The sequence below is a fragment of the Trichogramma pretiosum genome, unplaced genomic scaffold (assembly GCF_000599845.2).
Source record: "Trichogramma pretiosum strain Unisexual culture from Peru unplaced genomic scaffold, Tpre_2.0 scaffold75, whole genome shotgun sequence".
Taxonomy (NCBI): domain Eukaryota; kingdom Metazoa; phylum Arthropoda; class Insecta; order Hymenoptera; family Trichogrammatidae; genus Trichogramma; species Trichogramma pretiosum.
Genome location: NW_019641613.1, coordinates 10,955 through 83,043, shown reverse-complemented (window position 1 = coordinate 83,043; position 72,089 = coordinate 10,955). Strand labels below are relative to the sequence as shown.

Here is a 72,089-nt window from a genome sequence, read left to right as displayed (position 1 = left end):
CGAAGATAAGTTTGTCTTGCAGAAATAAAAATTAAACGAGCTCCAATCGTTTTCTACCATCTTCATTCGTAGAGTATTTATACCCCTTTATGAATCTTGGATTTTACGCGTGAGTTTACGTTTTGTTTACCTCGCAGCGAACGAAACTAATACACATAAACGCCTATAACGCGTAATCATCATGGCAGGACTCGGACACTGCCGGGTCCAATTCAACTCGGCTCTTGATGAGCTGTATCAAGTACCGATCAAAGAGCGATTCGATTTCCGGTCTCTGCGTGCGAGCCTTTGAGACGCTGCGCTGCGCGCCACATACCACGCCGGGGACTCACATTGTCTCGCACTCCATACAATAAACGCGCGCAGCATCATTAACTCTCTGTGTGTCGGTGTGGGAATTGAATCAGGTATATTATAAATACATACATACGCACACCTTGCGAGAACTGCGTCTCTTTCATCCACTTCTAGGATATACGAAGGATGTAACCTGCTGTTTGTAATACGTGCGCTGTGGTTTATGTCCAATTGGTTTTCTCGAACGCCTGGCGCCGCAGTAGCATCAGCAGCAGCGACACCGACGTATACAGCAGGTTCAAAGTTTACACAATGTATATCGATCCCACAGAGCTATGTTATAATAACGTGTGCGTGTGTATATATGCGCACTCCCTGGACCCGAAGCCTGTGTGGATATACGCGCGGTATCCTTGTTACACACCCTCGTCGTCGTCTATGCTACGAGGTAGATATACAACTTCCTTTTTCTCGCGCGGCTCGCTCTCGCGGCCCATTGTCAGCTGTTTGACTGTTGCGACAGAGAGAGAGAGAGAGAGAGAGAGAGAGAGAGAGAGAGAGAGAGAGAGGCATGCAAACACACACATACATGTACTAATTCCATGAGTGTACTATGCGCGCGCGAGCCTCGTTTCGCACTTGTGTGTACTTTGGCCTTTTGGCGAACAGAGAGTCGCGCCGCTGCCGCAAGCCACTCTCTCATGCACACGTGCTATATGTATTAAAGTGATTTTCTCCCTTTGCATTTTGCGTCTCTCGAGCTCCTTCGCATGTTCTCACTCTTTATTGCGGAGTAGAGAGACAGAGAGAGAGAGAGAGAGAGGACGACTCAACGGCCGGTCAGCTCCGAGAAAAATGTCATTCATGCTTTGCTCTCGTGCGGACTCGTCGCATCCCCCGCGCGCGCACACACACGGCGACCGCTGCTAGTGTATTTTTCCGATGATTTGTGCGCTATTACCGCATTGGCAGGTACACCTACTTATTATATACACGTGTGCTGTAGGTGTTAGTTCGGGGACCACCTCGGTCGCTCGCAACGGATACGCAGCAGACCTTTTGTGTGTATCTCGAGCTTGCTCATCGTCGCGAACGAATACTCGTCCGCGCATTACCTGACAATTCGTCTCCTTTTTTTTCGTCTTATTTTACTCGCCCACGTACACTCGTATAAATACGTGTGTTTGCACTTTTTTCGACGTGTACCTACTCGCGGAAAGCGAGTGAACATACGAAGTCGAAAGTGAGCTGTATTTATGCGAATTGCAAGAGGACATTTTTATGTTAATTTGAATGGGTATAGCAGTGCAACTTGTACCGGCTGCCGCGTCAGTGGCGGCGGCGGCTTCTCGTTAATGGAGCTCACTTCGCTTGAGCACACTCACACATACACACACACACACACACACACACACACACACACACACACACACACACACACACTCGGGCAAAAGAAAAACACTTGGCGCGCGCGCGAGCTTGGTCATTCATAAAAATATTTACCTCGGCCCGCGAAATAAAGACATTTCTAATGCCATCGTCCAATTACTCGGCTGCTGCTGCTGCTGCTAGCACTTTTTATCCGCGAATTCGAAATAAGAGTCTTCGAGGCAGCAGCAGCAGTGGCCCTTTCGGAGATCGCCTTAAATATATCGCGTCGTGCACGCGCGTGAAACCGGCGCACACCCACGGCGCGTTCGTCCTTTTTCTATATCCTACGCTCGCTCGCACGCACGCAGGTCGACGAGGAGCATTGGAAAAAGGCTCCGCATTCCGAGACCTATATATATACCACCTTTACCTTTATGCATCTCGTTCGCTCAAATGTAGCGACACACACACACGTATACGCAGAGAAAGAGGTAAGAAGAAGCCCGGAGAATCTCCGCGCTGTGCGCAGATATTTCTCTTTTTCTACCCGCGCTCGTGTGCGCAGCCTACTACTCGCTTCATTTTTCAAGGAGGGTGTGCCGCCATAGCCGCAGCAGCAGCAGCATCGGTGCACTGCGCGAATTTCGACCAAATCCCAGGAGCTTATACATATATCGCCACGCACGAATGTGTATGAAATGCGAGTGTGTGTGCAGCAGCTTCGAGCAAGCGAGATTAGTTGTCTGCTCCGCTGCTGCTGCTGGCTTCGTGTCAGACCTTGAGTGTAATTAATCGCAACTCATTTTTTCCAGCGCGTATTTTTTCGCTCTAATCGGGCGTTTCTGCGAATAATCCAGCAGCGGAGACACTCAAACGCCGCGTCGTATACCGCATATGTATATCTGTGTCAGGCGACAACGGCGACGGCGGTGGCGCGCGTATTGTCAGAAATCCGGAGAAATTTTCCAAGATCTTTGAGCGTATGCGCGCGAATGCAAGTGTCGCATGCACATTTGCGCGGGCCCGAAAGAGCACACGCACGCGCGCACATTCGGCAAAGGTAAAGTCACGTATCGGTAATTTCGCTCTTCCATATACTTATATTTATACTGCCAGCTCCTCATTTTTTCGTTCTCTTTTCTTCCTCTTTTTCCTCCTTTTCTTTTGCGTAAAATCGAAAGTAAATTCAATTACTATAGAGCGCCGAGGAAGATTAACTTCGAGGTGCCCCTCAAACAAAGAGAGCTCGCGCGCACAAGAATGAATTGCAAATTAAACACGGCGAAAGGTAAACAAAAGAAAAAAGAAGAATTTGTATCTGTTTGCATGCATAACGTACACGCATGTGTATATAAGAGAACTTGCACCGTCAAATTGATGTGTAGATATATTTGCAGCATTATAATAGGGACCGAGAGCCGCGAATAATTCAAACAATAAATAGGCGTAATAAATATGAGCCGAGCTGCGCAATGCCACAAGGAGAGAAAGAAAGAGAGTGAGAAAGGATCATCTGATGAGTTATACGTACTATATCGAGGCGCGCGCGCGCTCGCTCGCTTCCGACCTACAAATTTTCAAGCGAATCATCAAAGCTCTCTCGCTCTTTGCTCCCTATATAGCTGGGTATGAATTCGAGCGAGAGAGAGAGAGAGAGAGAGAGAGAAGGAGAAAAAAATCACTTCACCTGGATGCGCTGCACTGAACACACAAGGCATCCTTTTGCTGGCGCGTACACGCGCGTAAGTTAGCAAAGACGCAAAAAGCCCGATGTACGCGCGTAAAAAGAGAACGAAGGTTTTCGTCGTGTACTGTCAGCGCGCCGGTAATCGAATTTGTCGCACGCGCGTTTCATTGTTTGTCCCTATAATACGTATTAATGTGCGGCTCGGATACATTGTACAAATATTTTATGTTTAGGGCCCCAAAAAAGCTGTCGTGCGCCGTCATACACGGTATCCGGTATTTATAATAATTCTGCTTTATGATTTATAAGAGATCCTATAGAGGCTCGACTCGTCAAACTTATATTATTGGCCGAGTCCCTGAAGATGTATCTCGCGGGACGTTTGCTGTGATACACAAGATCGGCGCGCCGACGCACTGTTCGCGCGAGGAGCAAAAATCTATCACAAGTGCGTAATATACTTGTCGTCGACTTGATTTTTTTATTCGTAAGTTGTATTAACTTTCGTAAGATTGCTGGAGGCTACATAGCTGCGCAGCAGATTGCCAGCGCGCGTCAGCACGCGTGTGGCGGCAGCTAGCTTACATATAATGTATATCAAGTTGATATATACCCCGAGTGTGCTCAGATGTTTCGCTGAATATCGATGACAGAATTACTGCGGATAATTAAAATTTTAGATAAATCGAGATACACTCGAGAGAAAGGGAGAGAAGAAAACGATTCACATTTTTCGGGGCACATGCGCAGCTCCGTGTAGAACTGCTGATCTGTGCGCTATTACGCTGCTGTTGTACGCGCGCACTCGTATTACATTATATGTAGCATGTATACGCGCTCGTGGTAAAAACATCCTCTTCCTTCTGTTCTCTCTTGAAAATACGTTTAACGCGTACGGTGCGTCGCTGGAAATGATCCAGGAGCAGATCACTTCTGGCGGAAGCACCGAGCGAGCAGTGTATTCGGCGCTGTACACAAAGACGAGAGATGTGCCTCGCATGCGTCCCTTTTTTTTTGGCTAGCTTTGGTCCTTGCGCGCGTTTACTCGATGACCATTACTTTTGCAAATTTTTGCGTAGCATCTGCTCTTTTTCTTTTGCAATGCTTGGCTATTGCGTACTTATACGAGCGTTGGTACATTGCGTAGACAACAAAACGATCCGATATAACGTATAAAAGTAAAAAGTAGCTTGAATTATGCATGCGACAATATTGCTACTTGGGTCAGCTGACAGTAATATGGGAGCACAGATAAATAGATTTCAAAAAATCAATATCTATTTATAGCTTACGCATATACATTTCAGGTATTTTGATTGAAAAACACAATAATACAGGCAGCCGAAAGGAAATCGAACGGTCCGAGTGCAGTGATTCGTAATCAATAATCGTCAAAATTCAATGATCGAATTACGGAAATTTGGTCAGTATAATTCAGTGCCCGAACGGCACAGTGATTCTTCTCACGCCCATGTAATTTAAGGTCCCAGAAGGCCTATTCAAATGTTAACAGCGCGTCACTAAATAGATCCGAAATCACCAAGTAGAAAACAGCTTCGTTTTCCTCGCGGCAGCGGCGTCGGCCTGATCGGGCAGGTGAAGTTTTTTCCATTAACTGAAACGTGCGAGCATAAGACTTCTCTAATTATCATTGAGCTGCGAAAGCTCGGATTGGAACTTCTGCTATGAGAAATTATCGCGAGCGTCCGAGCTGTAATAAGTTTCATTTGGCCCGCAAGTATTTTACGTACGCTCGACTCGTCGATTCGGCTTTGCTTCGACGAACTTCGTGCGACGAAGTCGGCAGTCTTTGGCCCACTTGAAAATTCGATCGAGTATTAATCGATCGATATAGGGCGTATTATTTACTGCATTACTCGTATAGATCATAGTAAATTAAGAAAGAAAAAGATAAAAAAGAAAGTTTTCACTTATAAAACGTATGACAACATGTGGGTCAAGGATGAGCAGTATATGTGCGAAGCAAAACTTCACTTTTTACCGAGCTGCCGAGGTTTAAGCGAGTTCTTTAAACGGCAATTCCCAAGCATAAGTGGCGAATGAACTGTTGCACCTCAATAAGCATACAATTAAGATTGAAGTCAGCTCTTTCGTGTCTTCGATGCACATTTTACCTTAATGTATTCAGAATCGAAGCACTACGGAGGCGTGTATGCAGTACAGTCAGCAAAATTTGAACTCTCTTATTCCTCGAGCTATGTAGCGGTCAGGCAGCTTTGCAACGAAAGAAACAAACCAAGGAACAAAAATTGAAAAAAGAGGAAAAAACCGTACTAACTATAAAGAGTCTCTAATACTCGTAATAATTGTGTTCATGCAATATTAAACTGGAGCGGCAGCAGCAACAACATCGGCGTCGTCGTCGTCGTCGTCAGCAGCGCTACAGGGTGGCGCGGCGGAGATCGTAAAATTTCACCAAAGCGCCCGGTCAAGTGAATATTATATGGAAAGAGCGAGAGGCCCAAAGCGCGCGCGAACAGTGCCATACACCGAGAGAGTCCGGAATAGTTTCGTATATTTTTTTCGCACGTTTGGGTGCGCATACCCACACACACAAATACACACACACACACACATACTCGAAAGCCATTACTGCAGTCGTATGCGCATATACAATGCATAAAAGGGCCCTACGGGTTACCGCGCGCGCGCGAGCCACGGCGCACCTAATTCTTATATACGAGTGTGTGCAGGTGTATGTATATGTGCGTAGCAAATTTAAGCGCGCGCACCAGCGAGCTTTCGAAAGCCAAAATTATAAAAAAAAAAAAAACAACGAAGAAGAAGAAAGAGAAAAAGGAATCTCGCGGGCTTTTTTGTGGTTTCGTAGTTTTTTCCACGAGATTAGCCGTAGACAGTAGCTTTAGTTCTTATGTACACGGGTATTATATGGAACTTCTTTGAGTGTGTAACCCTGTATGTACACATGCAAGACTTTTTGACTCGCGGCGCGCCGATTATTATATAGATTTCGGCCGAATCTCGCGAATACCTCGCATCAGTGGCTACGAGCAGAGAAAGAAAGAGCTGTTGCTGCTGCCCCTGGCAGGTACAAATTGCGATAGCTATTGTTGTTTTTTCTGGAGCTTAACGTAGGCGAAAAATAACGTACGTCCATACTTTTCGGCGCAGTTAATAAGCTTTGGAATGCCATTTTTCTAAACAAATCTGCAGGCGCGTTATGCTGCTATCTCGAAAACGGCAATGGATGCGCCAACCAAGTGCGATGTACACAAAATGTACCTTACTTACGTACTTATCGCACGTCGGTATTTTACGTTTACGCCTTACATTATAGTAGGTACACCTAGTACGACAGGACAACAACAACGACTGGAAAATGTCATATATAATATAATATGCGTAATCCCTCTGTGTACACACAGAGTCCCGTGTATATTCTAATACATTTAAAAGCTGCGGCAAGTGTCAAGGCGGCGGCGGCGTTAGTTCGTGTCGGATTTTCGTCAATTCTGCAAAAGGTCAAAAAACTATGCGCTTATGCCACATAGCACTACACTACTTTACCAAGCATCTCCGTGAATCCGGAGAATTTCCAGAAGGAATTTGCGAGCACAGCAGCGGCTCAGGTCCTATTATGCACTGTACTGCGACTACAGGCAGGCAGAGCATAGGCGAGACAATATCCATTATTCGCACCGATATCCTACCTGCGCTTGGGAATCCGGGAAATCAGAGAAACCAGAATCCCGCAAAGGCATCAGAGAGCCCCGAGGGGCAGCGCACACAGTACGTCTCTTCGTCTACTCTTTCTTTATCTAACTATACCACATACGTATGCTGTCTCTCGCAATTCCGAGTTTTGCCTCTCTTTCTCTCTCTCTCTCTCTCTCTCCGTCTCTTTCGCTGCTGCGCGACAAGGCGACGAGGCGCTTGTAAGCGCTCGCACTGCATGTATACACGCTACATACAAGAGGCGCGCAGAAATGCACGATGCACATACGGAGCTTTGCTGCGCCGGAGCAAAGAAGCGCGAAACGAGCGTGAGAAAGGCCCATAGCGAAGAGTGACACTCTCGTTCGCTTCGGATCAGTATATAGATGTGCGAGCGTGTCTGTGTGTACAGCAGTTTGCGTGTGCTGCATGTATATAATATCGGTCGAGCCGCGCCGCGGCGCAAACGATGACGATGCGATGTGCTCCACATCTTCGGAGCAGTAGTGGTGGTGCGCTATGCTAATGTGTAGACTACTCGCGCGCGTGCATATAATACACCGAGTTTTACATGCGTGTATTAGCTAGCAGTTGCAATCTCTCTCTCTCTCTCTTGTGAACTGATGATGATGCTGCTGCTGCTGCAGAGCTACTGCCGCCGCCGGGGCACATGTGCGCACTTTAATGTTAACACAGCGCCCGGTTCCCATGTATAAGCGATCGTCAGCTCGGAGCTCGCTATATAATATAGCACTCGATCTTTAGCATTATGTGTAGCGCTATATACCTATATAGGTGCAGAGATACATCTACGCAGAAATGCTTGCGAATACACCGCGCGCCTGCATTTGTCAGTGTGGCAATTTCTTTCTCTCGCTGCAGCGCGCCAAGGTTTAGCGCGGAGGGGTGTGGGCTATGTAGCAGCTCTCCGTCTGTGCGATCCCTTCGCGAATTCGCAGGCCTTTTTGCTCTGTATAACATGGACATAGCTTGAGAGTCGAGGCTAGATCAACCAAATTCCCGATACATTCGGGCTTTTCTATATACGGGTACGCGATACCGCGCATCGTTTCTTTTCACTGTTCACTCGTGCTCGTGGATGAACGACCGAAAGTTCGTAGTACCCACGCGCTGCGTACTGCTCATATGCCGTGCGAATATCCACCCCGTGTGTGTGCAGGCGATCGACAGCTCGGTATTTCGTACGGGGTAGCAGCCGTTTATACTTTTCGATTGTCTTACGAGTCGCGCACCTATACGTACAAGTATTATATGGGAGTCTCCGTTCGATTGGAAAGCTTCGAGTGGGTATGAATGATCGAGTATTTTGCATTCGTTTGTTCCATACCTACAGACTCGCTGCTCTCGGTGCAGTTTATCGATGTGCTCAACCAAGATCGCAACACGTACACTCGACGCGTAAGAGAGAAGAAAAGCGAAGAAAAAAATAACAGTTCGAAGCTATTCTCGCGTGAAACACTTGTACTTTTGCGTGGTGCGTGCAGCAGCAGCTAAAATCTCTCCTCAGCGTGATTCTAGAGAGTCGCGAACTTGCGACTCGTTTTTGTCAAGTACGCGTTGTGTCCGCGCCCTTGGAAAAAAATAGTGCATTAGTAGCAGCGCTTTAAGAGAGAAAGAAAGAGAAAAGCATTTATTCGCTGGGAATTTTTGTTCGAGTGAAATGGCTTGGAAAAATTGTCGTCTCGACTTGGATACATACTTGCATGTTCTCGATTAAAATAGTATACGATTGTTTTGTTTTCTTTACAATACCCGTGTTGATCGTCGTGACCAAACTGTGACCGAAATATTTAATGATATAATGGTACCACTTGCTTATCTACCTCGATATTTAGAAAAAGAACAAAAACATCGTCGATTCATTATCTTATATCGTATTTGATGAGACTCGAGTTGACTAAAAATATTCCGTAGACACTATGTAAATATGTGTTGTATAAACTACAATTAAATGTCACTTATAATTTTACACTGTACACAATTTTTTTACAAAACGTCTAAAAAAATCAACACGTAGAGTCGTAAACAATAAATCCCGTATCAAATGAGGCTGGTCTTCGTCGAAGAAAATGTACAAAACAACTACTTTTCGACTGTCTTGCATCCAAAGTTGTAATACCATTGAACTTTAATGGCCAAGTAACTGTAATTATTTCGACAAAAATCCAAGGTAATTCCGCGTGTAATATACTCGTTTTTTTTTTTTTTTTAATGACATTTTTCTTCCGTACACTTTAGTACATCAGTAATCGATCGGCAATTTCGCAAGCCCGAAATCTATTGCGATACACATTCTCTCGCGCGAAGTGCCTGGTTTGTAAATATACGCGTGCAAAACACTTGACTCAGGTTCTAATTCACAGTATACAGTACTCGCGGCGCCAAGCTGGTTTTCTCATAATAATGTATCAAATGCGATCCTTCGAGACCGCACAAAAGTCGCGTTCCATACGCTTATAATTAGTGAATAAATAGGAAAATGACAGGGCCGCGACCGAGTGCTATTCTCGACTCGTCCACGAGTATCGATCTCACGCTTGCAGAGAATCTACGATATATTACCACGCACATTACATGTAGCATACACATACAGGAGGATACACGGAGGTCGTCGAATCGCCCGCATCCGTGAACCTATTGTAGGTATATACGATGTATGTGTAACCCGCCCCAGCAAACACACACGAGTAGCATCTCGACTGCGATAAAAGTATTACAGCTATACGCGCTTGGTGATATACAAAAGTTAAAAGTCTCTCTCCCGTGTAGTATATAGTATTATCGAACGCGCGTGTTTATTTAAATGCTCGGATGAGCTTATATTCTATTTATATATAAAAACAGCCGAGCCGAGCGCGTGTCGAATTAGAAATTGTATAACGAGGAAAAAAAGTAGTACGATCGCGTCAAGACGCTGTTTATATATCCAATTGATAATAGTGAGAATCGGGCTATGCACTCGTAATCCGATGTTGTTTTCTTAAAAATTTTTATTGTTTTTTCATGTAATCACCGCGAAAAATCGTGTCAGTTGCGATTGTTTTTGACGCTAATCGCGTATATATTTTTACGACTGTGTCGGCGATTTAAATCTCTTACATTAGTCACAATATTACGCGAGCGATGATCCCAACGCTCGCTATATATAGGATGCGCATCGCTCGTATATATATCATACATAGGAGAGAAAAGTCCGCGACGATTACAATGGAGAGGAAGTAAATGTATATAGCGTTAGAAAAAGAGAGACTTTTTAAGTGGGACGAATTTTTGGCTACACGGCGTCTCTCTCTCTCTCGCTCGCTTTTTTTTTGTTCCACGCATCCACAAAAATCACACCCGAAGAATGAGAAAAGTGTGTAAAGTTGTAAAGAGAGACGTGTGTATAGTGCCATAGGCGCGAATCGTGTTTTCATTCAATTTTTGGCATTCACAGTCGTCGGAGCGTATTTCCTTCCCGAAAATGAAAAAAAAAAATGAATCGTATAAACTAAAAACTCGAAGCGCCGAGAGAGCGCGCGGTCAAAAATCTGTATCATCGTTGCCGAGCGAGTATGAGCTAGAGGCGTTGTTGCGAATCCTGAATATACAAAAAAAGCTTAGAATCTCATTCACCTTCGACGTTCGACACTAAGCTCAGCTCTCTATCTCTCTCTCTCACTCGCGGACATTTCCTATTATACATATCCACACGGTTTTCCACTCTTTTTTTCCTTCCTCTACTGATTCATTCACGCAAAAGAGAGAGCGAGCGAGCGAGTGGGTGGTCATAAAAGTCAAGCACGATCTTTAAATATTACCGGTATGTCGCGCCTGAGAGCTACACATTAATGCGCGCGACATTTTAATAACTCGATGCTCGCGTTAATAATGCAAAATTGTATAATTTTACAGATTACTTGGGCGATCGCTCCGCTGACGCAATTCGCGCTAGCCACAGCGAGACGACGCGAGCACCAACAACATACCGGCGCGACGATAATAACAAAAGCCGCCGTCTCTCCGATCGCGAAAAACGCGCAGTCGAGTCATTTGCCGATGAAATGAGATTCTCTCACACCTCCTCTACATGATATTCTCGTTGTGCGAATCAATCGTCGTCGTATCCGTGCACCACTGCTGCAGCAGCAGCAGCAGCAGCAAAATCTCATCAGCAGCTTGGATGCACAGCCGTTTTTACCCCGCACAAACACCGAAGCTCCCATTGCATTCGTCGATTTTCTATGACGCCGAGACGTATTTAAAGGGCTCGCGCGAGAGCTGGCGGATGGATTCTTCCCATCGCTCGCAATCGCACACATAAATTCGAACCTCGCGAAGGACTGTCATCGCGCCGGAAAATCGCGCGCGCCTGCCGAGGCCTTGATGATACGCTCGGCAGCGTAACGACGCGCAGCGAAACAGAGAGTAAGAGTTAAGAGAATCGTCTTGCGCTCGAGAATGAATGTAGAAAAAAAAAAGGAAAAAGTCGAGCAGAGGAGGGAAAAAAACAGTCGAGAATTAGCGCTTGGCTGCATCTCTGGATGAGTGACCAGCGTGTTCACTCATTTGGAAACTTTTTTTCCTATATGTAAGTACGTGGGGCTTTTACTACGAGAGATACTACTACTACGACCGAGCTTACTACCTTTTTACAACTCGTGCGTGCCTCGTACTACTACTACTACTACTTACTACTTACTACTACTCATGATGCCTACTACGACTTGTTTCGCGACTACTTACTCACCCACACCCACACGCACGCACGCATTATTATGTATATACGCGACTATTTTACGAGTAAATTAAATGCGACGACGGCGGCGGCGGCAGCGGCGTTGGCTCTACTATACTACGATGGGGGCTCCTCTGATGCGTATACCACACGATGCGATGCCGATGTGCTGCCTCGTGTGCAGCCCCGCGATATTGCGATCGGCTTGTTTCAACTCTTAATGACGTCCGAGTAGGTACTTGCACGCACATACAGTACTCACGCACTTATATATATATACGTACGTAACATAAATCTACGTTTATTAAGTGTTGCGTTCTTCGGGGACTCGGCTCTGGCTCGTGCGTGGGTGTATATCCTACTGCTGCTACTACTACGTTTCCTCCATCTTTCAGCGATTATAGAGAGAGAGGCATCCTCGTTGTGTTTTCTTTCGCTATGCTTGACGCTGCGCTGATTATCGACGTCCATTGTCGTGACTTTTTTCCCTTTTTTGCCCGGCAATTTTGCTTTTTTATTACGTCTCAGATGTGTGTATATACTCGTCGAGATGTTGCGATAGATACGCAAATAAACGTGGCTCGAGACATAATAAATCGTACATAATGTTAAAATGCACTCGCAATCATGGTTTACGTATGTATATATACTCGTGCATATGGTTTGTATACCATTACGTGCGCGTGGCCATCATCATTTAAATATTGTAATCAAGGCATTTAAAGTTTAAAATCCCAGTTAAAGTCGTGGTCGTGTACATAGCCGCGTGTATACACACACCCATACACATACACACAGCGATCGCTTTAAACTTCCATTCGCTATATACGCACGCACACCCACAAACGTATCACGATCGCACACCCACAGAAGCTCTTTTGGCATTTTGCTTTCTATTTTCGGCGGACGAATATAGCCGCACGCGCGCGCGTGTATCCATAAAAGACACGACTTTTCACAATTTCGTAATTGGCTTTTCTTCTTTTCGCAGACTAAACTAAACGCGGCTGGTGTGGTTCCGGCGGCGGCGTCTCGCCAGTCATAAGCTTGTGTTGTTAATCGCGAGGAAGTCGTGTGTATCATACGTATACGGTATCACCAAGACGCGTTTGTTATTGTGTATGTACACACGTGTTGTCTGAATGTACCGTATAGGCATCTTATCATCCGCGATCTCTTCTCATATCTTAAAAATAATTTTTTTTCTTATCGACGTTTTTCATCTGTGCTACATGAATTTTACACCTTTGTATTTGTATACGGTGATATCGCTGCGCATTCATAATCGATCGACTTCGTCACATGCGCTCGGGCCATATCGATTTAAAGTTCTGACACTAAACGTATTGCGTACGAGAGATGCAAGATTACCTCAAAACTTCCTAAAAGTTGACAAATCGCGCGATCGTTCGACCTGATTTTGTTTCTCGAACGTTTGTTTATTGCTAGCACCGCACGCGCGGCATCGTCGAGGAAGGTATATCGAGAAACGATGATTCGTGTTTCGGTGCTGAGCTCGATCGGCACGCACACGCCTCATTATAAAAACTCATTCATCGAGCTACGATTCCAAGTATTTAATAATAGATAACCGATAACGCATTTTTATGTATACACGATGATTGTCCGAAGACTAACAGCAGATAGCCTTCCTCGGCACGCTGACCACTGTATACACGAGTACATTTCGTGGCTCTTGTATTCTTGTTTTGCATATAAAAAGACGATGAACTTTTGATCCACGACGTCGTTATTTGGTCGTTGCGCTGAACAACGCGAGAGAGTTGGCGACGACCGGGAACGAAGCCGCAGTACGCGGTCGATGATTGCGACAGCAGTGAGCGAATCATTGGATCGCGAACCGAATTGCCATAGGGATGAAGGTCATACCTTCCTCTTTTGGCTGATATGCCCGTGAAAAAAGTAAATCGCGCCGAGCAATAATGACCGTAAATATGTATATCGCGAGCTTAAGGCGCAACGTTTTTGTTGAAAAGCAAACTTCGCACTGATATACACACGTACAATATATTATAAATATAACATAATATAATTATCGCAAATATCACCTTGAACGCGAGGAAACGGGGAATGTGTCGCGGCGCGTTTACATATGCCAGAGAGTAGAGCGCGACACTCGACGAACGCGCTCCATACGACAGCCTGCGCGTACACGATATGCGTTATACAATGTATCGCTCACCGAGAGATATAACCATCCGAAGAGAGACAACACACGTCAGTCGAGCCGCGCGGAGCACTGTGCCTGCCTGCCGTATTATGGCTGTACAATATCTGCGTGTATACGCGTTCGAAGCGTTGCTGCAGATAAACAGAAAAATATTAAAAGACCGAGCGAGCTCGTATATAATGTAAGCCCGCCGCGATGCTCGCAGTTTGTATATAGGTGGTATTGGCAAGTGTATACATATACGGTAAGAAGTACAGATAGTGTCTGGTAATATGCGTACGCGCGTGTACTTGTGCTAGTGCACGTCGATAGATATACATACATGCTGTATATATAGTCCAGCGGACTTACTTGTCATCCGCGCGTAATGCATACTTATTTAAAGGCGATTACCAGGCCTTGAGAGAAGGGGAACCCAACCAAAGAAAAGCTCGCCCTGGTCGTAGACAACGTATGAGAGTGACCGTATCGAATTTTATCGCTTTACTTGTGTTATACGGTCCAAACTTATCGCGCCCGATATGCATCGATCGAACCATCGTCCAGATGAGATGCGTTATCGGCCTGTGTCTGTGGGTATAAGCGTACACTTCTTTCTTCGACGTCTATTTAAAAAAGAAAGATACTCTTCTTCCTATTATACTCGACGTCGGAGAGAAGAAAGTCAATGAATATCGCGTCATTTCGATCTGTCATCGTAAGGTATGAAGCTATTTACGTGCTCCGTATATTTGCTTCCGAAATTTACGCGCACGCACGCCCAGTGCAAGGGAAAAATCGTTTATAGAAATCGAGACTTCGCGTATACCTTTCCCACAGCGGAATTTCCATTAGAGGAGAGAAAGATCGTAACTTTATTATGATACAGGCGCTACGGGCACTAATTCAGTGGGTGAAACTCTTGGATCTCTCTTGTCCGCGCCGAGATTTGTTCCGCCGACTCCCGCACTCCTGCGCGTGCATATTAATATAATATAGTAACGATCATCGAGTAAACATCGAGCACCGAGCGTGGCTTGTTGTGAGTTAGCATGAGAGAGAGAGAGAGAGAGAGGGAGAGAAAAAAAATCGATCGAATCATAATACGCGCATTACGGGAATCACGCGCGAGTAAAAGCAACAGGCTATATACAGCGCGTTTATATGATGGGATGGAGGCTCACCAAGTTCCGAACGAAGCCCAACCGAACACATAGCCACCGCCAAGGTGCACTCGTGTAAATACATCGTTAATGAATGGCCCGGTGAGAGCTACTACCCCCTACCTCGATCGCGCATGCCTATACTCGCACGCACACACACACACACACACGTGTGCGATGATTCAACCCTTGTCACATTATTTTTTTCCCACGGCCGCTTCTTTCCTTCTGTATTCTTTTTTTCCTTCTTTTCATCGCGATATTAATGAGGGCTCGATGAGCAATTACCGACTTTTTGATTAATTTTCACCTAAAAAAGAGTATTAGCATTATTAATTTTTTCTTTCTCTTTTGTGAGTGACTTTGCTTTATTCGGATCTCTCGAGACTCTCGATGTATATTATATACAGGTTCTCGAAAAGTCACATTACTGGAAAATCTATCGAGCAGCTAGCGCCACACAAAAACATGTTATTTTTACGAGAGCGCGAGATATCAAGCTCGCGATCACGTCTCTGACTAATTTGCGTTGCGATGTTTGTTTACGTGAAAAAAAAAGGAATATAAAAACGAGAAACCAACGTAAAAACCGTGATTTCGAAGAATTTTTTCGGAGGCTCTTGGCAACGCAGGCATGTTATTGTAATAAAATAATCTTCCTCGAATCATCGAGTCATTTAAAGTACTCGTCAAAAAATTTATAAACGATGATATTTGCGTGAAAAACCTCTGCATACGCATGCGGTACGCGTCGGCGGCCTTTCGCGACGGCGTTCGAGCCGCGTCTGCTGATGCGCCGAGCTCACGCGGCAGCACTCGCCAGGCCACGATATGTTCGTATTTAAGTGTACGGCGATGCAGCAGCGGCACGTATACGCACTAAACGTGTACAATGCACATGGCAAATTTTGCCACCACCACCGCTGCACCACCACTAGCGGGACGGCATGTCGACGACTATACGTGTACTATATATACAGTGCGAACCACTACCACCGGCCCCGAAATCATTCAACGAGCAGCAGCAGCAGCAGCAGGCCCTACGCGTATTCTCTCCCGTTCTCGTTCTCTCTTTCTTTCTCGCTTTGTACAGTAGTTGTATAGTCCTCCCCACTCCGCTGCTCCCATATTCTCCTTGCCGGGCCTCTGGAGTAGCAGGCAGAGCACACCGGTACACACGCATTGTACACACACCGCTACTATACAGCGAGTTTCGGCGCTGCCACACACACACACACACAGACACTCATACAAACGCGCCCGCCGCGTACGCTCTCTGCCTGTGCCTCTCTGCTACTCAGCGATTTCGTGCGAGACCGGCATTCTGACCTGGTAAGCCGCCAGTGTCGGGTCGAGAGAGACAAGCCCAAGTCACTATACACACAACTTTTTTAATTCTCCCACTAAGTTTTTTCTCGATACACTTTGAAAAGAAACTCTGTGTCTACGACAACACACACTTACACTTTAAAACGATCGTACTGAAACTGGAACGATTGTCTGTACTTTTAACATTCACACACACCTCTACCTCTTAGCTAATTTTGTATTATTTTGTTACTTCTATACCTTTAAAGTTACGCCCGCAACAGTTTAACCAAAACTTTGACGAACAAAATAAGTGCCTTCGTTGAAGTACGATCGAAACCAAATAAACCAAGCTGAACTGCCAAAGTGTTAATTGATGTGTGTTGGTGATTGCCATTATCCACAAGGACTTTAATTTTGCGAAAATTAAACGAATTGACACGATAAGAACGAACAATTTTGTGTCCAGTGTAAAGAGTCATTGATAATAAAAGAACTTGACTTTATTGTCGATGAAATAAAATCTGCCCAGAAAGTGTATACAGTTTTTTTCGAGAATCAGCACATTCTTGATCTGTGCATAATCGCAGAGAGACGACACGTGCTCTTTCTCGACCATACACACTTGTGGCACCTCACTGCACGTTTATCAACGAGAGAGAAAAGACTACTAATAGCCCAAAACATGGATCTACTGTGTTGCGAGTCGACGTCTCAGATGGAGTGCCCGGCATACCCAGACCCGAATCTCCTCGACGACGATCGAATGCTACAGAATCTGCTCAAGAGCGAGGAACGGTATGCACCCTCGGCCACGTACTTCTCCAACGTTCAGAAGGAAATCACGCCTGTCATGCGAAAAGTCGTCGCCGAATGGATGCTCGAGGTAAAGAGACAAACATACGACGATCATTCTCATTATTCATACGCATGCACATTTCCAATCTTTCTATCCGTCTGGTATTTACTGCGTGAACGAGAAAAAACAAAAAAGGATCCGTCGTCTATCGTGTCTCGGGGGCCGAAAGAGTCATTTAAAAGACTTTACCGGGAACGCGTGCGTCCAAGCCGGCACTTTTTTCCTTTGACGATTCGCGTGAATCCCGTACAGCGATTCGCTAGATCCCCGATATCGCTTGTTATTGCACGTCTATTTTCATTCGATTTTAAAGAAGCGATCGATATAGAAATTCGTCGTTTAAAGACATTCGTGTCAGTCGCATTTTCCAACGTGCACAAGATTTATTAATTTTTGCGTTTTACGGCATTCCCGGAAAAATAATCAAGCAGTCTCTCGAAGATAAGGAAAAGCGTTTAAAAGCGCACCGGCGCCTATCGCGATTTTTCGCAAACAAAAAAGTAACGCAGTGAAAAAAATGTCCCATAGAGTCAATTGCGCAAGCCTATACTTTTGAGTACCTTTCGCAGGAAAAACTTCGAGGCAGAGAATTAATTATCGTTCTTCGAAGTGCGGTCGCGATACATTCGCGACTTGCATGTTCTATACGCATACGGGGTGCTGCTGCTGCTGCTGCACGTCTTTGCGTTATGACTATGTGCCGCGAGTGTGTGTGTATGTTTCTCGATACACATGACTTATCAGTCCTTACGTCAGCCAATACAATAATAATATATGTATCAGCGAGCTTCGACCTTATATGGGAGGTCATTGTCAGAATCGAATTATATTTTATTTTTAATTTCTCCTCCCTCCCACTTGGTACCTCTCTCTCTCTCTCTCTCTCTTGAGCTGCGCTCGATTTCGCGGACATTTAAATTTCGACACTCTTTAATCGTGCCTACGCGAGTTGGTTTTTAAACTTTTGTCATTATTATTATTCTTTCTCTTTCTCTCTCGTTCTTTTTTTTTGTCCACACTCCGAATCGCTGACTCGGGCTATTCCGTGCAAAGCTGCACACGACGCGAGGATTTTTCCTTAGCTCGTTTTGCTATACGTCGTACAAAGAGCACGCTGACCTTTGCTGGAAAAATGCTCTCTTTCTCTCTCGCTCGCTCTCCGTATCTTGTACTGCTGCGGCTGTCTTGAGACTTTGTTTTCGCGAGCCGGCGAAGAATAAATATAGATCGTGTACGCGTATAAAATGTAATGTTACGGCACTATGGAAGAGATTCGTGTACCAGTGAGACACATAGATATAGACACCCGCGGGGGGGAAGCTGTGATCGTCGTCGTACAACAACGTGCAAAGTGTTAATATACGCGATTCTCTTCCATGGATTGCTGCGCGCACACGTCTGCTGCTGTTGCTGCTGCTGTCGCGTATAGTAGCATCAGCAGCAGCAGTTGGTAGTAGAATACGTACATCGGCTTTTCGTATCGCGAGGCTGTTGAACCCCGCGACGACGTCAACTAAACGTCGACGGAATACCTATATATCTCAACGAGCGCGCTAATAGTAGTTGCGTATGTATATAGCAGCATATATACGCACATACGTAGGATATAAGTAAGCTCCTCTCGCCGGGTTGTATAATAAGTTGGCAGACGCATACGGCGACTGCCAAGTCTTTCTACGCGGACGCGTATACTCGCTAATATACGGCCTTCCTCGTGTGCATGATGCACACGCCGGGCTCTGCCCGAGGAGGAACGCGCGCACGTGTATAATAATGCCAACTTGGTCGCGTCTTCGCCGTCGTAGTCGCAGTCGTCTTCTTCATCGCCTCTTGCACTCGCATGTAATGCACGCACACACCCAACTACTAAGCCCACGTTGAGTGTACTCGCCTCTCGTATCCTCTCGATGTGTCATTGACGAAAATGCCTGCTGTGTATAGCAAATGTATAAAAGATAGACATTCTCCGAGAAAGATTATTATTTATTTTCGCTCTTATTTTTACGTAACGTCTCCGCGTTCGTGTATTCCCTATCATCGCGAGGCACTTTACTACAAAGATAGCCCGATGATGATTCTTCAGAAAAATCGACGCGTCGACGTCAATTTTCGTTAAATGAAAAATTTCTTGCAGACTTTTGCCTCGCACGGTTCGAACTATTTAACAATTCCAGATAGAGTGACCGTCTAATTTTGCGAATCGTATATTATACGTTTCTCGAGTCGATTCACAAGACATTTTTGTCACATGGCGCAAGCCTATCGAACCGATTCGCAGGAGAGAATTCGAGAAAGAGATATTTTTCCATGTACAAACGCAGCACGAATTTATAAATTGGTGAATTAAAAAAAAAAAAAAAAAATAAGTCAAGCAAGCCGAACACGAAATTTCAAATAGATCTTCACTGAAGGGAACTGTTTCTGAGACATATCTGTATTTATATGAATATAATGTACTTGTTATATATTTGATATACATAATGTGTCTCCGCGGATATTACATGCACGTTGTCGAGGCCTGCCTTTCCGTCTCACTCGCTTCCTCTCCTTACTCCTTTTTTTTATCGCCGCGCGAAATCTCCTCCTTTTTTTCAACATTGTCATTCGTCTCTTTTGTATTATGTAAAAAAAAATAATAATAATAATAGCAATGAAAATAGTATCTTATCCTATCGGCCCGCTACTCCTCTCTTTCTCACACCCGCATATAACACGCGCACAAAATGTTAATGCAGCCAGCAACGTGTCAATTACTAATAATTTTCGAACGAAGCGGCGATTAAACGAATCGGAAATCTTATTAAAGAAAATACACGCTCGAAAAATCCTCACGCACGAGTGAGTAGAAGTAGTATAGGATAGCGGGGCCGTCGTACGTGAAAGTCAGGCAAGCTATTCCCCCTTTGTAGACTCCTAATCAGCGAATCAAGGAGGAGACAGAGAGGCGCAGCGCCTAAAAATAATCATCGTATAATCGCATCCTTTTTCTCGTATCTCTCTTTCTCTCTCGAGCTTGCCATTTAAACGAGCCAATACGCTAATTTTTTTCCTGTCTCTGCTGCTGCTGCTGCTGCTGCTGCCTCACGCACCGAAAATGATCGGCTCTCTTTGCGAGCGTTTACGCAATAGCGTGTACAACTCGCAGCCGGTGCCGAGTGAGTATTTACGAGAGTATATAGCATGCGAGAGATGGTGCCTCTCTCGCAGAGAGTAATTACATGTATACACACATGGCCTGTGCGCCAGTATACTACGTGATCTGCTTCTGCTGCTGCAGCAGCAACAGCAGCGGCAGCATTTGCGGAGCATTTGTAAGAATGACCTTGACGTGCCGAGCGAGAATGAGAAGAGATAGAGGGAGAGCGCAAAAAAAAAAAGATGAGCTTAATGTATAGCATCGCGCGTTACAAGTGCTAGCCAGGTCTAAGCGATCCTCTCTTTCTCTCTCTACATACCCTTGTTGAAATATATACATGTATATATCGAGAATGAGAAGACCAAAAGAGAGGAAGAGAGTGAGAAGTGCCGGGCGATGGGTCAACGCGTTAACCAGCCCATACATAACGAGCCGCGGCGCGGCTCGTCGCGAATCTTCGAGAAAAAAAAAGCTCATTACCATCGCGATTTTCGAAACGATCGGACAATTAGCCAAGCGCAAGTAGTACGTAGGAGGCGAATTATATATAATACGCGTCGTCGCGCGCATATGTATCAATTTACGTGTTTAAAGCCTCGCGATGGCATATTTTCCGTAGCTTTACGGCGTACTTACTACTACTACTACGGCGCGCGGGGCCTTTTAAAATAGCGTGCGTTGCAAGAATGCACTGCTGCTGCTGCTGCATATATATGTTCGCGCTGCGCATCGTCGTAAGGATTATAGGCCTGTGCCGTGGACAATAATGCCCGTGCACTGCGTGGGCCTTGCAACACGCAAAGGGATGCATACATACATCATACTACGTACGCGCTGCTCTCCTTCCTTCCGATATTTCTCTTTTTACGTTTCCTGCTCCCTTTGCGTGCGTATGTGTGCGTGCATGCCTGCGTATACACGCGTTTTTGTGTTGTGTTATTGTTACGCACATCGCTTACTCGCTCTCCTTTCTTTACCTCATATCCATGTTTCTTGCGAGTTACACACATCTATATGTGTGTGTGTGTTACGTACTACAGTGCGCTACTACGTTCGTAGTAATGCAGTTGTACACAAATGAATTTTTACGTACGATATATACTCATGTGTGTATTACGTTTGTGTGTGCCCGTACGAAACAGGTCTGCGAGGAACAAAAGCGCGAGGAGGTGTTTCCGCTGGCGATGAACTACGTGGACAGGTTCCTGAGCATCTGCCCCATAAGGAAGCAGCACCTTCAGCTCTTGGGCACTGCCTGCCTGCTGCTCGCTTCGAAGCTGCGCGAGCCAAGGCCCATCTCCGCCGAGGTGCTCGTCTTTTACACCGACAATTCCATCACACTGCAAGAGCTTTGGGTAAGCAATGCGACACGATCGATTTCGATATATAATACAGAGATGAACTTGAGACACGAGTCGAGTCGTTTCAGCTTTTTCATTTTTTTCCCCCATTCACGGTCGCGTAATGGTAGTAGATAGTTGTAGTAGTAGTATTGTGACGGCGATCGCGCGAAGAGAGTCTATCGATCGATGAATCCATTCATGATTCCGAACGTGTACGAGCGCCGTGCGTAGTACAAAATTACATGCATGTACGAGAGAGAGCGTACGCGAAAGAGAAAGAAAAAAACGGGGAAAAGAATATACAACGCTTTACAATAGATAAGCGATTCTGCCTGTCTCCGCCGAAAGAATCTCATTGACTCTGCCTCGACAATGGGCAAAACTATCTGCAGACGTGTTCTCTCTCTCTCTCTCTCTTCGTACACAAGCCTATAGCATTCATCGACGGTCGTTGTATTTAGCATGTAATTTGTATAAACTTAGGCTGCCTCGCCGGAGCTCTTCCGTTGACGTTTTTTTTTTTTTTTTTTGCTTTTTTCGCATCGATTTTCAGATTCCCAATTGGCGAAGCTATGCGTGCATGCCACGACACGGGTTTTTTATAATAATAATATACGCTATAGACGAAACCGTATAGGAAACTTTATCGCATTGATAATGTCCGGCTGTATTCACGAAGCCGCGACGTGGAGGCAAGAGTTTAAAAATAAATTGACAGTGCGAGACGTCGGGCTAGCGCTAGCGTCTTTCTCTCTCTTTCTGCAGCACGAGCACGTGTTCGCATTATAATATCGCTATACGAGTGCCTGTGTGTGCTACTGCTGCTGCTATTGCTTTTGCGGTATAGAGGTTATAAAGCCCGCATGTGCTGAATTGTGCTTTTCTTTAACCTTTGAAAAGCGACGATTCGCCTTTATTTATCATCATAGTCGCTCCGAGTTCTTTTTGTTTCCTCCGTGTTCCATCGATATACTTTTATTGGCGTCTCCTTGAAACTGTCTTTACCGATCGTCGTCCTCTCGTCGTCCGATTTTTCGAAGCTTCCTTTTATGCTTTTCCTGATATTATACTTCTATTTGATATGCACGCGTGGCCGGGGTGTCACATTAAAAATCAATGTCGACATTCAAATGACGCCAGAAGTACTTATGCAGAGAGGCAGCATCATCAGCCGGTTGCCGTCCGGGTATCGATTTCCATACTCAACGCATACCTCGAACCGATTTCCCGTTCTCCTACTTTTTTCCTTCTGGTTTTTTTTCGTCGTTCTGCGTTAACGTAAATGTTATGCGACGAGACGAGTGCAGGCGGCACACGTGGTATCAGCATAGTATAGTAGGCGCACGATCGTATAGCGGATCATCCGGTGCAGACACGAGAAATATGTGCCGTACGCAGCGATAAGAGGAGAGAGAGAGGAGCTTCGATATAAAGAATTTCAAATAAAAATTGATATCGTGTAACAGTGGAGTATATATATTTTCGGGTAACAGTTACGTATTTGCACAACTGTAGCTGTTTGTCGCTCTCTCTCTCTCTCACTCTTGAGAGATATACGCGTGCACACTCGCTCGTTCGTTTAACATCCGGTCAGCTCCGAATCGAGTTGTCTTTTTTAAAAGTCCCACAGACTGACGAATCCGACTTGTCTCTATCTCGGAGCTTTAACAATCGTGAAGTCATCCTTTTCTTTGCTTGTTTTTACGTAACACAATTAAAAAAATCACGCCGAAAAACGCGTACTCGCTTGAACACACACACACACGCTCGTACACAAGCGCCTACGAGACTTGCGTAGGCAATGTTTAAACGATTTAGCACACACGGCGCACAAAACCACGTGGGCATCCGAAATTCGCCTCTAATCTGCAATTCCAATACCATATGTGCCTGGCCCGTGTTCAGCGTCATTCCGCGAAGTTTGCGTACGCACGCACGCACAGCGTGTGCAACGCCAGCAGCTCACGCATCGACGAAACAAGATGAAAATAAAAATCCCTGAGAGCCGCTGATACATCGGAGTAGTAGTATAGTATCCATAGTAATCATCGTAGTATATCGTAAAAACGTAGTACAAACGCGGCACTCGGGCGTAAAAATGTGCGTACTACTACTACTACTACGTTCGAGAGCTTATTTTTTTGGACGCGCTGCTGCCGCCGATGACGCGACTTTTTAGCTACGCCACTACTGTATATGAAGAAGCCTCTGCCTCTCTTGCTATTTCAGGATCGCCACTCAGCCAGCAATATGTATGCATATATACGTCGCTTGTCTGTAGGCCGACTATAAAAGCCCAAAAGCAGCAGAAGCGGCAGAGCTTCTTGCGGAAATAAAAGTCGTGATTCGACAAGAGCTGCTGCTGTTTTTTCTTTTACCTCGGCTTTTTTTTCTATTGAGGATAAATCAAGTATGCAAAATGTCTATCGAAAAATAGTGGCCAAGGAAACCCATCGCTTGTGCGCTTCGGGTAGTAGGATATACTACGCGATGAAAGAGGAGACTCGACGCGGGAGCCGTCGTGAGATACACGAACGAGGAGCGGCTTTTGCTCTTTGGAATTCGATCGTCCGCCAATGATTTATAAGTATTATACACAAACCGATGCTTCGGGATTGTCCATATATAGACCAATTTCGGCTATATTAACGCTAACGCGCATCTTCTACGTAGTACATATCGCTCTCCTGCTGCAGTACGGTAGTTTTTTAATCGTTCAAATAGACCAACGCCAAGGAGTATCGAGTTCTACTCTTTTTTACGGTATGACTCTTCGAATTCTTCTTGCCCCGATCTATTTAAATATATGTGTTTTGATGAACGAGACGAACAGCTCGCCGACCCGATAAGGCTTTACTGGGGAAACCGCATCTCGACTCGAGAGCACCCGTGTCTATGTATAGAACATGTAATATACGCTTATACACATGGCTCCCGATAAGGCCGAGTTTGGCGCGTATCTCTCGCGCGCTTACTCGCTCGCAAGCACGCGTACATTAATATGTACACGCTCGTTGTGCGGAAGCCGAGGACTCGAGGTCTAAACGCTCGAGTTTTTTTCTTCATCTGCGTGTGTGTCGGCTCCTTGCCAGGGGCCTTTTCTTTCACTCGAACCGTCTCGAGGGGACTAAGTATACGATGCACAAAGGGGATCGATTGAATCATTGGCGCGCGGGGGGTTCCTCCTATGTACCTACGCAAGATTGAAAAGCTCCGTATACGTATGTGTCCGTTCTTATATATACGTGCCGATTGAGCGCTCCTCTTCACAGCTACTTCATCATACCATCGTAGTGAATCGGCTCAACTTAACCGAGCAATTCCAATGCCAGTGCCGGAAGTAATGCGACCTTCTTCTTGCGCATCTTCCTATTTACGGATTGCGGGCAATGTGCATTGATGCACGATCTCACTAAATCATGGCAAATTCCATGCCTATTGAGCCGCATAAGAGTTGTTTCATATACGCATGCAGTCTTTATACTCGATCGCTGCAGGCGCGCAATAAGTCCAAGTGTCGACGCAGCATGAGTGGACTGACAGCAATGTACACATCCACCACCACCGAAGTATCGAGGCAACAACAACTGCGCACACAGAAGTTCCTCCCTTTGTCCCTTTTCTCCCTCTCTCTCTTTCTCTTTTCTCGACCGGTGTGCGTCGTACGCGTGTCTCGAAGACTTAATAGCTTGTGCCGGCTGCTGCTGCTGCTGCAGACTCGCCGAGGTTAATCCTGTGCAGACGCGAGCCAAGACGCGTGCTCGTGCTTTTTTTTCTTCATCTTTTTCTTCGATGACAAAGATGCAAAATAAATAACTCGTCTCTCTCTCAGCACCTGCTCCTCCTCCTCCTCCTTCTTCGAGGCGATCAGCAGCAGCGGGACCTCGCGCGTGCAGACACACGCGGCTTATTATTATCCGTCTCGATGTGTATTGAAACTCGACGACACCATAACTCGGCAATTAAGCCGGCTGATTGAATTTATGTACTTACGATGAAGCTGCAGGCCCGCACCAAATTATGATGCAATATTTTGCATATCGCCTCGTATATAACACACAAGTAAATAAATTTGCGTGTTACTCTCCGTGCGTACTACTACTACTGCGCCTCGTATATTCGCGAGTAATGAGTGCAGGAAGTAAAATCTTGAAAAAAAATCGACTTCCTGTCAGCGCATACGCATAGCGGATCAAGAGAGGCGGCGGCTACTGCTGCTGCTGCTGTTGCTGCTGCTGCTGCAACTGCTACTGCTGCACTTCACCTCGACCCGAAACACACATTCTCTCGGTGCAAAATAATAATTCTCTCTCTCTCTCGGTGTGCTCACGGTGCGTTCGGCAAGCCAAAGTCAAGAGAGAGAAAGAGAAGGAAAGAAAGAAAGGAAAAAAGAAACGCGTATGTATACAGCAGCACATATAATCGAGTATTTATAGTAGTTATAGTGTATATATAGCAGGTGAGTGAAAAGAGACGTGCAGCTCGCTCACTCGCGCGCGCGAGTCCAGGTGCACACATGCATCAGAAGAGAGAGAGGTGAGGAGAGCACGTCGCGCGTCGTCGAAGCCCGCAATGGCAGCTGCGGCGCGTTGCAAACATTTTTGATTCTTTCTTTCCTCGGCGCAGCACACACACACGCAGCTCACTACAGCTATCTGCCACCGTCGAATATTTGTATGTGTATACTATACAAGCACGACACACAAAGGTGTCGATCGTGCGTGTGTCGAGGGCACGTAATATACCGTACACAGGCGCTTGATTAGCCAGAACGACTTGTTGCGTCGTGTTTTCTACCCCTGGACTTGGCGATAGAGAGCGAGGAGAGGGGCCGCGACAAACTGTTGCTCCTTTTGATTGCCATGTGCGTGCGGCGCGTATATGCATTTCGTTGGTTCGAGCTTGCAAATTTCGCGATCGTATAAGGGTGGCTCTTGCGGATAAGCGTGATTTTATGCTTGACGGAGCTCTCGACAACTACCCTTGGCGCGCACAAGGTGCCAAGTAATAGCTCTGCATATTTGTAAAACGTTCTTTTTTTTCTTCTATTGTTTCGCCGATCGCTTTTTTTCTCTTCTCTTTTAATCGTTTCGACGTTTAACGGTGCAATTTTCGTTGCGTCAAGTAGCTTTTTTATTCATTTGTGCGCCAAAAGACTTGGCTTGCAAATTTTTCAGTTCTACCGCATCAAGCTCTCCGAGGCATAATAGTGTAAAGACGCATTCAAGTATATAGAGTAAGGTAGAGTAGCCCCAGCGTGCGCATGTAGAAGCAAGAACGTATAAAAAAGCCCCGCTTGATACAGGACACCAAGTGGTGCAGGTATATACAACGAGTTAGGTACGAGTTAATTTAGTAGTGGATCGGAAGCTCGGGGGATCGCGTATTGATTTCCAAACGAGGTGAATATAATACATTATATACACTATACGGCAGTGGCGTGCGGTGGTGTTGATGACTGCGATGCTCAACGACCCTTGAACTCTCGGTCAAAAGTATATGCTACCACCACCACCACTGCCCGAGCTCACCGATGATGGCACGCGTCATAAAGCTAACGAGTTCACTTTATATACTACCTGTGTGTGTGTGTGTGTGTGTGTGTGTGTGTGTGTGTGCTTCTCTCTTAATATATATCCCGAGGGCAACGCGGTACACGCGGCCCTGGCCGAACAGACGGACGATGCACTTTGCGCGATAAACAAACTTTGCGCAAAAAAAAGAAGAGAGAAAGAGCTATCCCCGCGCGGGAGCAGCAGCTGGACAATAACAGAGCGCGAGGAGAAAGAGTAATTAGGCGCTCGCTCGATGCAGCAAAAACGAGTCCAAAACGTTTATATATAGCATACACACGTGTATATACACACGTATTTATACGAAATGCGAGGGATGCAGATGCGAGTTTCGCCATGCGCGTGCCACTATATACTACGACGTAGTATTGGCCGTAGTATTTCGCTTTCCACCTGCCTCGTTTCCGTCTCTCTCTCACTTTCGGCGGCGCACGCTCACTGCTACACGTCGTCTTCGGCAGATCGAGGCTCCTTCCGTTCACTCGCGAAAACGACGTGAGCGCGTATATATTTATATACGTGTGTATTGGCCGCCTCGTGTTTGTATCGTATATATACGTGCAGTAGTAGTACTACGTGCGTATAATAACAGAAAAGAGGAGAGAAAGATCGGAGCGAGCGAACGAGAGAGAGAGAGAGAGAGCGCGCAACAGATGTTGCAACCTGTTGCTGCTGCTGCCGCTTGATTCGCGCTGCGCCGAGTGCCTCCCACTGCACCTTGCGCATCTGGCGGCTTCGCCGTATGCATGCACGTATATCGCGAAAGCGTCTTTAATATGCACCTTAAGACTCTCCGCGATGTGTTTATATTATTAAGGCGAGCGAAAGAGAGAGAGAGAGATCCAAGTGTAAGCAAGCAGAGTGTCTGTGGATATGAAGATTTTTTAAGTCGGATTTTCATTTTTCGGACACGAGGAGCCATATTACCCGCGTAAAATGACATCTGGGGTGACCGAGTCTGTGAGGTCTCACTTTTTCCGTGGATTACGCGTGTGGGGGCCCTTTTTATAATGCTGAGATCGCGGAAGAATGAAAATGAGCGCAAGGGGGATGATCATCGCTCCGCACGGTTTTTTCTTTCTTTTTTTTCTTTTTTATTTTTGCTTCCGCGATCTCAGTTTGTAAAGAAAACAAATGACTTTTGATCAATTGGTCCACGTGTCTCTCTCTGCGTGGACTCGCTTTCGCCTCAGTAATGTCTCTTGCGCATGCCGTGTGTATGTATAATAGCTGCTCACGGTCGCGCGCGAAAGTTACGCGCGCTATTCTCTGGAGTATAATAAACGTGGGCCGAAATGTTAAAATAAAAAAATTGTGACCATGGGACGACTCTCTGCGAAGCGATTCATACCGAGAAAATTCCACTTGGATATTTAGCTTCTCTTCAAACATGCGTGTGTATCGTATAAGTATGCGCGTGCGTACGTAATTCGCTAATTTCTCTTGAATACATCGGCTCCGCGTTTCTTCGATTCGCTATCGCGTAAGCTACTTTTTCTCAGATTTGCGTCGTGTGTCATTTTCATTTTTACCTTTTTCTCTCTCTTTCGATGCTCGACATTCGCGACAACTCGCGTCCACTCGAAAGCACACCTATGTACATAAAAAGAATAAAAAAAAAAATCGTATCGGCACTCGAGCAAATTTTTTCGACATCTGCCTCATCGAGGCGTCCGTCCGTGTGTACACTGTACGAGAGAGAGGCCGCTGACCGCGAGTATTTCTAATACCGGAAGTAAGCTTTTTTTTTATAATGAGGTCATCCTCGCGCACACTCGAAACACCCACACAAATTTACACACAAACAAACACAAGGGTTTATTACCGAGCGTTAAATGCTCTTATCACAAGTGTCGCGACAAACTTGTGTGACATATCACACATTTAATACTTTTTTTTTATATCTATTTACTCCCGTGCGATCGAATTGTCAATTGCCGTTTTTATTTTCTTCTCGTTACACAAGAGCCCGAGAACTGAACAAATACGTGCGGCATGTGTGTATGGGGGGCTTTCTGCAGGTGACGCGTAAGGCATCAGTCAACTCGATATCTTATCGCGCGTACGGAACATTATTATAGACTGCTGAGTGCGTGCAAGTATTGGAAATGCATGGCGCGCTCGTGCACACACTGCGACGAACCCTTGGTTGGAGCTGCTGCTGCTGCCGTTTGGCTGTTATCAAACTTCTGCATATTAAATTATTTTTGCTATCGGAGCCCCCTGAACAAACTCTACCTGATTGTTAAATTAAATACATATTTTACACATATTTGGCACTCTTGCGCATCGTAAAGGTGCATTTTCGAGTTTTTTCCTTTTTTTTCCAAGCTCGGGCATGGCTTCTCGTTTTTTTTTACACGGGTGCCTTATCTGCGCGAGTCGTCGTGTCTCCTCGTACATGTGCTCGTGTGCGTGCATGTATATGTGTTAAGTATTAAAAAAGTGTGTACATCTAATCGCGGTTACGTCGTCGCGGGTTATTGACTTTGCGAATTTTTCCACTCGCCGCGCAACAGCAGCAACACGTATTTGTTTATATAAAGCGAATATCCAACGCATATGTGTACACGATGTACGTAAAACAGCTGTTTCGAGCTCCCGAGGGAGATGATTTTTTTCGCGATCGCTTAAAAAAGTGGTATTTTATCACTCGGAGAGCTTCTTCTACAGGACGATCGAGCGACACTCTCGGTGTCATCGCGATGGTCGGACGACTCACGCAGACTTTTTTTTTCGTTCAATTTCACCCCGATTAGTATAAGAAAAATATGGAAAAAAGCGCAAACAAAGGCGAAATGAAGCAAAATCTTTCTTGTGTAAATATTGGCGTAAAAAAGTCGTCGTCGATGCTTCTCTCGTGCTTTTTCGCCCATTGAGGCAAGTCGCAGCTTGCGTTTACGCACAAGGTACACTCATCCCATATACGAGAATATTGTTACACACACAGACTTGAAAATATGCGCCGTGGACTAGCATCAGGCTGAACAAAGCTACGTCGCAGCTTCGTATACGCAGGACAAAAAAAACCCGGTAAATTGAATTGATCCCCGCTTCGCGCGTCGTCGTCCATATATACGCAGCAGCAGCGTAAGTATACACGAGCTCGCGCGTGAATTTGAAATATAAAAAGGGGGCTGCTGCTGCCGCTGCATTGTACTACGAATACTATGCGCGCGTCTCCTCCTCTCCTTCCGAGAAATATCCAGCGGCACACATCTGCCTCTTCATCTTACATACACGCGTACGCACACACATATATACACAGGAGCAAAACACAGGGTAGTATAGCGTGTAAAGCTACTCCCGGGGTGTATCAAGACGCAAGGCAAGATTTTCCACGCACACATAAACCTATACTTATACATACAGATCGCACACATGTCGCCGGCTCGGGCGCGCGAGACGCTTGATTTTTCAAGTGTCCAAAACTTCTTCGAGCTTGAAATATCGCGCCGCGTGTGCGGATACAAGATAAATAAAGCCGCTGTCGCTGCTCGAGAGCTTCTCGATAAACTTTTGGGTTTATCGAAATGAAAAATATGTACGTATGTAATGTACGACGAAAAGCTACTCGAGTTACACCGATCACAGTAGCACGTGCAGTTCGCTGCTGCTGCTTCTGCTTGCGTTCATTCGGTTGCTGCATATGTGCGTAAATACTTCGAATATCAACAAATTTTTTTTTCTTTTTCGAAACTTCGAGCTACCGCGTCGCGTTATGTTCACACGGCGACGCAACGTGGATTCACTTATGTACTCGCGTAGAATTTCGGTGGGGCATGCGAGTACACGTGCACCGTGCAGGCCATGCAGCGATTTTACGTACCTTTTTCCATATTTTTTTTGTTCGTTCTCGGTACCTCGGCGTTAAGTCTGCTTAGCGTACACGCTAAGTTCGAATTTTAATATGTTCATAACGTTTGACCAGATACAAAAAAAAATTATGAAAAAAAGCTTAATTTTTCTCGAAAGATATTCGCTCTTTTTAAAATCGTTCATGTACGCGTGCAGGAATCGTAAGTAATACGCGAATTAAACGAGCTATCCTAATCGCGATAGATAAAATTGCTCATTTCCTAACGCGCGCACACGATCGTGCGTATAAAGAGCAGAAGATACGGATCCTAGCCGCTCGGCATTATAATCCCGAATTTTTTTATTCAGCGCGCTGAATCGGCTAAACACCTTGCTCAGAGGCGCCGACGTCCGTCCGCTTCTAATCCTTTTCTCTCTCTCTTTTTATTTCAATTTTTTTGCAGTTTCTTTCGGACGAGTTGAAAAAAAGAAAATGAAAAAAATCGAGGTGAGGCGTGTTTTATAATACAGCCTCGGCCTATTTATATATTAGCACGCGCCTCGCGCTGTTAAATCTGATCTTGATTCTCGGAAATCGAGTTTCGGGTGTATAATGCACCGATACGTAGGCAGCGGCCATAGTTATATAGGCCCTATTGTCCGTGGTCAGGAATTTTTCTGCCACTATTATAAATATATAGGCAGTGTTTATAGCTCGCGCTACCTCCAAAAAATATATTTTTTTTAATCCTTTGCACGCCGGCAGCGGTCTTCGTTTTCGTCTCGCTCGCTATAAGATAATTTAAATACCTCGCGACGAGGAGAAAAAAAGAGAGACTTTTTTTGTGCCGAATCATCGACGATACTGATAAGAAACTAGTGTGTGTATTTTTACGCCATCGACCGTTTATCTCGCATTTCATAATAATTACAATGAGATAATCGATTCTTCGTAAGTCGTGAGCGATATAGCCAGCTCTCTCTCTCTCTCGAGTGCGCTACAATACATGAGCCCAGAACCTCGAATTACTATCACACTTTGTGCACAAAAATTAATAGTTATCGTATTTTTATTATATACCCTTACCTTGACGCAGCAGCAAACCGCATGACGTGAGACAGGAAAAAATATATCGGCTGGCTGTCGGTGCAGAAAAATTTTCTAGTCCTCTCTGTTGGTTGGCAGTGCTGCAAGGGACCCCCTCGGTTTTATACGTCCTGTTTTTAATAAAGTGTAACTACCGATGCGCGTACATGCAAACCTAGTCTCTCTCTTTCGTACTGCATGAGGCCAAAGAGAGTGAAAATGTGTAACGCACGTGCAAGTACTACGAGACCGTAATTCATGGTCATTTTCACGATTTTGAAATAATGACGTTAATTTTTTTTCTCTCTCGTCTCCTCTTCTACTCGTTTTTTTTATTTCCTCCGACCGCAGTACATTTATTAATAGCCTAGTATTTCAGCGTGAAATTATCATTTTTAATAGCCACCTAATTAAGACGTGCTAATTTTTTCATTTTCATATCGTTTTATATGTGATTTCGTTTGAAAAGTTGTAAAAAAAACGAAGCCAGCCTGTTTATCGTCACGAGTCAGAAGCCTTTATATCTCGTCGCTCGCTCAGCGCGTTTCTCACAGTAAAAACAATTTATGCTCATAAATCGCGGAACAACACGATATATCACCGCCATTCAACATTTCTCAAAATCCACCCATTGACTGTATTATAACCGCAGCGTTACGTTATTAATTGTCTTCGACCTCCCGACCTCCTCCTATATAATTACTTGCCCCGCATCAAGAAGAAGAACTTCAAAGTTGATTCGCGCGCTTCGTGAGACATAATTCGTTTTCGTGGTCCACGGACCCATCTTCAATATGCTATATCACGTGTTCAAAGTAAAATATCAAAGTCGGACGAATACGGGCATATGCATCATAAATATGCGAGTTAGCATCATCGTCGAGATGAGGAGGCGCCAGGAGAGAGAGAAAGATAAAAGTGTCGCTATAAATGGATTCTTAATCGAGCCGAATTAAATTGTTTATTTTATTATCCTTACTTATCTCGTAAATAATAGATCTAATTATAACTGAATCCGGATGAAACTGCACACGCGCAGAATGCAAAATATTTTCCAACGTTTATTAACATCACATCGTTATTCGACTTGTCTCAGACACCCAAGTGTGCCTGCAAACGTGTATATTGTATTAATGAATGTCTTTTTACCATCAAGCATTATTGTACTACTTGCGGCTGCTCGTGATGGGAAAATTATTCCCGCTCCTTTTTTTAATTGTAATTTCATCGGCGCGTATGTCTATGCGAACTTTTTTCTTTTTTTTAATTCGCTTCGGTAAGCGTAATTTAATGTTACAGGGTTCGAGTTCTTTCGAAAAAGAAATTCTCACCAGACAAAGTAGCTAGGTTCCTTTCGTCGTCATCTTCGTTGTCGTTGTACCCCTTTTCTTTTCAAAAAAGCGCGTCTCGCCCTTTTCATCCCTCCGTCGCTCTTCTTTCTCGGGGGTTGCTCCAAGCTACTCTCTTCTTCGTAACCAGTTTTGCAAATTTTACCCGCAGAAAGCGGCTCTCTTTCTCTCGCTCATTCGTTGAAGGGACGAGTTTTGCAAAGGAGACGATTGTATGAAAATCAAGAATCTCGTTAGCATTTCAACCCTCTTTTTATTTATGTTTCTGCCCTTCTTGTCTGCTCTTGTGAGGCCAAGAAGACAGTTACTTTTTATTCGGTACTGCAGAATGGAAAAAAAGAGAAAAGAAAACGACTCGCAAAAATGTTGTAAACGCGTTTGTTAAAGATAATGAAAAAAATAAACAGTAATTTAATTTTTTTTCCTTTTGCAATTGTTACAGAGGTGGGAACAGCTGGTCGTCTCGAAGCTCAAATGGGATTTATCAGCGGTGACGCCGAACGATTTTATTTTGTACATTCTGGCACGTCTACCAGTCGATTCGCGCAGATGGGACACGAGGATGATCAGACGACACGCGAGGACCTTCATCGACTTGAGCCATCGAGGTAATTATTATTTTTCTTTAAAGTAAACTAAAAATAAAAATAAATCGAGTTGCGTAAACGTAAAGTTAGGAAATGGCTAAGCTCCATTGAAATATATTTGAACGCGATACACCATTCAGAATATTAGATAGGCTCTCTGCCGAAATGTCGAAAAGCTAACGCAAGAGAATACAGTTTTTATTGTACAAAGTGATAAAATAAGTCACAATCAAATCGAGTAATATTCCGTGTCGGCATATATTATTTGAATAAACGCGATCTTTGATTTTAATCAACGGCAATAACGAAATTCTTCTGGCAGCGTAGAATCCAAGGCACGACGAAGGTTTCGTAACCGCGTGTAACATCGCGTGAAAACCGTAGTAGTTCTTTCACGCACAAAAAAAGTACTAGAGTGTATAGGTGTAAAAGAGCTATATGGGATTACGGCAATACCACAATCGCCATTTCTTCGTCCCTCTCTAGCGCGCGCTCAACGAAATATCGATGAATTTTAATGCGTTCCAACAATAGGAATCGACCACGACCACTATACTCGCGTTTCATTCCGAATAAATAATTGAATTATGCTGATCCGCGGGCGCGCATACGGCACGTAGGTACATAATCGTTTTTACACAACATGACCGAGCGCGATCGCGCGCCGCCGGCCGCCACATGTGTGCAAGCATCATTATAAAAAAAAAAAAAATCAGCGACGTCAATGTTTGTAATTTTTCATTTTTATTTCTTTTCGATAATAAAATTATTATTATACACGCGCGTAGAGGAGCCACTCTCGGGGCATCAGAGGTGGTCTAAAGTCAAATGCCGATCGCGCTGAATCATCCGCAGCACTGCTGCTACGTGCGCGCTCCGTCGGCGTGCATCTTCCTCGCTCGCAATCGCAATCTCTATGCATCAAAAGATCAATTAAACGATGGAAATTAACATTCCGATGTGTGTGCCTGCCTGCGAGTGTTGTTCTATTCTCGCACATGTTTTGCGAAATAGATCATTGCCGCTTGTTATTATACACATATGAACGCGCCCGTATATGTACTCTCGTTCTTATGATCGATTGATCCACGCCGTGCGTATATTTGACTATGTAAAAAGTATATATCACAGATAGAAGGCGAGGAGCTCTCGACGTCGCGACTCTCATATACGCATGCATGATGTACGATTTCGTCTCTCACGCTCCCAGCAGCAGCCTCTACAAATTTTTATACAATTTTCGATTTCATTTAGTAGTTTCGAGCAATGATTCACTCTCGGCATACTCAGAATTATTCTAGTTAGCCTTGATGTTGTTATTTTTTTTTCTCGGCTCTCGTCTGCGGCGTGCGAAACTATCGATCAATCCTTTCTTGCGAAAAATGACTATTCTCTCAAGTAGCAGCACCTGTTAAGCCAAAAGTTTTGCATAATTGAAAAAAAAAAGCAGCCAACGTCTTCGTCGTCGTCAGCTGTTAGGCGCTTGCACTGGTGTGGTATCGCGTAAGAAAAAGAAAAAAATACGTCGCGAGTTACGCGAGCAATGCAAAGAAAAGGAAGAGATAAGAGGACACCTCATCGGCTAATGCCATCTCGAGATAAGAGAAGCTAACACTACCGGGCCCTTTAAATCGAACTTGTTTTTCGTCGGTTTTTTAAACTTTTTTTCGTAAACTCTAAAGATAAACACGCATTCCTTACTCAAAACTCTTATGATAATTATCGAATCGTTGTAACCGGTTGCTGATGGACAGTCGTGTAGCTTCCACCAAAGAGTACCAAAAATAAAACAATTGCTCAAAAAAGCGTAAAAGAAACATTGTGTCTAACGTTTGACCATTTTTCTCATTGTTACAGAGTACTGCTTCTCCATGTACACGCCGAGCATAGTGGCCGCAGCAGCGATAGCAACGGCTCTCGACGGCCTCGATTGGACCAACAAGACCGGCTACAGCCTCAACTGGCTACTCGCCGAACTTACCCGCATCACCGCTGTCGAACAGGTTTGTACCATGATAATACACCTTTTCTTTTCCTCTTTTTATTCTCCACCTTTCTCTCTCTCTCTCACTCGCTTTTTTTTCAAAGCGAAAAGTAAAACAAAAAATAAAGTGTCTTCGAGTCGCGCCCGTGTGCTTTATCAATTCAGCCCAAAGAGGTCTCTAACCTTTGTTCCTGTAAAGAGAGACGCTGCGTCACTCGCGGCTCGTGTATACTCGGGCACGTGGCCGCCGCTGCTGTGCTTTACGCAATGTGCAGTAAGCGCACGATGAAACAATACAATCGATCGATCGATCGCGAACCATGGGCATGATACGCGCATATGCACGTAAGGACAATTAAACGCACGCGTGCGCCCGATTATAAAGCTGCACGCACCGGACACGCGCTCGTTTTTCGATAAATGCCTGCGCGTATCGTTATTAGCCCTGCATGTGTACACATATACGCCGGCGGGCAATAACCAAGAGTGAAAGCTGCGATCGAGCAGGTGCTACCGCGCATGTGTTTCGCAAAACATAAAAGAGAGAGAGAGAAAGACAAAGGCAGAATTGAACTTTTAATGTAAAAACCTACTTGATCAAAATTTAATGTATTTCGTCTTTGTTCACTAGGAATACCTGAAAAGCTGCCACGAGCTGATCGAGGAGATGGCTCGAGGAGGTAACGTCAGCAATCTGATGCACCCCGGTACGCACAGTCTTCAGCATCAACAGCAGCAACAGCAACAGTATCATCACAATCAGACCATCGACCGAGTGTCCGACGTGACGATGACGGTGGGGGACGAGTCGACGGGGACGACCATGATGGAGCAGGATAAGATCACGGATTATGAAAATAAAACTGGCACGCCGACCGATGTCAGGGACATTCATTTCTAAAGAATCTCTCCGATGCAACAAACAAACAAACACACACACACACACTCGGACTAATGGCGCGCGCCCAAGAAAAAGCATCATTTTCATTCTTGCGTGCTGCGCGCCTTCGTTCAATGAAAATTAGGCTAAGATTGCGCATCCAATCATCGGCATTGGATTCTAAGACTTAATGGTTTCGCAGCGAACGAGCGAAACCACAGCGATGAAGAGGATTACTGCGAGCGTCGAGGCCCAATTGCGCATCCCACGTTGTCAGCGTCAACGAAGGAGGAGCTTTCCGTTTTTTTTATCCTTTTTTTTCTCGACTCATTGTGTTTGCTCGAGTTTGAATTGTTAAGATGATTTAGATTATTTTTTCTCTCAAGTTTTCGAATCTTTATCTTCTTTCTATTTTTTTTAGTTCAAATTCATTTTTGTAATGCATTATTTAGAAGCTACAATACTTTTAAGCTATTGTTTTTAACATTTTTTTTATTGAGTTTTAATATTAAAAATTTAAAAATAAATTGTGTCTTGTAGACACTGATCTATCATCTAAGAAAATCAACATCGAGTAATGTAACTCATCGATATTTTTGAGCGTTTTAAATGTATTCAGCGCGTCACCGATCCTGAGGTCGGTAGCGTATTACGTATATTTTAAGTTCTTTGCTAAACATTTTTATGAGTACACAGAAGAGAAAAAGTTTAAGAAAAAAATTCCAAGCCTCGATGCATCCGTTAATAAGACTTCAAATGTAAAACCAAAAAAAAATGTGTAAAAACGGGAAAAATGGTAGGAGCGGCGGTAGTTATCGTGCAAACTCGAAGAAAAAAACGAAAATGTTAAGGAGGCGTGCTGGGGGAAGGCAATGCAATACGCTTTATAAATTATTATGTCTAGGAGTATAAAACTTATACTTAAATACTTATTAAGTTTGTAGATGGAGAAAAAATGTAAATTGCCTTACATCGAAGCGCGAAATTCTAAACGTTCGATTGCGTAAAAATATTTGCGAAAAAATTTAGTCACATCGAGTCATTTACTAACGTTTGTAAATAGTACGTTTCAAGTATGTTTTTACTCTTAGTTACAATTGAACGATTTATTATTGAATAAAATATATTTTACTACGACTATATTATTAAGTGTGTATAATGGTGAGTTAAAGGCTTATTTGAATAAATAATTTATAAAAATACCTTTTCTCGTTTAACTGAGCGCACTACTCTTATGATATTGTTAAAGAATGAGCACGTCCGAATATTTTCAATAAAAAACATAAAAAATAAAAATGACTAAAAAAATTGTATAGAACGAAACGTCGTTGTAAGAGCTCGCGATGCTCAAAAACTTTGTTCCTAAAGTATAACGGAATGAATGTCATAATAATGCGTTAAGAAAAATGTATATTATGTATGTGTGCAAAAATTAAACATGTTGAAATAATTCACGGTCAGAATTCAATAAGTTCAAAGAATACCCTGTTATTACGCTGTTTAACAATGCGTATCTGGATTTTGAAAAAACTCATTTGTTATTACTTGGATTAATACGTCATTAAACGTTTTGAGATTTTTAAAGATATTAAAATTTCTGACCTTTTACAAAATGTTTAAATCAGGCTTAGAAAATGTTTTAAAAGATTTCTAACAAAGTCTAGTAAAAAGTTTATCATAAAAAGGATTGAGTGTTATTATTATATACGAATGTACATAAAATATATAAAATTAAATTTACAGTTATTGGTTAACATTACCGTATTCATAAAGTTTGTAGATAGACAAAAAACCTATATCAAGCAGATATTTACTTCTTAATATAAATATCGCGATTAATGTGTCAAGTCACATTGTTTGAAAAAGTGGTTAGTACTTAACATTCAATGCAATGGTGAAAAAATTCAATAAAGAATCTGTAATTGAAAAGTATACGAATTCCTTGTTTTTCCTGATTTTCTAACAAGAAAAGTTATTAAATTTTCTATAATCTTATGTAACGTAAGATCTTTTTTTCAAGTTCATTAAAAATTATATAGTAGTGCAGCCTTGGCGTATAAAATATTTTTATTACATATTTTTCTATGCTAAAAATACACATGAAATTGTCAGGGTAGTCTTCACCTACATTCTTTTTTAATAACTGTCAATTTATTAAGCACAATTTTAAACTTTGTAAACGTGTTGGCGGAAAAGTTCAGCCATACGTCAGGAATAATGTAGTACAAGATGGTGCCTTATTTTTATAACCGAAATGTTAAAAAAACTTAAACGTAAGTTGGCCCTAATGCTGTGTCAAGGCTTTTATATTTGGCAAAAGTGTGTTATTTATAAATCGTCTTGAAATTTATAAAGGCTGTTCTAATCCATTTAATGTAAAATAGCCCAATCTTTTCGTATCGTTAAAGTTTTTTAGGGATACTTATAAGATACTATGCTTAATATTACCTTAATATTCAATGCAAGCATGTTTGCATATTAGATTTTGAAGTGTTGAAAATTTTTCGAAAATAAAAATGATCTTTATGAAAACATAATTTATTGCAATTGAATTTCCTCCCATAATTTAAATTATTTCAATTGGTCCAATACTTGACACATATGGACACACGTCGCCTTTAGTGCATCGAAGTTCATTTTTTAATGAATTTAACTGCTAAAAACATAAAAAAAAAACAAAACCTTGAGGGCGATTAAAATTTACGTGGAAATAAGACAAAATCTTTTCAGTCATTCAATTTTTAATACAGTAAATTTACCTACTGTACAGTCAGCCATAATTTTTTATTTGGTATATTATTTACAATATTATGAGTTATTACACCAAATTAGTATTTGTGAAAATTATTAGAGTCTATGTTACTTGAAAAACTGTTCAAGTACTTTTACAAATAGGAAGACTAATTTATGACAAATAAATCAGTTGATGGTGGTAAAAATAAAATTTGATAATTAAACACAATTTTCATAATACATATAAAAAATGAGGAGAAAGATATACTAATATCACATACACTACAAAATAATATATAAATTTCACAAAATGAACATAACTTTTACTCCAATAAAACTGCAAAAGATTTTGGCACTTAATTACTCGCATATTCATATCATGTTTCAATGCTATAAAAGTTTCATTTTGCCTAAAATTAAAAACTTATTCACTCTATGTGTGCTTTGTAAAAATCCCATGATTTTTAAAATTCCTAGTACTTCATTATGAAAGACCATTGTGAAGATAAGAGAACTTGTCTCAATGAATAAACGGTATTAAGAATTCAGAAATGTTATTTTTGGTCAATTGATAACGAATTAATAAGTGAAGCACATTAGCACATATAAATTTGTGTGATATTCAAACAATTATTACCAATATTATAATATGACTTTTGGCGTATTTTTATGTACAAATACAATAATAAATTTTTTTACTTTCATTCAAATTATAAATCTCGAAGTGAAGAACATTCAAATAATCGACGTGCAATTCATGGTTTAAATTTTAGAAAACAAAAAATGATTATAGTTTTATAAACAACTTAGTCAATTACATAACAAATAAATCGACTCATTTCAATTATAATAATTTGTAAATAAAAAGACAATTGAAAATTATTATATTTACAGTAAAAATTACTTCAGCACATATACATGTATATTCTGGCACAACTATTTATGTTAGAATTTTTTTTATAACAATACTAGGATTCAGACAATTCCCTAAATTTAATTCACATTGATTATGCAACTGAAAATCACATAACTGTCATGATTAAATAAAAATATCAATCTCTATCTTTGGTAATCAGTCACAATAACCAACGCGATACAGCATTATACTATAATCATGATACATAATTAAAATAAGAGACAAAATTAGACTACAAGAAGCTTATTTGGTTCATGTTTTTTAAGACTATAGATAATTTCATCTATTAATTATAATAATTCAAATTAAAACCGTACATTTTATCAATTGTTTTGAGTATCTCGTCAGGTCATTTGTATAGAAATACACAAAAGTGTCATACATGTCTGCAATTAATATATAATATTAATCATTTCAACAGCGGAATTCAACATTTAAACGTTGTTAGTATATATTTTGGATTTGTTTAACATTATTAGCTTAAACTGGCGATTCCATGAGTTAAACTTTTTTCAAGGACTATGTGAAAACTACCTAGAGGCTCTAGCATTTGTACCAGAAAAGTAAGTAGCGATGGATTCCGCAGGAATGACATTTCTTCATACATTTCTATTGTAGTTCGAGCTTCACTCATTGGACGTAACATTAAATGCAATAGCTGCTCCCTATATCAAAAATAATTAATAACATTAGAAATCTTGTTTTTGGGATTCAACACTCAATTATTAAAATCTTACCTTAAAGCTAAACATATAAACAGCTGGAACTTTCCATCTTTTCCAAGGGTTTGACTAAAAGTATTAATTTGATCGAGCAGGTGGCAATAACACTTCAAAACAGCAAACTTTCGGTTTCTTTCAGCTTGCAACTTTTTGTCTCTTCCAAGTCGCCACGAATAATCATTCATTTCCTCTAGTAAATTCATCTCAAAGTTCTCTTTAATGCGTACTAAAAATATTATGAAACGATTATTAAATAATCCCATAATCAATGTTGATGTTGCTTATATTACATGAAAAAACTTACTAAAATAATCCCAAACATAGAAATTTCTTCCAAATATTCTTTGATTTTTAAATCCGAATAAAAATATTTGCTCAAGGGACGGAACTAAACCACTTTCGCCGCATAACAAGGCAGTTAGCGATCCTTCTTGAAGCTCTTTACGATAGTGATACTTGACTATTGCATTCACGGCCTCGCCTGAAAAATGAACCAAATTTAGCTTCAGCCATCGTCTCAAAATTATATTTGAGAAAGAAAACAAAAAATCCATACCAAGCATCTGTTGAAGCTCGAGATGTGAAATACTCGGCCTGCGCGGTATGCTGGGAGATCTGCATCGTGGCGGAGTCGAGCAGGTTTCCACGAGTTCGTCGTTGTCGATGCTTTTGGGCACGATCGCACCGACGAGTAATCTTTCGGTCGAGCCGTCGTCGATTCCGAGGCCCAGCCATCGGCCGCAGGGAAACTTGAACGTGTGGCCCGTTACCTCGTTGCGCACGACCACGTGCTCGACCATCCATTTCGGCGATGTACCGCTATTATCGTGACCGATGCGCAAAGTAGATAAGACTCCCAAATTTTTTTGCTAAAATAGTTGCAAGATGATCTTAAATAAATCTAATTTTCAGGTGAATTTCATTATTAGATTTTACTTACATGGAATACGAATTCTAGTGCTCCTTTTGGAACGTTAACTGGATTGGTTTCTCCCAAAGATCCAGATATCGCTATCCAGCAGTTTGCCGAAGTTGTAGACGCACTGGCTTTTCTACTGGGAAATATAATTACTCTGTAGGGCAGTTTAGTCATCGGATAATTATTAGTGAAACAGAAGTAATCCACTGCATTGAGTGTTAATAGATGGTACAAAAATTGCTCTTTCTCCTCGTCGCATCGAAGAAAAGCCGATCGTTTGTAAAGACTCCTAAACATAAAAATAATTAAATGTTTTCTTTTTAAAACTCTTTTACTCGATGAAATTTGCTTTGTAAATTATTATGATGCAAACGTACTTTAAAAGAGCAGTATTGCTGAGCAATGTTTTCAGATGTCTCGACAGTAGTTTCTTTTCTAATGCCAGCCTGACCCAAGCTCGAGCATAACCGACGTGAGTTTTTATGTCAGTCATCGCTTGCACATTTCTGATATCGAAGAGCAACGAATCTGGTAGGGGTTTCAATTGTTCGGGCCCGATGGAGCGTCTCTCGCGATCCGTACTCGCTGGTGATTTATGCCGTTGATTTTCCGAGTTCCTGCTCGGAGATACGTCGGTTTCTAGCGCAAGATTTGATAGATCTAAACCAGCAAAGAAAAAGGTTTATTAGTTTTAGGAAATTTAAGAAAACTTTCGCACACAAAGACAAACATGCCGATATCGATGGAGTTGTAATGGAAGTAAGAAAAAAAAATATCAAGCAATGTAGTTAATTATAAATCAAATAATTATCAGGCATAATATAGTTTAAGATCTGAAAAATCTCTGAAAATTTTAAAGCAATTTTATCAAACATTTACCAACTTTCTACGAAGAAATGTAAGATTTATAGAATGTTCAATAAAAGCATTCAAAAACAAACAGCAAACATTTACCATAACCATCAATACATTTATTTATAAAAACAACTTAAAATAAAATAATAAAAGTAAAAAGTTTTGTGCATAGTGTGTTAGTATATTTTTGAGTATCTATAAATACTTTTAAAAGTTTTCAAATTTTGTTCTTTTGTATAATATATCGAAGTCCACGTAAACTCTAATACCATATTCTATGTATAGACAAATGAAAACCGACTTTTTTGAAAAATTGTTGAATTTTTTTCTTTCGATTGAGTATTAGTTCAATGATACATCACTCGTAAATAGTTAATGTTAATTTTGAGCAACCACTTTTATCTGCTTTAAGCAGATTCTTACCACTCATATTTTCCTTGAAATAAGACGAAGCTAGTTCGTAAATGTGTTTGTTTTTTAACGAGGAGACCAAACGATCCGACAACCGAGAAAGCTTATTGGATGGTTTTTTAGATGCTAATCGTAACATAAAATAAAAACAGAAATGTAATTCATTTATTTACACTGCTTGCGAAACAAAAAAATAAATCCTCGATGCAGGGGAAGACGTAAGCTTCTTCAGATTCACGAAATTTAACTTGCTAAAACTTTGAAAATTGTCGACACCTGCACCAAAAATTAGTATTGAATGTTGATGAAAACTCGTGAAATATGAGATTCGAAAACGAATGAATCGAGTGTTTGATTTGTGTATTTTTAACAATGTATATGTAGCAAGTGCAAAAATAGGCTTAGAGTAATGTACAATGGAAACTTTTGTCTCAAAAAAATTTACCAGAACTTGAAGAAATAATAAAAAATAAAATGAATGCTAATTTGCTACAAAATAAAAATAATAATTTGCACATTTAACATTATGAATTGTAAAAACTTTTCCGTGTGAACAACGTACAGTCAAGCCGCTTCCGAAGCACGAACCAAGCGAGTGCTGCGATCCAATTGTTACAATACAGTAATTAGTTAAATTATAGACATATCTTACACCATTAGCTGTTAAAATTTTTTGGATATGCAGCTAGTAATTTTTTTTCAACGATTATATGTACAAAAATATGATATGTATGTCAATGAAATACTAGTTGATCAAAACGTTAACATTAGTTTCTAGTTCTTTATGATTGACAAGAAAGAAGTACCTGGTGACAGATTGTTTGCGTCCATCGACTTCGTACTGTCATTGCACTCCTCCATCTGTTGATACATAATAAGATGCGTCCACAAACCACTTTTGCCTTGCTTATTTTGAAGCCCGTGGCTCCAGACTCGTTCAATCAAGTCGCACAAACTTGCAACTAGAGTATTTTCTTCGACGTCGGAAAGTGACTCTCCACCGTGGCCTAATGCAACTGCCTCGGATCCCATTTTTTCTACCAACATTCGCTTTGTCTTGGCTTTGCAGTCCTATAATGTCAAAAAAATCATAAAAAACCATTAGCTGAGCACAGGAAGTCGTAAAAATCGATTTCAATTAGCGTTAAAACTCACTTTGAGCAAAGTTTCAACGAAGGTCCAATTGGCTTGTGCGATGAGAGCAGGACTCATGTCGGTTGAAAGTTTAGCTTGGGGTCGAGGTGATTGTGTTTCTTGTACTACAGGTGCTTTTCCATTCTGCTCCAGGGCTTTCATTTTATATTTCCACTGCGTCTGACCTTTTCTGCTACTGCATGAAAAAAAACACAAGTATAAGTTAGCAAATGTACGTGGGTATTAGGGTTAAAAAAATTTCATTATTGATTTTTATCGAGTGTTAGTTCTTACCGAAGCATACTACACAGAAGCAGCATGAGAATGTTAAATTAAGATTAGTCAGTTGTTAATGTTGTACACTAATACATGTTAGTAGTATGGAGAAAAATGATAAAAGATTGTCTTCTTTACCTTTGCGTTGGCTCTTTGTTCAAAGCTACGTTGTCGAGCAAAGGAAAACTGCGAAAGTAAGCAGCTCTATGCGGTATCACTTCTGTCGGCGGGTTGACTTCAAAGTCAATATTGTTCAATCTTTGTTCGAGAATCGATTGAGATTCTGAAATGCACGTACAGACCTCGTACCGAGTGGATCGAACAATACCCTCTCCAACTCTTTTTCTGCGAGAGAAAAAAAACGACCATATGAGCTTGCGACAGAGGAATACTTAAAAATATGTCATCGCGAAACTAACTTAAGTTGTGCTATTCTTTTGTCGAACAATCGGATATTTGGATCGAGCTCGTCCCACAAGGATAAAACTTTGGCGTCAACGAGCGATGCAAACATTTGAGTCTCGATGAATCTAGATAAAAATGGTAAATGATGGGCTGGCTGCTCCGATAAGAATGTTGCTTTATCGAACAAATGTACACTGTCCCGGTTGGCCATCCATTCCTCCTTGTCTTGGTTCGGCAATATAACAAAGTGCTCGTAGCTCGAAAATATCTGTACGAAACGATTCAAAAAGATCTCTCTGATTGCATTGTTGAAAATTAGGGTTTCCTTGTATTCTTCCTGAGGCGTGAGCTTTTTGTTGTTCCTAGATGAGTTTTCGATCAAATCGATATCTTCCAAGTCTACGTCTGAAAAATTGGTCGTCGAGTTAATCCAAAGTTGACACTTTAATAAGAAAAATGAAAAAAAAAATCGACAAAATAATACCGCACGCAAGCTCTACCTGTTCGATTGGCACTGTCGAGGATATTCTGTATCGTGTCGGACTGCGAATCCGACCTGCTCCAATCGAGCACATCATGCAGCGAGTGCTTTCTCTTGGGATAGCAAAAACTGGAGCCGGGCAATGTCAAACTGCTTGTCATGATGTCACCGTTCAAATAATTTCCGAACGTATTGTCAGTCCTGGAAAGAAAAACGAATTTTTCATTTTTCGTATTTCGCTATACAGACTCGGTTCATTGAATAGCGCGTGCGTGTACTTACTTTTCGAGATACGGAACTTTGTACTTATTCAAATATGATCTAATCTCGTCGACGAACTGCATCTTGTGAGGAAAGACGGGAAGCTCTTCGGGAAATTGGCTCGTTTGCTTATCGATATCGACGTAGCAGAGATTGGCCTGCGAAAAAAAGCGATAACGTTCAATCAAACGACTCGCGAGCATCGCATATCGATATAGTTACTGCAATATCATATTTTCTTACCTCGCCGGCGATATTGAGGAAACCCGAGTCGTTGTTGGCGTGCAGACCCATGATGAAGGGCACGGGCGCGTCGAGGAAGTGATAGAGGCTCGCCGGGAGTATGGGCACGTAGACGTGCTGCCAGGCGAACGGAAAGAGGAGGGACGCGACGCACTCCGCGACGACCATGAGCTTGTTGAAGTCCGAGCTGCGCAGCAGCACCTGATTCTCCAGCAGCACGCAGGTGAACAGCTGGATGCACGTGTCGATGCCCAGCCAGACGAACAGATCCTTGAGCGAGTAGTCGAGCAGCGGCAGCTGCTGGCCCAGCAGCGGCTGATGGATCACCAGCTCGAGGGGCGGTTTCGCCGGCTCGTTGTTGGGTACGTAGAATTTGAGCGACTTGCCGGCCAGCGGCGTCGGCACGTTGTACAGCAGATTGTACACGTAGGACTCGAGGCTGAAGCCCGGCCCAGGATGGCGCGGTACGCATCTGCGGAGGAAGAGAGAAAATTCGTGTCATTACGAGGAAAGAGAGAGAAAAAAAAGTACATATCACAGGGATAATCCGATTGCGACCGACTTACTTGTATAAATTCGTTAAGAAAACTTTGGCAGCGTAGAGGTAGGGTTGTTGACATATGAGCGATATCGATTTGGTAACTAATAGTTTGTCTTTGGTCGAGTCGTAATAAGCCAGTGCGGCCGACGACGAGTGCGGTGCTATTTTAAAGTGCCTCGGCAGCGACCTCGTGTTCACGTGGCCGTCCGGTCCTCGTTTTTGCCTGCAAAAAAAAGAAAATGCACAGTTACATGCACGATCAAATGCACCATTCGAGCATCAATCTCTCGCGCTGCTGGATAATGAATCTTTCGATCCTTTTTTTTTCTCCTACTTCGCTCTCGATTAAGCCTTGGCACGCGTGTGAACTTTTTTTTTCTTTATCGTACGTCAATGTCGCGACGAACGAAACGAAAGGTCGATGGATATCGCGCAGCTTCGAGTCTATATGCGAGTACCGAGAGAAACTAGTGCGGCTGCAGCAGCTTTATTTTTTCATTATTTCGAGATATCGATTGCGCGCGCGCGCGGAGATAGCTATTTTTTTTTGCTACAGATACAGCCCGCAGAGTATACGCTATCATCCTTCGTGAAGTATCTTTTACATAAATATAAAGCCAATCATCGGCGTCGACCGAAGGGAACGAGACGTTAGGCTGGCACGCGCGATATGCCAAAAAATCTAGGGATACGATCCGAATATTGGCTGAGTCGTTGAGCCAATTGCTGAGCTGTTATGACAAAAAAGTCAATGTATCATATGAACGACACAGGATAGATGTCAATTATCGAAACTTTTTGGATCATTTTACAAAATTCCAGCTGTATTATAATATTATGATAATGTATTACTCACTGTGGTGACGCGCCGTTCTGCCGACTGCTGAGCTCGGTCATGAACATGGCCTGTAGCGTCTGCATGGCAGCGCATATCTTTCGATTACGGCACTCCTCGTAGAAGAGCAGAGTGAAGCCGTAGGTCCTGTGGCCGTCCTCTTTCGTGAGGACGAAGGAGTGAAAGCTCGGCTCGACCGAGTGCTTTTGCGTTCGAAAACGCAAGCCGCTCGGTAGGCATAGCTGCGAAGAAGAAAAAAAGTAGTTTGAAAAAAAAATTGTAAAAATATAATAATAAATTTAATACCGAGGAGTGGTATAAGCATCGCTGCGGGCTCGAAGTCGAGAGATCGAATTCGAAAGGGGGAGTAAAAAAAAGTTCGATTTAACGAATTGGAGCGAGGACTCGGCTACGCGCACAGGCTTATTTTTATATGCGCACGAGCTACGTTGAGTTTAAACGAGCGGAAAATTCAAGCGATTTCAGGCAAGAGACGACGTTAGACGTCGATTCATCACTTGGCCTAACGATTGCGGAGTGGCCCGTTTACGACGTAAACACGCAGGCTAGCTCGGACGTCTCTCGGACACATCGATGGCCTCCTACATACATACGCGCAGACACATGACGCACGAAGAAACGTGCTATATCTAAGTATACAACCGCGTACTTATAATATATCGTAGCGTTATAAAGTCAAGTCCGTGAGGCATCCCTTCGGGAAAATCACTTGCAATCGTCGGCCTTCCCTCGAGAGACGGGGAGAGAGAGAGGTAGGAGGCCTATACACGGAGCTTTATCGACATTGAACAATGGAATGGCCTCTTGTTATAGACATCGTGGGCCGCGGCAGTTGGAATCAATATTAAACACCATGCGGTGTATATAAGGAGCTACGAAAAACGAAGTACGCGGTAGCGCGTTGCTAATATATAACGCACAGCGCGCAAGTCGGTGAGTCATCGCGTCGTGCGGCTTTGAACGGGACTCCGTAATACGCACACACTTATGCACGCACGTATACCAGCAGTAGCAAAGTAGCAGCTGATCGATACGTATAACACACAACGTGCATGCGTACGCCTGTGCGTATGTAGTACGTATTAAATGGCCCCGGAGCTGCTCCAAGCTATGCGCGCGCGCGCATATATGAGCAATTCTCCAAATGAAACGCATTTTTTGAGGTAGAATCGCGACAAATTTTTTTTTCAACCTACGCGGATACGGACCCCCGGGAAATGTTTTTGGGGGTCCTAGGAACATGTAACCACGTAGGAACCATTGAAATTTCAATAGTGCTTATTTTTATAGCTACTTTTGTGATTTAGAGGACGAAAAATCATGTTTTCTCGTAAATGCGGCTAATTACTCAATTTCTAAGTCGCTGAAAAAGTATCAAAACTCATCTAAAAAAAATAACTGGCTACTGTGTTCGATAGGAAATTTTCTCAGCTTTCCACTGGTGGTATCAGATATTCCGATAAGTCGCACATTCGCCGAGAAAATCGCCATCAAAAGTGCCAAGCTAAATATCTCGAAAAACTCGGTAAGGAAAAAGTGATCTTTGAGGTTTAATTTCGATTTTTCCTCGTGAAAATGAAATTTATCGAAAAATCTGACTACACCATGAGAAAGCTGAGGAAATTTCCTATCGAAAGCATATCTTTATTTATTTTTTCGGTGGAATTACGAGCTAGTTTTGATTGTAGCGAGCCGAAAACCTCGCGACCGCGCTAAATCAGCTCGGAAACAGAAAACAGCGAACAACGTGAAAGAAATTCCCATGTATAACATTGTAATTCCACCGAAAAAATAAATAAAGATATGCTTTCGATAGGAAATTTCTTTGGCTTTCTCATGGTGTAGTCAGATTTTTCGATAAATTTCATTTTCACAAGGAAAAATCAACAATTATCCAAAAAGTTCACTTTTTCCGTACTGAATTTTTCGACATATTTAGCCCTCAATGTGTGATGGTGATTTTCTCGGTGAATGTGCAATTTATCGGAAAATCTGATACCACCATTGGAAAGCTGAGAAAATTTCCTATCGAACACAGTAGTCAGTTATTTTTTTTAGATGAGTTTTGATACTTTTTCAGCGACTTAGAAATTGAGTAATTAGCCGTATTTACGAGAAAACATGATTTTTCGTCCTCTAAATCACAAAAGTAGCTATAAAAATAAGCACTATCGAAATTTCAATGGTTCCTACGTGGTTACAGGTTCCTAGGACCCCCAAAAACATTTCCCGGGGGTCTGTATCCACGTAGGTTGAAAAAAAAATTTGTCGCGATTCTACCTCAAAAAATGCGTTTCATTTGGAGAATTGCTCATATACCTACCCGCACGTATATAAAAAAAACGGAGGGATGAAAACTCGGCGAGTACATAAAAAGTGTGTGTGTGTGTGGGGGTATACCATGCAAACGGCGTGTTCGTCGAAGGGATTCCATGTTACGCTCTCCGGATAATGTCCGAGTACTTTGCTCTTGTAGGCTCGATCCAGCGGCGTGCACTCGGGAGAATCACCTGCAACAAAAAAATTTTCTCCTTAATAAAGCTAGTTACGCATTTTTTAAGAATGCATCGCCTGCTGTACATCAAACAAATAAATAAATAGGAAAAAATTGCGCATACATTCAGTCGCGCGCGAGCTCGTAATGCTCCGTTAGACGAGCTAGAATATATATAGTAGTACGCAGCCAGTGCAGCAGTTAGCGAATTGTGCAGCGATCAAAGAGCGTGCAATTTTTGTTATATATAGTATACAACTGGCATTTGATATACACACCCGTACATAGATGCGTGTGCGCGATTCGCGAAACATTTTTTAATTTTTCATACGCTCGCGCGCGAATCATACGACTGATAATAATAATAAAATATGAATAAAAAAAGTCATGGAGTATACGAGAGATGGTTCAAATTGCTGCGTAATAATTCGAGAAATGGCGCGCGCGAATATATGACGCAATTGCGACGCTTCGCCGGCGCTTGTACGCGCCTATTATACAACGTATACAGTAGCATGAGTTTTGTCCAGATCGGTGTGATTATTATTACGTGTGATACGTATATATCCGTTGCGAAGTGCAAAAATCGAGCGTAATAACGCGTCGTTTGCATTTTATTGTATACGCTCGACGCGTTCGCACGCGTATCGCTTGCTCGCAATCGCCGGCGCAGGGCAATACGAGATGTGCGCAATGTAGTAGCAGTAGCAGCAGCAGCATCACGTACCGGTGCTGTTACACATGAAAAAAGCTTTACACACGCGCGCGAATATGGTATAGGTGGAAGAAATTTGAATCGTGCTTCTCAGCGTCGTCGTCGCCCGCGTCTCCGCGAATTGTTATTGAACGCTTGTGTGTATCTCAAGAGAGAGAGAGAAGTAGAGAGCTCGAGTCTTCGCGCAAGTCGTGCAAGCTTTACGTGTTTTCCTTTATACGATATATACATTCATGCGGCATTGTATTATAACCACGTGCGGGACATAGCAGCAGCAGCAGCAGCAGCAACAGCAAAGCGACTTTGCTGTGCACACGTATTATCGCGCGCGTTCGCAATTCGAGCGAGAGGGTTGCTTGACCCCGTTGTGGCGCGCTCGGCTACCTACTACGTCTTTTGTACTGCAGGCCTGGCAAATTGCCACTTTTATACTTTCACGGCATACGTGTGTGTATATATCTATGGGCATCGCCGCGGCGAGTGACAAAACTTTATTATACACGTGCTGCTGACGAGAGAGGAACAACTTTTTAAGCGTAATTTTACACGACAGCCTCACACAACGAGTATAGTCACTGCTAAAGCGCTAAAGAGGAGGAATATCTTCGATTTATTCGCGTGGAATTAAGTATAGAATCTGACAACGTATAATTTTGAAAAACCCATACACAAGGCTCTATGATTAGACGTTGGCACGCGGCCTTAACATCGTTGTTCCATGGTACAAGGTGAATTTAATAAACGATGATTTATACCCAGAGCGCAAAAGTCGACCGTGGTCGTAAAATCGAATGTTCCCAAAATTCTCCATAAACATCTACGATCTCCTTTACGACGATCGAGTTGAATTATCTTCGCTCGACGAATATCGGTGACCGAATTACGCATTCTTTTTTCTCTATCTAACTCTGCCTCGCTATCTTTCGAGCAGTGCGCGATATAAATGATTCTCGATATATCGGATTTCTCTCGCTTGCTCCAGTTCTAAACGCGGATCTGAGCAGCTCTATTATCGGCAGCTCCGCGCGCAAGTATCTTAATGCGACTTTATATACGAGAGGGTTCTCTCGAGCGAGCTCGATACATTTCGGTGGCTTGACTCGAGTGTAAGAGGGATGCCATCTTGACGCATGAGGATTTCCGTTTTAGCGCAAGTTGTTGACGCAGTAGGCGGCGGCAGCTTTCGAGTGCTTCAAAGAGCGTGAAAAATAAAAATTATGACGCAGTGCATGACATACGTTTGCCGGTAATTACATTTAAGATGTTTATGTGTGTGCATGTGTGCGAGACATATCCGTTGGTTTATGTTTTATGGTCGAACGTTGACACGCACCTATACTGCGCGTCTTCTCGCTTATCATCTCGGACTGCAGAGACACACATATAATGCGAGCCAATTGACGCGAATGCAGAGCGTTTGATACTCTCTCGTACTCGTCGTACATAGCTCGTATAGCAGTGCGATTACGACGGTCCAGGCCCAATGTATTATACACAGCTCGTACAGCGACGCACGGCAATGATAATGATCGTCGCGTCGTTTGTAAGTGCACAAATAATCGAGCATCAACAGCACAACAACAGTACATAAGTATCGGAGCAATAATGCGCAGTGCCGTGCGTGGTACTGCACGCATGCGATCGAGCAATTTTCTGCGATGAACGTTTAACCGTTCGACGCTCCGTGTACATAATACGTAGCAACTGACCCTTCAATTCATACTATACACACAAGTCTCGAGCGGCTTGTGCGTGGAAACAATGAGTCCGAGTGCAGCGGCAGAAAAACGGAGCAACGACTTTTCTCGCTCTCTGTCGCGCAGCGAGTTCAATCGTATACCCAAGTACAGTAGTACGAAAGCCGGTTTCCAGCCCCCGATGCGCCGCGGCATTATACAAAAGCAAGTCTCGGTATTACTTTGGCCTTTAATCAAGCCTTGGTTTAATAATACGGAAACCTTAGTCGGGCTTTTAAGCGCGCGCTCGCGCCGGCTGCAGCGGCTCTATATGCATCTTTACATGTGGCACGTATACGTTGTAGCAAGTATATAGCGCATAAACACTGCTGCAACTCGCGCTACAACGACGAGCTACCGCTGCTGCAGCACTGCGGACGACCCCAAATAGTTGCAGCTAGTATTTTTCCAAGTCGGGCGAAAAAAAAATGTGACAATACGCGCGCGCGCGCGCGTGTCTGTGTTAAGTAGAATAAAAACAAAGGTTTCGTTCGCTTATGTACGCTGTACGTCGTGTGAGTGTATTTACAACTGCAAGCTGCATAATCGTCGTCCGAGTCCGAGTCCGTATATAGGTATACACGATCACGGGCTAAGCTCGACTGAGCTTTTGTTTTCATTCCAAAAGCGTAGGCGCGAAAAAAAAGTGAGTGAGAGAGAAGTGCTGCATGCGAGACGCGCTGGACGGCATGCCAGGTAGATCACGAGCTCGTTTTTTTATCAGGGCAATCGGTGTACGTAATGTATAAGCACGTGTGTGCATTAGAGATTAAGACAGCGTCCTCGACCGATGTGGAATATTTGGCACCTACCAAGTGGCTGCTCGATTTTCCAAACTGCATTTATATAGGCGATTTATCGAGGCACGTTGAGCACGGCCAACAAAGAGCAAGGATATAAAAGCGGTATATTACACCGATGCAAGTGCGGATAAACAAAGCGTTGCCCCCACAAAAATTATTATTTGCCGCTTACTTAATTGCGGTTGGCAAAATCGAAGCATAATTACAATAGAATATAAAAAACACTTATTGGTTTAAATTAAAAAATTAATGGTTTCCACGTTGGTTTTTTCAAGAAAAAAAGTATTGTTACTACCAATCACGCATCTTTTGACGGAAATAATCAATGTCTGTTTAAATTTATTTAAATCTTTCAGTAGGACGTGTTTGATCAATTTGAGGTCTCATATTATCAAAGTTTATAAAAAATCCAATAGTCAACTAAGCGTTCGTTTCATTCCCGGTTCTAAACAAGACGTGAAAAAATGTTCTTGACTGGTCGAGAGTTGAGCCAAAAAATGTACGGAGAGTAGCAATTAGCAGTCGTCAGGTTAAAAAATTAAGCAATAACCACAACAGCGAACGAAGGCGAGTAATGATATGAGCACACGTTTTAATGAAATTTCAAAAAAGCTTGTATATGAACATCTATATAAGTTTCTATATATTTTTACAATTGTCAAGAAGAAAATCCAAGATTTTGATTACACCACTGATGAGATGTACAGTATTTTCGAGAAAATTGGTATAAGCAATAAATTATTCATAAAGACGGAATTTATCATCTGACGTGAAATTGGATGCCATCGCGCATAATTTCGATCACGAGAAAAATTCATCACATACGTAATCTTAAGAAACGTCGAGAATTTTAGTGGCTGTTTTTCAATGTCGATTTAAAGGGTACCCAAATTCTCAATGATTTTCGTGGACTGTTCTTTGGTGTATTATCATATTACATTTAAACCCAAATTTCTTTTTGCATTGTCACATGCATAGTCTTTGCGATCGTCGTGGACTGTTTTTATGTGAACGAGCAAATAATTTTTACGTCCAAATTTTTTTTCGCACTTGTCGCATGCGAAATCTTTGCGATCTTCATGGACTATTCTTTGGTGTCTTCTGAAATAGCTTAGTTCCTCAAATTTTTTCTCACACTTTTCACATGAATAATCTTTGCGACCTTGGTGTACTGTTTTTTGGCGTACCCTCAAACTGCTTTGAAATCCAAATTTTTTTCTACACTTGACGCATGCGTAATCTTTCTGACCTTCATGAACTAATTTTTGGTGCAACAGCAAATACGATTTCCGTCCAAATTTTTTCTGGCACTTGTCGCATGTGTAATCTTTGCGACCTTCGTATACTTCCTTTTGGTGGACAAGCAAAGTCGGTTTATGTCCAAATTTCTTCTCGCAATTATCGCATTCATAATCTTTGCGACTTTCGTGTACTGTTTTTTGGTGGATAAGCAAATTCCCTTTTTGTCCAAATTTTTTCTCACGCTTGTCGCATGCGTAATCTTTGTGCCCCTCGTGGACTATCCTTTGATGCAAAAGTAACGTAGATTGTCGTCCATATTTCTTCGCGCACTTGTCACATGTAAAATCTTTACGACCTTCGTGGACTGATATTTTGTGATACAATAAATCTGTTTTTCTCCCAAATTTTTTCTCGCATTTGTCACATGCATAATCTTTGTGCCCCTCGTGGACTATTCTTTGATGCAAAAGTAACGTTGATTGTTGTCCATATTTCTTCGCGCACTTGTCACATGCAAAATCTTTACGACCTTCATGAACTGTTATTTGGTGCGAAAGTAAATGATGTTTAAATCCGAATTTCTTCTCACATTTCTCGCATTCGTAATCTTTGCGACTTTCGTGTACTGTTTTTTGGTGGATAAGTAAATTCCCTTTTTGTCCAAATTTTTTCTCACACTTGTCGCATGCGTAATCTATGCGACCCTCGTGGACTATCCGTTGATGCAAAAGTAACGTAGATTGTCGTCCATATTTCTTCGCGCACTTGTCACATGCAAAATCTTTACGACCTTCGTGGACTGATATTTTGTGATACAATAAATCTGTTTTTCTCCCAAATTTTTTCTCGCACTTGTCACATGCAAAATCTTTACGACCTTCGTGGACTGATATTTTGTGATACAATAAATCTGTTTTTCTCCCAAATTTTTTCTCGCATTTGTCACATGCATAATCTTTGTGCCCCTCGTGGACTATTCTTTGATGCAAAAGTAACGTTGATTGTTGTCCATATTTCTTCGCGCACTTGTCACATGCAAAATCTTTACGACCTTCATGAACTGTTATTTGGTGCGAAAGTAAATGATGTTTAAATCCGAATTTCTTTTCACATTTGTCGCATTCGTAATCTTTGCGACTTTCGTGTACTGTTTTTTGGTGGATAAGCAAATTCCCTTTTTGTCCAAATTTTTTCTCACACTTGTCGCATGCGTAATCTTTACGACCTTCGTGGACTGTTCTTTGGTGAGTAAACAAATTCGATTTTAGTCCAAATTTTTTCTCACATTTGTTGCATGCGTAATCTTTGCAACTATCATGGACTGTCTTCTGGTGTAAGAGCAAAGTCACTTTTTTTCCAAATTTTTTATCGCACCAATCGCATACGTAATCTTTTCGACCTCCATGGACTGTCTTTATATGCAAGAGCAAATAATTTTTACTATCAAATCTTTTCGCGCAAATTTCACATAAGTAATTTTTGAAAACTTCATGGAATATTGTTTTGTGTTTAAGTAAAGTTGATTTATTTTCAAATTTCCTCTCGCACTTGTTACATGTGAGATCTTCGCAATCTTTATGTACTAATTTTTGGTGCTTAAGCAAACTTGAATTTTTCACAAATTTTTTCTCGCATCTGCTGCACGTGAAATCTTTTTCGTCATTGTGAATTGTTTCTTGGTGGGTTATCATACTTGATTCCAGTGTAAATACCTTCTGACAAATATCACAAACGTGGTTTTGGTCTTTTGAAATAACAATGTCGTGTTCGCTTAAATTAGGCATCAAAATGGATAACAGTTTTATGAATTTCAAGGAAGTTGTCTCTACAGATAAATTAAACGATGGATCCTTTTATTTAGTGCCACAGAAATTGAGTAAGTAAAACTTTTATTTTGGTATTACAGCTTGTTTCATCGAGAAAGACAACATTCAAACTAAATTGTTTCTACTATAATAAACAAGATCAGTATTTGAGGGGCCATGTCCAACTCGTTTATGAGCATATTGTTTATGATTAAATTACCGATTTATCTGGTTATACATTCTCTGTTCAAATTTGAATCAGTTTAAAATTTAAACTTGGTGACGATTTCTCAAAAAAAACTTTTTAGGCCTTCTAAAACCAAATATACTTTAAAAAAACTCTTTGAAATATCAAGTCAATATCATAAATTATAAAAAAAATTAATATTCATTCCAAAATTTGTCGCCGCTCTCCGTTACCGCCTCCAAGCCATGGCGTGGTTGGGGTGGTTTGCGTGCTCCGTCACTGACTGACGTGTGAGAGCTGTCATTCGATTTTTCAGTCTCAGCGATGACTGAATTTGACGCATTCGATGTAATTTTTTTTATGAAGAAAAAAAAAGGATGAATCATTCTGAGGATTCGTATTAAAGCGTATGTTTAGTCAGGACAAATCATTGTTATATAGATTTTTCATCTGATCCAAGAAATTGGCACTAGTATATAATTGTATAAGCTGGAAATCATACAGACCTTGAAAACAGAAAAAGCGTTCTTGTCTCGACGTTAATTAGCGTGAAATCGAACATGACTAATTGACGCGCTCTCCGTACTGTTATATATAGCCGAATGGCGATCTACGCCAACCGAATCGCATCGATATGGCATGTAGCGAACAATAACGTGCATTAATATACTCTGTGCAACAGTTATACAAGTTTTCAACGCACTCGCATCTACACGTGACGATCGTAGCAGAGCACGCGTGTCGCGTTATTGGCACTACATGTCACTCTTAATTAGAAAATATTTGCAAGTACTTATATATATTTACTAATCGAACGCAAACAAAGTAAAGCTTGCATGATGTGAACTCGAAAGAGATGTCGTTTTTCGATGCTCACTTTTTAATCCCTCCACGACGAATATTGAACGATGATGCGCGCACTCGAAAATAAGAAAAGCTCTCGAGTTCGACTCTCTCTCTCTTTCTCCCGCGAGAACGAAAAAAAGACTTGAAAGTTGATCGATTTTAGCGATACGCGATACACACGGCCCCGCAGCGAGAGCTCGAAGCAATATGCGCTGCGTGAGTCGATATCGGGGCACGAGCTTTTATGCTTATGTTTATCGATACGCCAAGATCTTGGAGCTTTTTTTCGTGACCCCTCACCCATCTAAGTAAAAGTCTGCGCTGTACAGGGTAGTTCAAATAGTAGTGTGCGGGTGTCTATGTAGCGAGCGATGAGTCAGCGAAAAATTTTCGACTCATTGTAGCGTGGTTGGGCTCGCAGCGATGCTACTGTATATACTGCGGCGTGACGAGGGCACACACGGGTGTGGTATGCTTGCCATTATATGGGTACGCGATATACCATGGCATCGATAACAACAATGGAAAAAAGGGGTGTGGAGCATCTTCGCGGTAGCGTCGTACAACGTGATATAGTTAAAGTACACACATCGTTCGCACTCGCTCGTTTGTGCAATGAGTATATAGCAGCATGCAGATACCAATATGTAGAGTACAAAGGCGCTGCTGCTGCTGTTGCTTAACGAGTCTAAATGGGATAGGGTCATCAGAACGCGATCGTTTTCTTTTAACACGTAGTGCGCAGTGAGAATCGAGTTGTAGTAGTTAGATGGGCATGCACCGTGTACGGTTCGGTGGGGCTTCGTTTATGCGTTCGCAGCTCGACTCTTCTCGTCGCTTTCGAGCGTACTCGCGTTGACGAGACAGAGACTATTGGAAAAATTATACACGATTTGCGCGCGTGGAATGCAAATCAATGTCGCGGTTATACGTACGCATTGTCTACCTGGAATAAACAAAAAAAAAAAAATAAGCCCCCCCGTCGAAAGCGAATCTATTATAATTGAAACGCTGACGCTTCTCGTTGCCACAACGATTGCGAAATGCGAGGACTTTTGCGGAGGACGAATCAATATAATGCCACTTCTCGCTATGCCGGCATGGTGGCGTGTGTATACAATACAAATACAAAGTGTATACTCGTTTATAGCGTATCAACGCGCCGAGCCGAGCTGCAGACATGCAATATCTTACACTCGTGCTAGACGCGAATAATGCAACGAAGCACGTCGTGCCAATTTAAATGGATTACTTTAAAAGTACATAGGACATTTATGATTGCATGTATACGTATGTGATACGTGAGCGACGTAAAACAAACGAGACCGGATTATATTATACATGTAGAGAAGTTTGTACATACACGAATCGCCACTGTGTCGTTGATGATAATTATACATCAAAGTAGAAAAGTTAATCAAGCGGCTGGCTCGCACTAGTGTATAGTGCTGAGATTTTTGACCAATAACAACGGCGCTACAATAACAAAAAAACAATGAGTAAAAAGAAAAGAACAAGGCAGCGAACTTTTTGTTTTCTGTATCTCCCCCTTTTTCCATCTCTCCTCGGTCTTGTTCGCGCTTCTGTTTCTTTTATATTTTTGTTCAAAGTGGCAAATGTTATCGATTCGATTAACGTGTCTCGAAACACGCACGACTTAAAGCTCACAGCTCGTACAAAGAGCTGTCGAAGAATTTCATTTTTTTCACGCGCCGCGTGCGGACTTTATAGCACGCGAGCCTAATGAATCTCTCACGATAGCTTAATTAATTTTTTAATTGCCAACTCTTGTTTTTGAGCTTAAATGCTTTCAGACATGCACGATATCGAGGGATCTTTTTTCCTGTTTAGAAAATATTTGATGTCGATCCTGATATTCGATAAAATTTTTCTTTTTATGCATCTCTGATCGTTAAAATTACCAAAGCTTGCGAGAGATAATATCATATTTTAAAATAGAATAACCAATGTTTCATAAAGTATTCTGTACCGTATTGATTAATTTTCACGGTCGCCCTTTAACGGCGACAACACTTTTTACAATCTATCGAGGTACTAATACGTTCGGCATTATCGAGGCACGATTCATAAAGGGGGGACGATGCGATTGTAGGCAAAGTAGTATACGGTACCTCGAAATATTCGTCACCATCGGGCTCGCGGCATTGACTTACTTTTTTGTTCTATTAGCCAACGGCGAGAGGCATGCGCGTATACGCACGCACGCACATCACGAAAATAGACCATCGAGCATTTGGACTTGTAGCAAACGAATGAATATATATGCTGTACGGGACTCTTGTTATGAACACAAGAGTAGCCAAGCGCAAATTTTCCACAAATTTATATGGAATAGCGGGTCATTTTTGCGGTATCAGGGTAATTAACGACACCTTGTGCGGCGACGGTGGCCAACGCACAAGCCATGATTGTGTAAACAACTCGAGATGCTTTTAACGTTGTGCAAAAAGTGCACACATAATAATTGTATGTTTTGTTTTTGTTTCTTTCTCGTTAAAGATCATTAATATTACGTAGTTCGAAAGTTTACTGCACATTTCACGAACGTGACCGAATTTCAATACATTAATTTTATCGACGATTACTTTTCGACTGAAAGTGTATTTTTTTTTTTTTTAAGAAAAAACTCATTGTAAAATTCCAGCAATTTTTTTTTCACTCCAACTTTCTGGAATCTACCGTCGCATAGATGTCAACGTTTAAAGCTAAAGAACAAACATGCACACTCGATCCGTAACTTTCTAACGAATGGAGCTCGACGGTCATGGTTCGCCGACTTTTGGGTAATAAAACGAACGAGAGAAATACTTTGCGACTGAAAATCTGGATATATACGTTTGAAATACAGCTCGCTGCACACTCTCCAGTTTTAGTCCAGAAATAGACGACTCGATTAAAGATCAATTTTCGATACTTGCAAGCTGTTTGAAATTTAAATTTCGATACCATGTACCAGCTCAGAAGATAACAGATCGATGTTATAAAAACAAAAAGTATTAACTTACTCTTCGATAGAGGTAAAAAGATTCGGTTGTAAAGTGGAATTGGTACAAAAGCAATCATTTGTTTAAAATTTTGACGATAGTGACGAATTGACTTTTTGCTAAAGTACGAGCATTTTGAAATTCTTCTTTATCCTCAATAATTTGTAACACTCTACGCTGTTGTAATCACGGATTGACGCTGTACTAAAAAGCCGTCGGATTCAAATTTTTCTTTGAGTTGTGTGCATTCATGCATATTCTTATTTTAATCTTCATAATTATTCGCTAAATTGTGAGGTAAAATTTTTAATAGGATTTATCAAAGTTCCTTTCCATCTCATTATAAAAAACTTTATAGGCTATAGCATACTTTTCTTCTGTCTTTCTGTCGATTGGTAATCGCACAACTTGGAAAATTGAATGTTAATCAGTGTTCAATTCATAACGATGGATATTTTTGACATTATTATTTACTGAAATAAAAATTTTAGCAATAATTTCGACACAGAAATGAACGATGATAAATATCTTGTATACTTTCACCAGACACCAAAAATTAAAATTGAGCCCACACTTTGGTAGAGTGCTCACCATTTTATGACTAGTTTTAGGTTCATGAAAATTTAACACGTAAGAGTCTTTAGAACTGGACAAATAATTTTTCAATATTTTATGTCCATAATAGTTCCACGTTTTTTTCTAATGACCTTTGTTTGAGAAATTTCGAATGACTGGAAATACTCTACTACTAACATTTTAGTTTATAATATGTCTTCATTGTAGAGGTAGTTACAAATGCGTGCGCAGTACGACTTATCAATTTGTACATAGTTTAAAAGTAAAGCAGGCGCTCATGTTACCACAAGCCGTATACAATAATTATTTGGTTCGGCCTGGTAGTGGCTATTAATAATAATGAAGTAATAATGATATGAATAGTATTTTTACTTTCTCACTTGCAGAATTACAAATAAAGATTCTCGCCATCTATAGTGTTGGAGACTTAAAGTAGTATCACCGGAAGTGATTGAAAACTGGTCTGAACTTTTTGGAAAAATTAAATTTTTATTTTTAGGCCATTTAAAATGCACTAATTGCACACTAATACATAAATGGCCGTGTACTTTAAAACATTTAAAATGGTCATTTTTAAATCTGAGAACTTTAATGTTTACACTTACAATCATAGAAAATCATCTCATTGAATATTAACAATGTTCAAAATAAACTCATACAACGCCGTCAATTTTTGTTCAAATACACATTTTGTTTTGTTTTCAGTTCACAAAAATTTTCCCAAATTTTTTATTTTAAACAAAATTGTTTTTATTTTAAATTTTGTGAACTGTAAATGTAACAAAACATTTAAATGGTAAATAATAAAAACCAATTAATTAAATTTCATTCCCCACTAGCATTTCAAACTCAACGTAAATTTAGAAATGTTATGATCAAGATCAAAAGAGCGCGAAAAACCTATTTAAACATTAAACATGGACGGTAAATTTTAAATTCACATTACAAAAATACGCGTAGACGAGAAATGTTGTTTTCATACCTAAAAAGCACGCTTTGGTCCCAAAGAAATACGTTTGCTGCAAAGCGTGTAAGGTGCGGGTGTGGGTCAGAAGAGCAGCACATACATGACACACACAGACACACACAACCAAACATAAACGCGGAAGAGGAGGTAGTAACAGCTGCAGCAGCTGCCGCTACTCTTCGTGCGCTCATCATTGTTGATCTTTTATACGAAAACGAGTCTCGAGACCAGCCGTTCGCGCGCGGACGAAGACTCTTTTGCCCACACGCTGCTGCTGGGGATTATGTACCATGCTCATAATATGTAGGCGCGTTTGTGGAGTACTTTTCAAAATGAGGTGCACGTGAAGCGCGCACGACGACTACGAGCACGATGCCTCGTCTGAAATCTCGTCGTTTTATCTTTAATTGCGTCTACTTTGGAAAATAGAGCCGAGTAAATTCGTACCTATGGTTTCATACACGAAACGCTGTTGGTTTTTTTCTGACGAATATGCAGAAAAAGTTCAGAGCGGAAATCTAGAAAGAGCCGATGTAGAATTAATGTACCAGAGTTCAAAGGTAACAGCGATAACTACAATGAACTCTTGTCGTTGAACGATTGTCGGGTATTTCTTTATTCCAATGTAGTGATCGAGAAAGTCAAGCGTGGTCGTGTATATTTCCATACGTGCATAACCATTGTCGATAGAATTCAATAGCGAAATTATGCAATCGTGAATTTAAAATGTTTTTTATACGTTCTTGAAAGAAATAGAATTTCGACGTCGATCGAGGCTATACACGAGCGTTTTCGAAAAATTGCACGAGTTACGAAAAAAAAGGAAGCGCTCAAGTATCCGTCTGTTCCGAGTCTTACCGAGAACGGTTTAAAAATTTCAATTCCAGCGCACATCCACGAAACACTTGACGATTCGCTGCTTTTTACACACAAATTTGCTGCTACTGCTGCTGCTGCTGCAACGACACGTCGAGGGGTATCTCATTACTCTCCGATGTCCATCGAATTTCCATGACATTCTCGCGCGCTCGCTGCATTGTATATTACGTTTCTATGAAAACAATCGCATCGACTCGAGGCAGGAGTTGCGATAAAAATTGAGTCAAGGTTTACATTCGTACACGTATACTTGCACTTATACCAATTATATTATGAACTGTCATCTCGCGCGCGAGATTTTCATAACAGCTTGAAATTTAACGCTGAGCAGATGTCTCGGACTCTCTATACGACGCTCGTTTGTATACAACAAAGATGCGAGGTGTAATCTTTTGGGACCTTGAGTACGAGCCTGTAATGTATTCTATATAAAAACGGAGCCAAATGCAGATTAGTTCGTGTATACATGTATCATTGAAAGCAACATCGTCTGCGCACTGCGACTTAATTGAACCTAATTCAACTGGAGCTCGCGGAGAGGGAGAAAAATACAGAAATCACGTCGTTGCGTCGATGATCGCTTCGCGATGTCGACAAAGAGGCATCAGCAGCAGCAGTAGATCGCTCTGAATGGAAGCACATTTCTGAAAAAAGCCAACCTGTGTACAGTATGATTTAGCAATTTTCTAAGAAGCAACTGCTAACAATGAAAATCCGACGCCCGCACTGCGTTCGTTTTCTTTCTTTGTTGTGTGCTGTACATTAAAAAAAAGAGAAAGAAGGAGAGGAAAAAATCGCTCGCAACACAGAGGGGCTGCTCAGCAGCGACTATTGTTAACTTTGGCGCGCAGCGCGACGTCCGACAGAGATAGATTTTGGATCATTTTCTCGCAGCGTGAGGAAACGAATACGCTCGTACATAAAGCTGCTGCGTACTTTTGTAGCAGTGCGCGTCGTTGTTCCCTCGAGTTCTCATGCTGCTCGTAGCTTTATGTACGAGGCTACTTACTTACTTGCCGCACACACGGAATCCTATATGTAGAGGACAGGACGCGCGGGTACACGGGATATTTGCTCAGTGCTATGTTCGCCTCCCGCATGAGACGCGAGTCTATTACCTTTGGCTACAAAATGAAGAAGCGTAAAGAGAGCTCGTTGTTGTATGCACCGAGGAGGCCGTGTTTATATAAATATGTTGAAGCATCGCGGTGAAGAGAAACAGCTCTGAAGTGGACCACACACGTGCGCGCGAGGATCGCTGAACGTTGTATTTTTTTAAAAGTATTTTGCAAGCTCTTTGCAAGCTGCATCAAAACATTCGCAAAGTCTGGATCAAAGAACAGGGCGCCGTTATTTTGAAATTCTATCGAGGAATCGTGCGCTAGACTAAGCCCAAGTACTTACTGCACCACATAGCGCAGTCTATACTGAATAGCGTCGCGTCAGTTTCGTGCCGTTCGAAACCTCGACAACTCTCTCTCTCTCTCTCTCTATATATACATATATAATCTAGAAGATCCGAATTCGAAATGCATTTTTCATCGTCTGGCCTGTGCCGCTGCCTGTGGAACATTCCTACTCCACGCGCTGCAGTTAACAAGTTCGCAACTTGGCTGCTGCTGCTGCTGTGTGCAATGCTTCTTACGTGTGCCCGAGCACTGTGTGTGACATATAACGCGCGCGCCCGAGCTCTATTCCCACCCGCGCGCTCCAGTGCACCCGTTCGTGAGCGCGCGGTATTACGTATATATAATGCGCTGCGAGCGAGAGATACACAGTATGCATAGCATCATTTTCGAAACGGTGAACTTTTCTCGCTCGCGAAATAACTGGGACGAAACGATAAATACTTGATATTACATGCCACGCGAGCAGCGAAAGCACACCGAGCTTGCAGTAGTGGTAGCAGTAGCTGCCACCGTGGCGAGCTTTTTCTTTTGCTCCACTCGACTCGACTGTAATATTATACTTTATTTGGGCAGATCGCGTACACGAGGCATAAATATATACGATTCGAACGCGCAAAACATCTAAATCAACGACGTTATCGCTCTAATGCGCACTGCTGCTTCTGCTGCTGATTTGCTATATAGCGGTTTGTACAAGCGGCGCGATCGAGGCGTGACGGGACGATCTTGCGCTGCTCGCTACACATCCAAGCGTGTGTGCGGATATAATATTTAGAAGCACGAGCTGATGAAAATTCAAAAGCGTCCATACACATAAATGTTCAGATAGGTGTATAAAATACTGGAGCAAGTATAGAAAGGCGAATATTGCTCGGCAGTTAATGTCAAGTTCACGACGCCGTATATATACACCAAATGTATACGCGAGCGAGCGATCGTGAAAACGTCCGCAGGTCCGAAACTATTGTAAAGGCAGGCGTGCGCGAAGCTCGCGTGATGTTGTATTTATATACACCCAACTACTCGCACATATACAGCATTTAGCGGCTACGTAGCAGTGCATAGTATATAATAGCGTGGCTGCTGCAATATATATGGCCGATTCTCTGTGAAATCGAATGGCCAAAAAATTTTTTTTTCTGCAAATATGAAAAACTTGCTGTTCCCGATGTCAGAAATGTCCCCAAATTTTATTAGAATTTTTGGGACCATCTATCACTCTTTTTCAGGGGCCCGAAGTTGGCCATTTTAGGGTTTTTTTGAAATTCATGAAAAATCACAAATATTCAAATAATTCCTGGATCAGGGTAGAATGATTCAAAAGTAAAAGTGCCCAGCAACTTTTTTGTTGGAAATTGTCCAAATTTTCAGAAAAAAAATATGCCAAAGTGATTGGAACAATCTAGGTAAATGTAAAGCAAAAAAACTGCAAAAAAAACATAAAACAAGAAATCTACTCGAGTTCGAACCGGACTTTCATTTCCTAAACTATGTAAAAAGCTTCCCAAAGATGTCAACTACTGCCTGATAAAGTTTTGTAATGGGTCTTAAAGTTTAACGCAATGTAGACAACAATGTGTGGCGAAAAACATGCAAAAAAGGTCAAAAATAGGCCCAAAATGCCTAAAATCACCAAAAACAGCCATTTTCAGGCCTTTTTTGCATGTTTTTCGCCACACATTGTTGTCTACATTGCGTTAAACTTTAAGACCCATTACAAAACTTTATCAGGCATTAGTTGACATCTTTGGGAAGCTTTTTACATAGTTTAGGAAATGAAAGTCCGGTTCGAACTCGAGTAGATTTCTTGTTTTATGTTTTTTTTTTAGTTTTTTTGCTTTACATTTACCTAGATTGTTCCAATCACTTTGGCATATTTTTTTTCTGAAAATTTGGACAATTTCCAACAAAAAAGTTGCTGGGCACTTTTACTTTTGAATCATTCTACTTTAATCCAGGAATTATTTTAATATTTGTGATTTTTCATGAATTTCAAAAAAACCCTAAAATGGCCAACTTCGGGCCCCTGAAAAAGAGTGATAGATGGTCCCAAAAATTCTAATAAAATTTGGGGACATTTCTGACATCGGGAACAGCAAGTTTTTCATATTTGCAGAAAAAAAAATTTTTTGGCCATTCGATTTCACAGAGAATCGCCCATATATATATATATATATATATATATATATGTATCGCACTGCACACACGTACGTATACAATCGTACTCTACTAGAGTGCAAAATAAGAAAGCGAGTGAGTGTTAGAGAGAGAGAGAGAGAGAGAGAAGGGCGAGCGAGTCAACGACCTCGCGGTGCACGCCCGAAACGCAAACGGCCGAGTAAAACTTCGTTACTCACTGCGTTACGTTAGACGACCGTATATATACGTTATATTAAAATAAGAAGATTTTTTAACGAAGACAACGACCCGACGAGGCTTGTGACGCAGCGAATAAGAAGAAGAAAGACGACAACGGCAAAAAGACGTATAATCGCAAGTCGCTCTCTAAATCGCGCGCACGCAAGCACGAACTTAGAATATCGAAGCTTTTGCGCTCTCTCGCGCACACTCTTCTTCATCTCGCGCGCTCTTTCTCGAAATTGTGAAATATAGGATGTGCGTCGCAGTTTTTGATTTATAATACGTAGTCGTTGCTTGAGAATCGTCGATACGGATAAACCGAATATAATATTCGCGAGAGATGCGTGTATCGTTCGGGTCGAATATATGTGTGTTTATCAAAATCTAAAGTACATATCGTAAACGAGAAAGAGCTTGACGCAACTTTCCTCGCGAGCTTACGCGGAGCGCGAAATATCTAAAGCGAAAAAATTATACGTACACACGCGCGCGCGTCATGGAGAATGCAAATTTAAAACCTTTTATTATTATAGACTCGCTCGGCGCTGCAGGTGACTTTCACCTCTCTCGCGCGGTGCACACACGCGAGCTTTGTATGCACACACGCGCGCGCACACACAGACAGACGGGCACGCGGCGCGCGTAACGCAGACTGACACTTACACGTGCAGTGGCAAACGGTCTCGGTATACGAGAGTGGAAAAATTGATTCGATTTTACAAGCTTCATAGGCGTGTCGTATGTATGCGTGCGTGTGCAGTAAGCCGCGTAACAAATGATTGGTATTTTTTACGCATGGAATAGCCGGGTGCATCATCGTGCGCGATTTTCGCAAGCGGGAGAAACGCGATGAAAAACCCATAATCTCGCGAGGCAGATGGGGGGGCCGATGTGCACACGGCGACGACGATGTGGAAAAATTAAACGCGTCTATAATTATCACCGAGCTCGAGGCAAATTTTTCACTCCGAGACGGAGCCTCGTCCCGGACTGTGAGTATATAATGTTGCACCTTACGCATTGCACAATGCACTCGTTGTACATCATCAATTGTATACGCGCTATGCTCAATCGTGTACTCTTACAATCACGTATAAGGGCGAATTTGCTTGCTATCGTGCGTACACGAATCGAGGTTTAGGTGGGCATATAATATAATACGAAGTCGAGGCAGAGGGGTTAAAAAGAGCAAAGCGCGCCGTGTATGCGTAGTGCGTACTGTGGCTGTGCGCGGGGGTGCGAGCCTTGCGCTCGCTGCTGCTTCGCGCGTATATCTATATTTTACTCACAAATACATGCAGCGTAACATGTGCAGAGAGAGAGAGAGAGAGAGAAAACAGAACAAAAGAGAGACAGACGCAGAAAGAGAAAAGTAAAACAGGATGCATTAGTCGAATAGCAGAATAGCGACGACGACTCACCAAAATATTTGTCGGGCTCGAGGCCGGAGTCTTTGTCAAGGCCGCAGATGACAAAGTAGTCGGCGAATCTCGTCGTCTGATGCTGCTGTTGCTGCTGCTGCTGCTGGTCCGAGACGCGGTACGAGCCTCCGTTCATCGCTTCGATCTCTCGAACCTATACTCGGGCCAGCCGCGCTCTTTATATTGCTCTCGGCATCAACTGCAGCGAGTGTCAGATACCGCGCTCGCTGTATTGTGTCCGTGTGTCGCGCGCGCGCGTGTGTGATAAAACAATCACGATACTCGAATTTACTCGCTGACTGTACTAAGCTGCTGTTGCTGCTGCTGTATCAATACGCCAACGTCGTCGTTGCACAGGCTGCACTGCATCGACACAGCTCCAAATAGCTATTGGCTCCGAATTTATCAGCGGAGTCCAAGTCGACGAAGACGACGACGCGTGTTTCGCGATAACTCTCGTGCGACAACAACCCCACTAGGCGCGTACCGCACGCTGGCCTGTGGTTGCACGTATATCGTGTATGAAATCAGCAGAACGACAAAAAAACAACAACAAGCACGGACACACGGGACTTTGTCCGGCCGCGTGCAGCACGACAGCGAGAGTATATACTACATGTATAATATTATCGAGCGTCTATGTCGTCCGACGTTTTTCAAGTAGCGAGCATAATTGCACGGAACAACAACGAAAACCACGCACACACATACACACACACACACACACACACACAAACACTGGCACTCGACGAAGTTTTGAGAGCTTTAGCGCGTACGAGATGCACGAGGCACGACAAATCCTCTTTGACGTTTATATCTTGGTCGTGTGTACATACATTTGCGTCGCGCGCTATCAAGTCTTTTCAGCCTTCTTGTATATAGCTCGTATATGTATACAGCTCCGTGCAGAAGCTCGGCTCGTGCTCTACTGCTTTGGAGTTCGTCTCGACTCGCGTCTCCCCCTCGTTGCTCACGCTTTATATATATACCTTATATATACTTATACATGCATACGTATATATATTGCTAAAAGCGACTGCTCTGTGTGTGCGTGTGTATGTGTGTGTCGACGTAAATGTATACGCCTTCTGCTACGCTGTTACAGAGCTTGGCTTTTTCCCTCTGCTGCTTTTAAAGCGAGAGGGAAAAAACGATGCTGCTGCGTTCGCGTCGACGACTACGATGTTTGCGTTGATTGATCCGCTCGGCTGCTGCTGCGTCTGCGTTAGCTCACTGCCTCACTGCTGCTGATCTTCGCCGCGCTGCGCTGCTGTTCCAGCGAGTTTGCACGCACTCTTTTCTATATTCTAAAGCGCTGCAGGCCCGCGGCGGCTGTGCGCCGTTGTATAATATAAGAAGCAACGAGTGCAACGAGGATCGTCTGTTTTGCGGCTTGCTGCTTATGCGCTATTGTTGTACAATGTGTGTGTACACTAAACTATCGATTTGAAACGTCGCGACTAGCGCGAAATTCACAAATGGCGATGCCACTTCGCTGAAAACAAAAAAAAGAAAATTATTGATAGGATCTCTCATTCGAATATAACGAACGAGAATTACACGTTTTATCGTGCAATCGTCAAAGTCCAATTAAACTATGATTACTGAACCTATTGTGTAGGTACGATAATCGAAAATTTTGCCCAAATGACGCAAAAACGCGACACTGATTCTGCCAAATAATTTGGTTTTTCATCTAAATCATTTGATTTCGTTACAATCGAATAATTATATGCAACGTATTATTGTACTTCTTTATTCTCTCGAATCCGTGAGTTGTATTAATATCTTGACTTTTAAATTTTGTCGAGCGCGAGCCTCGGAGTTCGACGAATTTCCGCCCACAATGGTAATGCAGATAACTGCCACTCCTTCGCGGATGCGCGAGCATTGCAAAAACCTGCGAACCGCAGCTATCTGCACTCGATGTTGCACTGGTGCCTATATGTAACAACTATTATATATATGGGTCAAAATAATACTTTTTTACAAAACCGTGCGCACTTATGTCACCGATCTTGACGCGCTTTTGGTATGTTATAGTACATGGTAAGAAGATCCCAAAAAAAAATTTTTAGACCCCCTCCCCCCTCCTACCCCCCACTTCCGGTATAAACGTCCATTTTCGATCTATATTTTTTCTGAGGACATGAAGCAAGTAAAAAATCTGAAAAAATTCATAAAAATACTTTTCCACAATCCAAACAACCTTGAATTTTTTCAGATTTTTTGAGTGCTTCAGGCCTTCAGATAAAATCATTGAAAATTTCAAAAATCGAGATACGGCGGTATGAGCCGATGTAGTACTCGGAAATTTTTTCAGTTATTTTTCGCATTAAAAAACATAACCTCAATTTTTTTCAGATTTTTTCAGATTACCTAACGCACCTTTTGAAGCCAAAAACCGATTTTTTTGACGAAAATAATTTTTTTAGGACAGTACGGAGCCTCGAAAAATCTGAAAAAAATTTTTTCTTGTTTTTTTCATCAAAATACGTAATCTCAAATTTTTTCAGATTTTTTAATTGAAGGCGATAGCTTCTAGGGCCGAAAAATGCTATTTTTAACAAAAAATGGTTCCTAGAACCCGATGGTTCCGGTGAAAAAATTTGAAAATATTTTTTTTGAATTCCTTGTCAAATTTTAATAAATTTTGACCGTTTCAAAAGTTCGATTGAAGCTTCCTAGCTCATTTTAGAGCAGGACAAAGATTAGTGCAAAATATCTGAAGACGTTTCTGAAGACATTAAGGAATGATAAAACTCGTTTGATGCTCTAAAATGAGCTAGGAAGCTTCAATCGAACTTTTGAAACGGTCAAAATTTATTAAAATTTGACAAGGAATTCAAAAAAAATATTTTCAAATTTTTTCACCGGAACCATCGGGTTCTAGGAACCATTTTTTGTTAAAAATAGCATTTTTCGGCCCTAGAAGCTATCGCCTTCAATTAAAAAATCTGAAAAAATTTGAGATTACGTATTTTGATGAAAAAAACAAGAAAAAATTTTTTTCAGATTTTTCGAGGCTCCGTACTGTCCTAAAAAAATTATTTTCGTCAAAAAAATCGGTTTTTGGCTTCAAAAGGTGCGTTAGGTAATCTGAAAAAATCTGAAAAAAATTGAGGTTATGTTTTTTAATGCGAAAAATAACTGAAAAAATTTCCGAGTACTACATCGGCTCATACCGCCGTATCTCGATTTTTGAAATTTTCAATGATTTTATCTGAAGGCCTGAAGCACTCAAAAAATCTGAAAAAATTCAAGGTTGTTTGGATTGTGGAAAAGTATTTTTATGAATTTTTTCAGATTTTTTACTTGCTTCAAGTCCTCAGAAAAAATATAGATCGAAAATGGACGTTTATACCGGAAGTGGGGGGTAGGAGGGGGGAGGGGGTCTAAAAATTTTTTTTTGGGACCTTTTTACCATGTACTATAACATACCAAAAGCGCGTCAAGATCGGTGACATACGTGCGCACGGTTTTGTAAAAAAGTATTATTCTGACCCATATATATATCAGCTATTATATATATATATATTATAACTATTATATATATATATATTCAGTTTCAAATTTTTTGACTATAAACGTAAAAATTTTTTTTCGTTGAACGCATACTTTGAACATTGGGTATTGTTCTTGAAGGTCCTAGGAAACTGAAAAAATGCGTAAATTTAAGGTGATGCCTTGGCCACAATCTTTACCTACCGAGCACAGAAAATGTATATTTTCGTAACTTTTTTTTTCAGGCTGATTTTCGAAAGTTGCTGTGAACAACTGAATCAAATTTCAGCCGATTTCATCGGGTAGTTTTCCCGGAAAACCGGATCAAAATTTTTTATCTTGCAAACACTAGTCAAAAAT

General features: G+C 42.1%; 2 protein-coding genes across 5 annotated transcripts; one reads left to right on the top strand and one right to left on the bottom strand.

Annotated features, from left to right (window-relative positions):
* Positions 1 to 16,383: 16,383 nt before the first annotated feature.
* On the top strand, positions 16,384 to 38,958 carry LOC106657746 (G1/S-specific cyclin-D2-like). The gene is made up of 5 exons (XM_014379420.2): positions 16,384 to 17,316; positions 21,568 to 21,780; positions 34,018 to 34,183; positions 36,020 to 36,165; positions 36,778 to 38,958. Exons 1-5 carry the CDS (start codon positions 17,116 to 17,118, stop codon positions 37,045 to 37,047), a joined length of 996 nt encoding a protein of 331 aa, XP_014234906.1. The 5' UTR covers positions 16,384 to 17,115; the 3' UTR covers positions 37,048 to 38,958.
* A 791-nt stretch (positions 38,959 to 39,749) lies between these two features.
* On the bottom strand, positions 39,750 to 69,395 carry LOC106657744 (DENN domain-containing protein 5B). 4 transcript variants are annotated; one of them, XM_014379415.2, is made up of 19 exons: positions 68,226 to 69,395; positions 50,180 to 50,289; positions 47,780 to 48,000; positions 46,949 to 47,146; positions 46,383 to 46,854; positions 46,161 to 46,297; positions 45,898 to 46,079; positions 45,412 to 45,802; positions 45,131 to 45,337; positions 45,011 to 45,019; positions 44,738 to 44,912; positions 44,389 to 44,653; positions 43,595 to 43,708; positions 42,694 to 42,976; positions 42,338 to 42,605; positions 41,954 to 42,266; positions 41,702 to 41,878; positions 41,413 to 41,623; positions 39,750 to 41,340 (listed from the first exon to the last, which is right to left on the bottom strand). In XM_014379415.2, exons 1-19 carry the CDS (start codon positions 68,359 to 68,361, stop codon positions 41,151 to 41,153), a joined length of 4,059 nt encoding a protein of 1,352 aa, XP_014234901.1. In that variant the 5' UTR covers positions 68,362 to 69,395; the 3' UTR covers positions 39,750 to 41,150. The 4 variants fall into 4 exon arrangements, with proteins under 4 accessions (XP_014234901.1, XP_014234904.1, XP_014234905.1 ...); XM_014379418.2 differs by lacking the exon at positions 43,595 to 43,708 and adding an exon at positions 44,145 to 44,180 and having other exon boundaries at positions 68,226 to 69,394; XM_014379419.2 differs by lacking the exon at positions 43,595 to 43,708 and having other exon boundaries at positions 68,226 to 69,394.
* Between the last annotated feature and the right edge of the window lie 2,694 nt (positions 69,396 to 72,089).

Bases quoted from the DNA above. Each gene is read 5' to 3' on its own strand.
- LOC106657746 (XM_014379420.2), top strand. From the start codon at position 17,116: ATGGATCTACTGTGTTGCGAGTCGACGTCTCAGATGGAGTGCCCGGCA. The intron at 17,317-21,567 runs GTAAAGAGACAA...CGTACGAAACAG, and splicing joins TCGCCGAATGGATGCTCGAG to GTCTGCGAGGAACAAAAGCG. The intron at 34,184-36,019 runs GTAATTATTATT...TCATTGTTACAG, and splicing joins CATCGACTTGAGCCATCGAG to AGTACTGCTTCTCCATGTAC.
- LOC106657744 (XM_014379415.2), bottom strand. From the start codon at position 68,361: ATGAACGGAGGCTCGTACCGCGTCTCGGACCAGCAGCAGCAGCAGCAA. The intron at 46,298-46,382 runs GTAAGAAAATAT...TTTTTTTCGCAG, and splicing joins TCCTCAATATCGCCGGCGAG to GCCAATCTCTGCTACGTCGA. The intron at 43,709-44,388 runs GTACTTCTTTCT...TGTTACGATTAG, and splicing joins CGCAAACAATCTGTCACCAG to CATCTAAAAAACCATCCAAT.